Genomic DNA, 60,948 nt, shown 5'->3' with positions numbered 1-60,948 from the left:
TTTGTTGCCAGATCACACGTATTTACTTCCAGTCCTGAACAGAAGGAAATCGTTTTGATGCCTAAATGACATTTTATGTTCAGTGACAACCTGGTGTGCTTGGGTCCATGAATGCAGTGGTGTCGTGAGTGGGCCCTGTTACAGTCGTCAGTGCCAGCATGAGGTGTCAGTGAATATATTTACACATTACTTCATTTAAAGTACGAGTTTGTGTCTCTGTCCACAGGCAGTCAACCCCGGCTGTGTCCTGGAGGATTTTGTGCGCTGGTATTCACCTCGGGATTACGTAGAAGAGGAAGTGGTCGATGAGAAGGGCAACACGATGGTGACGGGGACACTCAGTCCCAGGATGAAGATCCCAGGCAACATGTGGGTGGAGGCTTGGGAGACTGCCAGGGTCACACCTGCACGACGCAAAAAAAGACTTTTTGATGACACCAAGGAGGCCGAGAAGGTCTGAAGCAGGTCGTTCGTTTTGCCGCATGCGTGTTTTTAAGCCAAACGTGTTTACTAAGTGGATCACAAAGTGTTTTCATGAATGTTTCTGCTGATTTTCAGGATCAGCTTCTGCCATGGGACCGTTTTGGCTCATGTATGTTGAAGCATTTTCACATGTTGATGAAAAAGGATCTGATGCTGTCACACACGATGTTTAACTGACACACAGCAGCTCTCTGTGGTGTGATGGTGTTAAATGAAGAACAACTTTAAACCAGCTTCTATTAATGATCCGGTCGGCTTTATGGGAAAGGGACAAACAGTAACTGGGGTTAGTTGTTTCCTCACCCAAAGAGGGTCCTGGATTTGGACCCGGGCAGGTCCCTGCCAAGCGTTTGCATGTTCTTCCTGCACATATGAAAGCAGAGCTCGGAGCTCCAGTTTGCACCATCACTGAAAATGTTGCCTGTCTTTTAAAGACATTGTTTATCCAAAAAGAGAAAGTTAAAAATAATGCTCACTGATAGTCTTATGACAGATTTAAAGATCTGGGTATGACCGGTCCCTCTGTGAATAACCATCATAGAGAAAGGTCACCGTTTATCTGGAGTCTTCTTCAGAGGCAGCCTGTTGGCTGTGCAAAAATATTCTGTTGATCTGAAAGAGCAAAAAGAAAACAGAAGCCAGGAAGACTAAACTTTTTGGGGGTTTGTCTTTAGGTTCTGCACTACATGGCGATGCAGAAACCTGCAGACCTGGCCCGTCACCTCCTGCCCTGTATACTTCATGCAACTATTCTGAAGTTGAAGGAAGAAGGTAAGTCCTCACCGTTTGGTTGAAAAACACGTTTATATGAAATAAAATCAGGGAAAATAACTCTGAGCCCACAGCAGGTAAATTACAGTAAGACCAAAATACAAAAAACTAAAGATATTAAAATAAGTACTAAGAAAATGAAATGCAACCCGAGATGTTAATGCAGAAAAAAAACCAGAAGCTGCATCTTGGACGCTGCCAGCATAATGCACAGGCTTTTGACGGGGCTCGCACACAAACACAAAGCAGATGATGAAGCATCACCAAATATGTTTCTGTTGTGATATTTTGATACCATGGTAGTAGAGCTGGGCGATAGAACGATAACGATATGTATCGCGATATAACTTTTACTCGATAGAGAAATTAAGCTATCGCGATAGACCTCGCCGCTCTTGTCCTCTTAAAATAAAAAAATTAAAAAATTTTTTTTAAAAAAGGTCAGCCAATCCAAACTAAGTAGCGCAGAGCCGAACCAATCACAGCCGCAGCGTCACGTCGCGTGACTTGTTCAGCACAAGTGCCAAGCCGCACGTGTTTGTTTGGGAAGCAGCCAGCGCGTAATGGAGGAAATGAGTGTGCCGACTAGAAAAATCAACCGAGCGTGACCGAAGAGAAAACAGATGATGGTTCCAATGCCGGAGAGATTGTCGAACGGAAGAGCCATAGAAGTTCCGTAGTGTGAAGGTATTTCGGCTATTTCAAGTCTGACAAAAAACAGAGCAGCGTGCACTGTAAATTGTGCCGAAAGCAAGTCTGGAAATACAATAAACTGGTGCATGCGTCACACTGTGCGCCACGTTATTGTTTCGGTGAAATGAATTTCTACAATACTGTTAATTCTACTCTCTGCAGTGTTTAAATGCTTACATATACACACAGTTACTGTCCCTCCACACATACGACTCGGTTCTGCTTCTATGCCGCAGCTTTGTTTACTTTTTCCCACCGAGGCTTCTAGACTTCTGATTGGCCAACATTTCTGCACAGTTAGGAATCTAGCGCCACCTGCTGCTTTGGCATGTTCATAGCAGCGTTTTTCTTCATTTCTGCCTTTATGTGTGGACGGGATTATTTTTTAAAACGAAAACGGAAAATCTCCGTTTTCAAAAATACCCGTGTACGTGTGGACGTAGCCTCAGTCTCTGACTGGAAGCGCTAATTCGTCATTCGGCTTTTGTCAGACTAAAGTAACTGTTAAAACTCAAATTCAAATTTCAAATTCAAATTTTATTTGTCACGTACACAGTCATACACAGTACGATATGTAGTGAAATGCTTGGACAACTGCTCGTGACCTAAAGAGAACAAAAAAGGAAAAGGCTATGAATAAGATAGGAAATAAATATGAAAAATTAAAAAGGGTAAATTTAACTAGGAAGGAATAAAATATAAATTAAGGTTAAAAATGAAATAACTGTACAACACAAATTAGAATGAAGGGTAAATTTAACTGGGAAGAATAAGATAAAGATAAATATATAAATTAAAGTTGAAAATAAAATAACTGTACAACAAAATACACAATATAGAACTATATAAGAATGTATGAAGAAATCTAAATATAAATAAATATATACACACTAACAGCAGCTGTACAAGTATTAACCGGAAATGAAGAATATAGTGACCAGTGTTGTGCAAAACCAAAGTCCAGAAAGTCCAGTGTGTGTGTAAGAACTGTATGTGTGGGTCAGGACTGTGTGGTGGTGTGATTGAGAGACCGTATCGCCTGCGGGAAGAAGCTCCTCCTCAGTCTCTCTGTGTTGGTCTTCAGGGAGCGGAATCGCTTTCCTGACCTCAACAGAGAGAACAGTCCGTTGTTGGGATGGCTGAGGTCCTTCACGATCTTCCTGGCCTTGGTCCAGCACCGCCTGCTGTAGATTGAGTGCAGGTCAGGGAGCTCGGAGCGGATGGTGCGCTCAGCTGACCGCACAAAACTGTTTGAAAAGCTCAGCTATACAACAAGGAGAGATTGAGAATTTCCTTTTAGTTCTCAGTTTATTTGATATTGACAAAAGTTTGTCAGTTTTGTCTGTTCTTCTGTAAAACAAACTAAGATTTATTTTTAGAATTAATATTTTGTTTCTAAGTGGAATTGACAATTTAGTCTGTTTCGTTTGTTCTATTTTGAAACTTAAACGCTTCAGCGGCTGCCTTTTGTGTAGTTTGCAATATTTGCCTTTATTTATCTGAAAAAGTCTCATGTTCCTTAAGTACATCTACCCTGTTGAACTTATTATGGGAAATAAATATTTAAATAAAAACAAGCTGCTGATTATTTCACATTTTACTTGTGAGCAACGGCACATTTAAATCTTACAAATATAGTTATTTGGCTTATATCGTGATAGATATCGTTATCGCCTGAAATGAAAAAAACATATCGTGATATGAAAAAATCTCATATCGCCCAGCTCTACATGGTAGCATTTACAGGATATTGTTTTTGATGATGTTATACAAAGGACCCTGTTTCTGCAATGCCCTTTGTTTGAACCTCATCTCCTCTTGCTGTGACCCCATGGGCGACTTCCCTTGGCCTGCTGGTCTGGAAAATCCAACAGTTCATCTATATGTAAAGAAGGCACTTAAACTGGAACAGGCATAGCTGCTTGATCCTGCCGTGGAACAATAGGACGGGGTGCAAGCTCTCATGCTCCCAGGACGTGGGGGTGCATTCCTGGAGTGCACACCAGGCTTGCAGCCTGCTAAGGATCACACACAATTGATTATGTGCCTCTGGGTATACATGGTTAAACATTTCCTAATGCAAATAACTACATGCAGTATTCTACCATGTGCAAACTTATATCACTAAAGGATTCTAACTGTCTAGTGTTTAACGGACCTTTCAAAGGTATGTTGAGATTATAGAAGGCCCCTTTCAGAGCTAGGGGGAACTTCCTTATATGGTTGTAACTTGAAACTTGTTGACACACAAACCCTTCTGCCAATAAAAACTGCTGCACAAAGAATAAACTTTGAGTTAGTTTGGGATGACAATTTAGAACAGTCTCCGCGTCTTTTTGTTCTTCCAAACTGCTCCCGGTACTCCGGCCGGTGCCGTAATTAACCGTTGATCATGCTTGAGAATATTTTAATTGTTATAGGAGGATGAACTCTGATGATGAAAGCCCACGCCTCAGAGAAACCCGGAATGGAGTTTCTTACAGTTTCCAAACCAAAGAAGATAAGATGAAGCATACCTGCGCAGCGGTGGGTGATGAGGAGAGGCCGCAGCGTGTCTGTCTTAAAGTGCAAGTTTGTGACAGTTTAAAGCTTAACAAGCTAAGACGCCAAACATCCAGAGCACAAAGACAAGTCAGAGGGCTTTTTCAGACACACACTTCTAAACCGTCGTGCTCAACAGTGTCTCTGCTAAAACTGCGTCTGTGCTCTACCCCTGTAAAGTTGCCTATCGAGTGCTTAATGATAAGGTGCATGGTAGCTGCTTTCCTCTGCAGGTGGATGAAGCCACTGATAGTGACAAAGGAATGACTTCTCTGGTGTATGCCTTATACCAGGGGTGTCAAACTCAAATACACAGTGGGCCAAAATTCAAAACTGGAACAAGGTCGCGGGCTAACATTAATATTTATTGAAAAAAAAATCTTCCTCCAGATTTAAGAATGAATCTCTTCTTATGGACTCAAACAAGTTTTGCTGAAAAACTGAATATGGAACAAGCAAAGTTTAATACTAAACAATATGTATATTAGTTGTATAATACCAGTAGGCCAGCTCTAATAATAATTTGGTATGGCTTTGCGGGCCAAATGTAATTAGGCTGCGGGCCAAATTTGGCCCGCGGGCCAGAGTTTGACACCTATGCCTTATACTGTCATCACTGCCACCCTGCTGCAACTGACTGAAGCATCCTGATGCCAGGCTGAGCATGCATGACGCATGATCCCGCGTGATCCCTTGCATGACCATCTGACTGTTCTTGGTGGAAGTGACTTGACAGAGCTATCGAGATGAAGTTCTCTAACCTGTACAACAACCTGGCCTGTGGCAGTTTGCGTGTCGCCTCCACATTGCCAAAGATCACTAGCATATCCAGACACTTCCTTGGCCAGCATTTAGTGTTGATGTCTCTCCCACTGAATATGCCTGGGTAATTTTGGGCTGGCATGTTCATTAGAGGCAACCAGAACCCATTGCAGCTGGATGCTGCATTTATCTATGAATGGAAAGAAATTGCTCAACAACAGATCTGCAGTCTGTGCTCAGACAGGTGACTGCTTGCACCTGTCTGAGGTAATACTGTCAAGCACCGTCATTATAACAGTCTTGTACTATACATACAGTGTATATATGTGTTTTGTTTCTTTCTTTCTTACTACTATTGTACATCAGTAAAGTGCAGGAGCCCATTTTTCCAACTAGATAAAAGTCTAATACAACCCAAGAAAACAGCTTAGCCATGAATCACACTTTGTAATATCTGTGTTTGGATATTACAAAGTGATTTTATTAAACAAAATGGCCTATTAAGGTTAAATATGAGCTAAATATGATATTGTAGTCCATTCGTAAGAGTGTTTTGAAGTGCTTATTTTACTAGGTGACCTCTGTGAGGCAAACATACAAAATGCTGTATGCTATCTGTGAGGCTCATATGCAATTTCTTAAATCCAAATCAAATCAAAACAAAGCTTTTTTTTTATGCAATGTAAATATACATTTCAAAACAATTCATGGCAACAGTTGCCAAGTCATGATGATGTCATGGGCTCCATTCCCCAAATTCCACAGTTAGGTTTGATTTTGAACACTTCAAGACAAACTGCAGACAAAAAAACTAAGAAAAGCAGTCACAAAACTCAAGATGAGTGAAGAAGGCCAGCTGCCATACAAGTCGAGCTCAGTAAATAATGAACTCTGTTTGGAGGGACAATTTTGTGATGCAATCATCAAAGTGGAGGATGTTGAATTTCCGGTCCACAGGATCATCCTATGTAACTGTACGCCGTACTTCAGGTGAGTTGCTTACCTGATAATGTGAAGGACAGTTGACTGATTTATACCTGTGAAAAATGTAATTCATGGTCTTAGTTGGTGAAACAGTGCCAACCAAAAGGAACAGGTTGAATCATAAAACTTTTCTGATAGAAAGACTTTGTCACGGTCAACTGACAGATACACCCAAAACATAATGCAAACATTTGCAGATTTCATCATTACCTTCACAGAGCTCCAGATTCCACTTCAGTAAATGTGCCATTTAAAAAGCACTGTGAATCACTTGGTGATTGTGTGAAGTCTAATTGAAGTGTTTTATTAAGTTACATTAATATCTTCCCCACTGTTATTGAGACAGTAAGACACACCAGACTTCCTGATACTAAAAAGGTTGAACTGTGTTATACAGTTATACGCTGAGCAAAAGTTTTGAGTTGCCTCTCATTTTTTTATATTTTGCTTTGAAACAGATGATTTTTTAAAAGTCCACTTGAGCAATAGTTCTGTGTTTTTTTGAAGACTTATAAAGGTTTGGTTTGGACATTTTTCACCCTTTTTAGTCCAGTGCTTGTACCCGATCATTTTCAGAGGAATGGTTTCCTCATCCTCATCAGAAATGGTTTCATGGTTCATGTAAAACCTGTTAAAACCAATAAATAAATGTTAAGAAAAAAAAAGAAAAGAAATGGTTGTGGAAGGGAAACAGAGACTGTAATTAAGCAACATGCACTGGAACTTCCATAAGGAAAGGAAACAGACTGAGGTATGCCAAATTACGCAATAACTAGACTAAATATCAGGGTAAACTGGCCCTATGGAGTTGATTTCAATATTTGTCATAGAGGTACAACAGTGAGTGTTTAGAGTTAACTTTAAAGCACGGTGGAGGCTCTGTCATGGTGTGGGACTGCATTGTGTTTGGCAATAGCTTCATAAACATGCTGCCAATGTAATAAAGACATTGAAAACCCAACAATCAAGTGCACTAAACATGTACAAACTCTGTTTTGGAGTTACTTGGAGTACTTGTGCATGACATAGTTTATTATCTTGTTGCCTCCACACCTTTTAATATTCTCTACTCTGTCTCCATCTCTACCCTCAGGGCTCTTTTCACCCACTGCAGCGACCCAGACAAACAGGTCTTCAACATACCTGGCTTGTCTTCTGAGATGATGGCACTCATCATTAACTTTGCATACACCGGCTCAGTTTCCATAACGGGGGAAAATGTAGTGGAACTTCTCATGGCAGCTGATCAATTCAATGCAATGGACATTGTGAAACTCTGCTCTGACTTCCTCGGGGAGCAACTGTGCCCAGAGAACTGCGTTGGCATTTGGCAGTTCACAAAAGTATGCTTATCACCCGAACTACGCACCAAGGCCTACCACTACATCATCAGTAACTTTGAGCAGGTTGTTCTTGAGGAGGAGTTCCTGCACCTAACTGTGGAGGAACTTGCTGACATCCTTGATAGAGAGGACCTCAATGTGTGGGAGACCACTTTGTATGAAGCGCTTACAAAGTGGATTAGCCATGTACCTGTACAACGGAAACAACACCTCACCGCTCTGTTGTCCAAGGTCTATAAACTTTCATTACTACATTTAGTTTGGACTTAAATCTTCAGCATTTAAGTCATAGATTGAGTCGATCCATCTGGGTATAAGGATGCTTTAATATCTTGAGATTTTGCTCTTTTCAGGTGTAGCCAAACCACATTTAAGAAATTCTCTTCAAGAGCATTAAAACCGTATCAGATCTCTACACACATGCTATAGAATAAATTATATTTATTAAGTATAGTTGCTAGGGCTATGACTAAAAACTGTCCCTGTTGACGAAAAGGCTAATGGTGTCTGACTTTGGTCGCTCTCTTGCTAGCAATAAGAAAATTAAACAACATTAGGAGCATTATCCTAAAGAAGCTTGAGTTTACTAAAACTGATGTAGTTGAAATTCATAGTCACATTCTCTTCTGTCATCTCTCTATAGGTCCGACTGGGATTGATGACGTCAGACTACCTAAAGGACAATGTGCTGTCTAGTGAGCTGGTGGAGGCCAATTCTGAGTGCCTGTCCATGATAAGTAATGCCATCTTAGACATACATGATCTAGGAAGCAGACCCTTCATGTCTGCCTTGTATCACCCTCTTGCTCGTCCCCGCCTGCCTCATTCCATCCTGCTGGCCATTGGGGGGTGGAGTGGTGGTGAGCCAACTAACGGCATCGAGGCCTACGATTGCCGGGCTAACCGCTGGGTCAACGTAACGAACAACCTCGAGTGTCCTCGTGCTTATCATGGAGCCGCCTTCCTCAACGGGTACGTCTACTCCGTTGGTGGCTTCGACGGGGTGGAGCATTTCAACAGCGTCCGTAGGTTTGACCTGACCACTCACGCCTGGAATGAGGTGGCGCCCATGCACTCCCGCCGCTGCTATGTGAGCGTGACTGTGTTGAACGGGTTCATCTATGCCCTGGGAGGCCACGACGGGCATGTACGACTCAGCAGTGCAGAGCGCTATCAACCTGAAATCAACCAGTGGAGTCTTATTGCACCGATGCACGAACAGAGGAGCCACGCCAGCTGCACAACACTTAACAACCGGGTGGGTGAAGTAAAACAGTAGCAGAGAAATAGAGTAGGGTCTAAGGCACACAGGCCTAGAGACCTGTCAGCAACCTTTGGTAACAACCAGTTGCTAGGGGAAAATGTGTACTCCTCAGCTGGTTAGGCAGTGGTTGTATGAAAGACTCTACAGATTTCTACAGCAAATAGTTTGAGTATTTGCAGTAAGTCAGAGTACTCCATGCAAACCTCAACAGTCTGCTTACAACCAAAGGAAACACAAGGAGGCTTGTGGTGCAAAACCTTCCTGGTTACAATTTCACAGTAGTGACAGCCATCAACCTCCAGCAACCACTTGCCAACCAGTCAGGGAATACACATTTTTACAGTGAAGCGAGGTGCAAGATAGGTCACAAACTGGTTTCTATGTTCATGTTTTCAAATTTAAAAGTATAGTTTAAAAAGTTGAAAAATATACTAATATATATCTATTTTGTTTCTAACTGATCACAAGTGCATCTTTGCATTTATGTACAGTACTTTATTTGAGTTGACTTGTCAACTAAAATATAACAGATATTAAAAAAATTGTAAAACACACACATTTGTTAATTGTCATATTTTTCAGTTGGACACTTGGGTACTGAGTATCGGTCTTACTTCACAAATGATGTGGAAACATTTCACTTACAGGTAACATTGTTTCCAACTGAAATCTAAGAAATGTAAAAATTTTTAATGTCCCTTTTTTGTTTTCAGATTTACATTTGTGGTGGACTCAATGGCAACGAGTGTCTGCAGACAGCTGAATATTACAACCCAGAGAGCAACCAGTGGACGATGATCAGTCCCATGAACAGCCGCCGCAGCGGGATAGGTGTCATTGCATATGCGGATCATGTCTTTGCAGTAAGACCACAAAGTAGTGCTGACACTCACGTAACATACAAATCAAATCTGTAATGTGCTTTGATCAGCAAGGCTTAACACAGATTTGGCTGACACAGAATTTGGCTAACTTTGTTTTGTATTTATCAATGATCAGATTCCTATCCTGACCACAGGTTCAGAGAAGGCATTCTTACTCATTCTATGTATTAATTTAACTGATTAGTGATGTTTCTGCCTCTCTTTTTTTTTTCATGTGCCTCATTCCCAAAATGTTGTGTCTTTGATGATTTCACATTTCACTCAGTACAACAGAAATACTTATTCAAAACCAACATTGTCATCCTCATCGTTCCATAGAGGACATATGTTAGAGACAATTTCAAACTTATCCTGCAATACCTTTAGAAAAATGAGGGAATAAGCCAAGTGATTAGAACTCATCCTCTGGGGACGGTAGGCCTTTTAGCTGTAAATTTATCTTGCTATTTGCCTTAAAACCACTTATTTAGTTGTTTTGCAGCTGCACCCTTTGGTAAAAAGCAAAGATTTTAGTCTCACCTTCTGAGACACACTTCTTTATTTAGCTAGCTACCGTTTAGTATTTATTTTCTATTCAGACTAAGTCTCTATTCAAAAAAAGGAAAAGTTATCATCAGCAGAATGCAGTGACCTTACCCTGGTGCTGACCTCAGGGTCTTTGATCAGGCTTATAGGCACTTATAGCCTGTCAGGGCTACTTTAATCTGTTATAGGAAGAAAGGACTGGAACTCAGTGTTCCTTTTTGGACTAAAGGCAAAAGAGCTGTGAAGACATTTATACTGAAAACACAAATACTTTTTGTCGAGGGCTATTCATCTTTGTTGATAATAGCGTGGTGTAATAGACAACAGCACTTTAATAGCTGTAGTTGAGGCTTGAGTGAAAAAAGGTCTCATACAGACTTCCACAACAGCTGGCTTCTACTTTATTTTACTTTCTCCTTTTAATTCAGAAGTCATTTTCACACACCACTGCACCCTGATCTTTTCTAGACATTCCCAACAAATGCGGGCCTGTGAAAATGCAAATACTGGGACGTTAATGGGCCTTTTTTAAACAACTTTTATGTGTAAACTCCATATAACAGCATGAGAATATGTCAGGTAGCTGTTCGCTTTATCCAGGTAAAACCCTAAACCAATCAGAGTATTTCCAGTAGTCAGATCACACCTAAGGTAAACAATTTCCTTGTATCTGCTACATATTAAGGGCAACTTTGGACAATATTGCAACTTAATTCTTCCGTCACTTTCTGGAGTATCTGTGCAAAAGCAGCTAAAGACATATAGCAGGTGCATTTTCTTACAGGGGTACGGTGAAGCTGGTTACACTTACATTCAATCATTTGAGCCACGTATTTACTTTTAGGTTGGTGGCTTCGATGGAAACAACTATCTGCGCACCGCTGAGGCTTACAACCCGCATACCAACACGTGGAACCTCGTGTTCTCTATGCTGACCCCCCGCAGCAACTTTGGCATTGAGGTAATTGATGATCGCCTCTTTGTCGTCGGGGGTTTCAATGGCTTCACCACCACTTCGGACGTCGAGTACTACACCGCTTTAACCAATGAGTGGTATGAGGCGTGCGACATGGATATTTTCCGCACAGACTTGAGCTGCTGTGTGATGTCCGGACTTTCCAACCTGACTGAGTACACCTTTCCTCGTGACTTCCTGCCACTTGAGGATGTTCTGAAATTAGCAATGGAGTCACCAGAGTCCACGTAAAATCTTTAAAGTGCAGTACTGCCATGTGTCAACATCTGAGTCTCGAACATGAAGGACTGAAATAAATCTTTAGAGCATTAAACTGCTGGTGAACTGGACATTTTATGTATGTATCTCAAAAACTTTCAGTAGGAGAGCCTGCACTGTAGATACTGGGTTTTATTAAGAGAATGCAATTGCAACAATAACAAATTGAAAAGATTTTTTCATTCCCTGTAATGTATGGCTGCTGAGCAGCCATACCAGACATGCACACAGGGTGACCAGATCACAATAAGCCGCATGTCGGACTTTTCAACTCTTGCTAGGTAAACACCATAAGAATAAAGGGAAGTTTTCACTCTCCCTTGTTATTTCAGCTGCGGTTCTGTCTGGTAACAGTCTATAGGTTTGAGTAAGGATGTATCCAATATTTTACAGTTGTACTAGCCAATACCCAATAAAGCAATTCTTACTTTTATACCAAACTAGTCAGTCTCAGCTTAGTCAATTTACTCTTTCACAGTAGAGCCTATTTTCTGAATAGTCTTCTGTCTAAACTCAAGATTAAAGAAAAAAAAAATCTTAAAATTAACTAAAAGCGAGGCTGTCTCTGCACTGCACAAACCAAACACAAAATGTCGGCATGTTAGCCAATATTATCGTGCACCCTTAATTATAACACTGGGCTAACCTGGCCAAATTACAAACAAAAATCAATCACAACCAACATGGACTGTAGTAGCCGTGGAAGGAGAGAGGAAGTCCTTTCCTATAGTCCATCTGACCATATTGGCTTTACTGGCCAATAAAAGCAGTCCACTCAGCCATGCTCTTCTTGTAAGATGATGTGAGATCTCTCTCATGGATTTTGTCCAAGAGAACCTCCGTCTGTATGACGGAAAGCAGAGTGGCTACACACTTTGGGTATGTAAGGTGAAGGGTGTAATAGTAGGCCATAAGGTATAAAGCACCCTCGGTAACCAAGTCTTTTGGAAATGTGGTTATTGGCACATCTCCTACCGCTAGGATGCAGTTGGATGGACTCACAATCAGGACTGGGCAGGAGAGAGGACGTTTCATCAGATAGGTATTAGGGTCTTCTTGGTCCTTTAACACATAACACAGACATACTTTTGTAAGGATGATGCACTTTTGTTTCAAACACATAACTAAAGCTAAATTACAACAAAAGTTGAGGTTCTGAGAAAACACATCTGAAATTGCTACTTTTAATTATTCTCGATGGAATTACTGTTCACATCTGTCTAGCCTTCCTGAAAAACAGAAAACCAAGGCTACATTTAATTAGGTATCATTGAGGTGATAAAAATGTGCTACCACGTAATGCATCCATGTTTGTATTTACTGGTCACAGAGATCTAACCTGTGAGAACCCTCATTCCAAAAATGTGTTTTAGGTGCCTTTTGAAGGCTTAGAACATATAATATGTGAATATAAAATACTTTGGCACTCATCAGAAGCATTTTTTAATACTGTTGTCCCAAAAAGAACAAAAACAAAAAACAACTACTACATTTTACACAACTCACCTCAAGGACATGCACCAGAGCCTCACTCGCATCCCGTGCCCTCTTTGGAGGAGCAGAGGTGGATGGGAAGAGTGATGGCAGCACATGTAGGATCTCAAGAGCCTGTTCAGCTATACAGAAAAAAGAATCATCATCTCATTACCACACTTAAACAAAATCCTCAAGCATGTCCAGCAAAATCGCTGGACATGCTCGTAGGCAAGAAGTGAAGCAGCACATGGCGGGGAGAAATGAGGGGTGAGAACAGACACAATTTTGCACCGGAGGTTTTCGGGAAGCTTTTATTTTGGTATTTCCGTTGATTCGTACAATAAATTTGCATATTAGCCTAAACATTTAGGTTTAACATTTAACATTTAGATTTAAATATAATATTTAGATTTAATATTTAACATTTAGATTTAATATTTAACATTTGATGAAAAGTTACAAATATTTTACTAAATGTTGTAAAAAATTACTCGAAAAAACATGTTTTTGTAAGGTTTTGAGCTAAATGTGGAAAAATGTTGCCGTTAATTTCAGCATGTTTCAGTTTACAAACGGCGCCCCATAATTATCAGACTATTTTTGCCGATTACTGCTCACAATTTCTTTGTATTTTGACTTCAAACAACATTTTTTTTTGCGATTAAGTGTCAACAGAGATACAGAAAAGTGGTTACACCTAAAAAGCAAGGTCACTGAAGGCAGCGGTGTGGTTGTACAATGGTGCTGTAACCTTGTCCTGTCACCAGGGGGCGACGTCAAAATATCTGCTGTTGTCTTGTTGGCCCTTGGCTTACGGTGCATTCCAGATTGAGTCGGAAGTCGGAATTCCTGAGCTCCCAGTAGTAATTTTCATCTGGAACTCCCCCTCAACTAGTATTTCCTTCTTGGAAAGTCAGAGCAGGCAGCCTCAACAATCCAAGATGGTGACAGAGAACATAAACATAATCTGCTCTGTCACTCACCTGTATTTGTGACTCATGATATAAGCCACATGCTAAGCACTTACCACATTCTATCAATGAACGTGCTGCAGCTAAAATAAATCCCATCTTACTTTGCTTTTCTGACTTTCCTGCTGGAATGCACAAACTCGGGAATGACGTCACTGCCAAAAAGGACCACAGACATCAGAACATTGACACAGCTGCCAGGTTGGAAAAGTGAAGCAACAAAACAAAAAAACTGTACTCCATTTACAGGCCACCAGGGGGCGACCCCTGCGTCTGTAAAAGACTTCTGGCCCTATAGAGGTCTCTGGGACCTCTGTGAACAGTTCCCTGATGTGTTCAAGGGTTCAGTTTCTCATTTCAGAACACAGCTGAAATGATCAAGACTCACTGAAGGGGTGTGAAATGTGTCTAAATCTAGGGAACAGAGGCCTGATCGACGATATGTTCTGCAGACTCGTGTCTTTGTTCATAAACAGAAAAATGAAGGTAAAACACAAAGGCTTCCTTCAGTTTGACCTCTCAAAGGTCAAGGTCAGTCCAGTCTAACATGTTTTACTTTAACATGAAACGCTGCTATGACCGAGTCTCAAACAACAGAAAATCCAGAGTCTGCTCATCAGCTAACGACTCTGTTTTATGCTGTCGGTGGGTTAAATATCATGAAACGCCTCATTCAGTCAGCTGCATGTTCTTTAGAACCAAACTGGCTGCTCGAACTGATGAATGATACCACACTGAGCTCTCTGCAAGGGAACGAATGAGCTCGATTCCCTAAAATATCAGCCAGCGAGTCCAAACACACTGATTTTTACTAACGGATAAAATGATGTTAACTTTTCTATCAACTTCTTTTGCTCGTTATCACCTTATTAACTGTTCGGGGGTGAGAATGAAGCCTTGTACAAACTCTGGGTAAAGTAGTGTTTAGAAACGAGAACACTGAACGGGAAGTTAAAACACATCATAGACACCTCAGCTTCACTACTGGAACTTCAACATTATGCACTACACACTGTACAGTAATGCCACTGTCTTGCACATGTCTCAACTCTGTATATTTTTATATATTTTATTTTATTTTTACTCTATTTAATTTGTAAAAATGTGTATACACACACACACACACACACACACACACAGAAAAACATTTAGTATACACATCCAGAAATGCATATACTATTATATATTGTACATATATTTATTAGTTTCAGATTAGCCATCCTTGTATTTTGCTTTGTTTACGTTATTGTATTTGCACAACTCTGTTGCTTGTGAAGCTCGCACACAAGAATTTCACTCACATGTACTGTACCAATGTACCTGCACATGTGATGTGACAATAAAAGTGATTTGATTTGATTTGATAAAAGAAAAAGGCGCAGCGGTGTTCCTTCTCCGAGTGGGGGGGCTTCTTCCGTCTCCAGGCGTCTTCAGGAGTTTTTAAGTTTCCTTGGTGTAGAGGCTAAGCCTACGCTTGAAGCCACTGAGGTGGTCGTTAACGGGGGTGACGCGATGTCACTGGTATGCATGAATGTTCACAGTCCAATAAATCCAGCAGTATGTATCTTGTCATTTTTGGTCTTTATTCCGTATCGACATAGCATAACAGCGCAACGGTCACAAACTGTTTGCCTTCTCAATGACACACCTGACGCCGATTACGTGCGTCTACCTTAAATACCTTTACATTACATAATCAAAACAGAAAAAGGTAACCTCTAGTGACCACATAAGGTATTAACCCAAGAATGGCTCCTACACCCCGGCCCCTAATTGAAATGGCTATCAGACATGGCAATTCTAATCACAAAGAAAATAAGGAGCCACTAATAGAGTCTACTTTAGACCTATACATTCACATAAATAAACATAAGTAACACACTTTTAGATTACAGTCTCATGTAACAAGCAAAGTTTGGTTACAGGTCTTTCCAGAATATTAGTCTTTGTTTTTAAACGTGCAGATCGCACGAGTCCTTTTTTGTCACAAATGGCTTCCAGAACTCTTCCAAGTGGCCAGGAACCACGCGGTGCAGAAGAATCCATTATAATGACTATATCTCCAGGTTTTAGATTCTTCTTCTTTTGGTTCCATTTTTGTCTCTCCTGTAACAAAGGCAGGTATTCGCGTATCCATCGTTTCCAAAAAAGGTCTGAGATGTACTGAGCCTGTTTCCATCTTCTCTTCAGATACATATCCTGAGGGTCAAATAGTCCGGGTGGTAAAGATGGTTTTCCTTTCATCAGGAGGATGTGATTTGGTGTAAGTGGCTCTAGGTCTTTTGGATCATCAGAAAGCTTTGTGATGGGTCTGTCATTTAAAATTGCTTCAATTTCACATAGAACCGTATTTAAGCCATCGTCGTCCAACTGTTGTTGCTGAAGAACGGATCTCAGAATCTTTCTGATCATACGAATTATCCGTTCCCAAATTCCACCATGATGTGATGCTCCAGGCGGATTAAAACTCCATCTTATTCCAATGTGTCGCAAAGCATCCGCTATTTGGGTATGTTTCAGCGATTCAAGAGCCTCCCTTAACTCTCTGTCTGCTCCGACAAAGTTGGTTCCATTGTCCGATTGGATGTGAGCGACTTGACCTCTTCGACTCACAAAACGACGCAAAGCATTAATGCAGGCATCTGTGTTTAGAGAGCTAGCCACTTCCAAGTGCACTGCTCGGCTGGCTAAACAGGTGAAAATGACTCCATAGCGTTTAGCTGTACCTCGTCCTCTTTTCACTTCAATAGGTCCGAAGTAATCAACCCCGACATTGGTGAATGGTGGGTTATCTGGCAAGATTCTTTCCTTGAGTAAATCTGCCATCTTTTGCTCCAAGGCTTTTCCATGATATTTCCTGCAAAAATTACATTCTGCGATAACCTTCCTTACAGCTGAGTTGGCCTTTGTGATCCAGTATCTTCTCCTTAGTGTGGATAAGGTGTGGTTACGACCGCTATGACCAAGCTGTTGATGAATGTGCTTTAGGATGAGACTTGCTACATGTTGATCCTTTGCAAGAACAAAGGGATGCTTTATTTCTTCTGGTAAGGAGCCCTTTGTCAGTCGTCCCCCAACTCTTAAGAGGCCTTTATCGTCAAGATAAGGATCTAATCTATAAATTGAGCTGTGCCTGCTCACAGAACCTTTCCCACTTGACAACGTAGCAACCTCCTCTCCAAATCGTTGTTGCTGGCAAAATCTAATAATGGCAAGCTCAGCTTCCAGAAGATCCTTTGAAGATAGTCTGTACAGTTGCGTTTTCTTTACTTTCTCCTTTGTAGTACCTTTACAAATTGGGTTATCTGAGTAAGGTTGCGGTCTTTTTTTCTTATTTCTCATTGAACGAAGGATTTCCTTCAGTCTAAGGAACCAAGCAACAGCAACCTTGAGCCTTCTCCAGTCTGAGAAGTACACCATCAATTGACATGTAGCATCTAGCAAGTCTTTTACCTGAGTAACATTTACTGTGGCCTCACCTTTGACTTCAGGGTCCTCTGGTTCTAAGGAGCATTCCATTAAATTGGTTGGCCAATCACTTTCCGGCTTCTGCAGAAAGCTTGGTCCTTCGATCCAGCGGCTGCTATGAACAACGTTCCCAGCCTTGAGCCCTCTTGTAGCATCATCTGCTGGGTTTTTCTTCGAGCTTACATATCTCCATTGTGATTGTTTAGTTGCAGTTGTAATGAATGAGACTCTGTTTGCCACAAAGGTAAGGAATCGTTTATCCTCATTCATTATATATTTTAATACAGATGTACTATCTGTCCAAAATATAGATTGCTCGAGTTTCATTCTCAACTGAGCCCTTAACATGAGATCCACTCGGACGGCAACTACAGCAGCTGTTAGTTCCAGACGTGGAATAGTGACAGGTTTTAGAGGTGTTACTCTTGCCTTGCCCATCAAGAACGCGACGTGGATGGATTTCCTATTATCTTGCATGCGCAGATATGACACGGTTCCATATCCAGATTCACCAGCATCTGAAAAATGGTGTAGCTGTGCATGTGAGAGAGGTCCAAACTCTCTTGGTTGTATACACCTTTTAACCTTGAAATGGGAAAGCATTTGCAAATCACTGAGCCAACCTTTCCACTTTTGCAACATGGTTTGGGGTATTGGTTCATCCCATCCCAGTTTCCTTTTGCAAAGCTCCTGCTGCATTCCTTTGGCAGGCAGCAGGACTGGTGCAAGAAATCCCAATGGATCGTAAATGGAACTTGATATTGATAACATTCCACGCCTAGTACAGGATTTTTGAGGGATATCCATTTTGAAGTTGAATGTATCAGTTTCCACGCACCACTGCAAGCCCAGAGCTCTTTCTACCGGAAGTTTGTCTCTGTCAAGATTTAATTCTTTCAAGTCTTTAGCCCTTTGCTCCTCAGAGATACTTTGCAACAGGGTGCGATTGTTACTGACCCACTTGGTCAGTGTAAATCCTCCCCTTTGACTGTGCTGAAAGATCTTTGACCAAATCGACAGCATCTGAGGTGGAGGCCACACTCTTTAAACAGTCGTCCACATAGAAGTTCTCTTTCAGCGTTTCACATACCTTGTCTAGGAATTCAGTCTTATTGTCCTCAGCTGTTTTTCTCAAAGCGAAACTGGCGCAGCTAGGGGAAGATACTGCACCGAACAGATGAACAGTCATGCGAAACTCAATTATGTCCTTGCTCAGATCTCCATCTGGCCACCATAAAAAACGCAGAAAGTCTCTGTCTTCTTTGGCAACTTTAACTTGATAAAACATTGCCTTTATGTCACCCATAAATGCGACTGGATCCTGTCGAAATCTAAGCAAAACCCCAAGCAATGTGCTTGTGAGATTAGGACCTTGTAAGAGCTGCTTGTTTAATGATGTCCCCTGGAATGATGCCCCACAGTCAAATACAATTCTTATGGATCGTTTTCTGGGATGGTAAACTGCGTGATGAGGAATGTACCACTTCTTTCCATTTTCGCAAGACAGCTGCTGTGAAGGTATTTGCTCTGCATATCCATTACTTATCATCTCGTCCATAAAGTTTTTATATTCTTTATGCAACTGTTCATTGTTGAGAAGTTTTCGTTGTAGACTTTGCAATCTTTGTTTAACTATGGAGAAATTGTTTGGCATCTTTATGTTATCCTTTTTAAAAGGTAACTTCAAACAGTAGTGTCCGTCTTCCATTGTTGCAGATTTTTCCATGATCTTCATGAACTTAAGGTCCTCCCTTGACAAACCCTTTTCCTCTGTAACCCTTTCATTAAAGTCATAGTTATATTGACTTTTCAGCATCTCCTCCAGCTTACAAACAGATATCCTATTTACAACTGTTGGTGGGTGCTCGCTGTCCAAGTTGCTTTTACCATCTTCCATGGGCCCATTTATGACCCAGCCCAATGCTGTTCTTATAGCATATGGGCCATTCCCCTGGCTATGAATGACCTCCCATGGTTCCAATAACTTGGGAGCGTTGCATCCAATCAGCAGGTCCACATTAGCCATTATGTGGGGAATTTGAACCTTTGACAGATATGGCCACCTGATCAGATCTTCTTCCTTTACAAAGTTATCCGTGGTGACAGGCATCCTTTCCTGTGTTAGGATTTCTGGAAGTTCATAGAAGGCATTGCTGCCTAAACCAGAAACTTCAAGACCAGTAAGTGAGTGGGCAGAGACGACCTTTTCTTGACCCATCGTTTGTAACAGGAAGTGAGTTCTTTTGCCCACAAGATTTAGCTTTTGCATGAGGTGCTCTGAACAGAAGCTAGCTGAACTGCCAGGATCTAAAAAAGCATATGTCTGTATGACATGACTACCTTTAACAGACTTTATTTGAACTGGCAGAATGGAAAGCAAACCGCTTTCTCTTCCGGCCCCTGTATGACCACAAGTTTTTACATTCTTTGAAGAGGAGGGCTCTCCATAGCATTCAGGGCTTACACCATCGTTATCAATATGGAGGACAGTGGGATGACCTTTACCACACGTTCTACATATCAAACGCTTAGCACAGTCCTTGCTTATGTGCCCAGCACCTAAGCAACCAAAACACAGCCCTTTCTCCTTTAGAAAAAGCATTTTGTCTCTGTGCTTCTTCCGCTGAAACTGTTGACACTCCTCCAGTGTGTGTCATTGAGTACAGCAGACACAAGATGGCTTTACTGTAAAGTCATGGCTTGTTGTAGTAATCAGCCTTTCCGTACTGTAGGTTTTTTTCATGATCATGGGTGTGGCTGTAGCAGCAAAGCTGTTCCCTTTAATTTGTTTGCTTGGTTGTGACTTCAGTCTGTTGTCAACCTTTGAGACAGGGATTGTTGACGTTACATTCTGAATGTCCCCAAACAAAGGATCTGAAAGAATTTTCACCTGCTTTTCAATAAATGCAACCAAATCTTCAAACTGAGCTCTGTGTTTAGAGGTTTCCAATATATCATATGCGAACGCTCTCCATTTCTCTCTCATTTTATATGGCAACTTGCACAAAATGATTTTCATGTTCACTGGCATGTCCAGTTCCTGCATATGTTGCAATGTTTCCATGACATTACAACTCCCACGTAAGAAAAGAGAATATGCTTGCAATGATTTCACATCTTCATTTTTAATTGCAGGCCAAGATAACGCCTTGTCAATATAAGCAGTTGCAATTTTATATTCATTTCCAAAGTGTTCTTTGAGCAGTTGCTTTGCTTGTATATAGCCTTGTCCTGCAGCCATATGTTGACAACTGCGTACCAGCTCTCTCGGCTGTCCTGTTGTAAACTGCTCCAAATAATACAAGCAGTCCCTCTTATTGGCCTTTTCTTCCACTCCTTGTTCAAACACATTAATGAAAGAGATATACTGAAGAGGATCACCATCGAATACAGGTATTTTCCTGGATGGTAATGACGATGCACGCTGATGCTGAACAAGGGTTGCAGTTATTTCATTTTGTCTTTGTAAAATGGTACAAATGTCCTCCAACCGTCCTTCTGCCGCTGTAGGAATTGACCTGGGCGATGGAGGATCCACATTGTGAAATTGCATTGTGATGACCGTTTCAGCTTGTGGCTCACCTTCAATTTCCGTTCCTGGCAGGATCATTGCAGATATGTTGCTTTCAGTCTGTACTATTTACACTGCAGGTTTATCTTCATTGACTGGTGTACTAGGCTTGACTGTGGCTGAAGCAGCTGTTTTCTTGATTTCCCTTTCATAATATGAATTCATAGCATTGGACGATATGTTAGATATACTTTGAACTTCAGCAGCTTGGAGAACAGCTAACTTTGCAGAAGAGGCAGAAAGCAGCGCTTCAAGCTCAAGCTGTTCACGTTTCCTCCTTAGCTTTAGCTCTTGCTCCTCCAAAGCATGCTTCTCTTTTAAGACTGCCATACAAGCGAGTAATGCTGCCTTTTCTGCTTTTGCCTTGATTTTGGCAGAAGAAGTTGTGCTCACTTTACCACTAGATGAGCTTTTAGTGACTGAAGATTTACCAACAACATTTGAAACACTGTCCTCTGGCTTAACGCCATCATCAACACCATGATCATCCTTTAAATGTAAATATATACAGAACTTGAGGACATTACCTACATGTAAATATCTAAATAATTATAAATTTGTTGTGTTTTCTTTAACAATGTCAGAAGGAGAGAGGCACTGAGGCACCGTCTTCCGCCCCCCGACGCTCCTGCTGCGCCTCCTCCTTCTGACAGGAACTGCCTACAGAACAAGCATGAATGATGCCTGAGTGGACACACACAACTCACAAGTTCCTGGCTCTGTCAGCTCCTCTGCAGAGGGTTTCCCTTAGAAGGTGGACCTAGCAGGGTCACCGGGGGACGGGGAGCTGTGCCTCATGGCCCTCACTTCGCCGGAGAAACCCTCATGCAGAGTTCAGAAACTTGTGTGTTGAGTATGTCGCTGTGAGCCTCCACCATTTAACTAGTGGGTGAAGCCTGAACTGTCTAGAGACAGACCAGACCAGCTGCACAACACAGACACTTCAAACCTGAGGACAAATCTGAGAGAACAGAAAAAGGAAAGGAAACTTAGCTTAGAACCATGCAGCGCTACAGGAGACGGCAGCACTGCAGAGGTGAGGACCGGCACCTGTTTGAAAGAGACAAATGCACACAAACACACACAACAACGAACGAGAAACAAACACAGAGAGAGGACAAAGTGGTTATACAGAACTTGAGGACATTATCTACATGTAATTATCTACATAATTATAAATTTGTTGTGTTTTCTTTAACAATGTCAGAAGGAGAGAGGCACTGAGGCACCGTCTTCCGCCCCCCGACGCTCCTGCTGCGCCTCCTCCTTCTGACAGGAACTGCCTACAGAACAAGCATGAATGATGCCTGAGTGGACACACGCAACTCACAAGTTCCTGGCTCTGTCAGCTCCTCTGCAGAGGGTTTCCCTAAGAAGGTGGACCTAGCAGGGTCACCGGGGGACGGGGAGCTGTGCCTCACGGCCCTCACTTCGTCGGAGAAACCCTCATGCAGAGTTCAGAAACTTGTGTGTTGAGTATGTCGCTGTGAGCCTCCACCATTTAACTAGTGGGTGAAGCCTGAACTGTCTAGAGACAGACCAGACCAGCTGCACAACACAGACACTTCAAACCTGAGGACAAATCTGAGAGAACAGAAAAAGGAAAGGAAACTTAGCTTAGAACCATGCAGCGCTACAGGAGACGGCAGCACTGCAGAGGTGAGGACCGGCACCTGTTTGAAAGAGACAAATGCACACAAACACACACAACAACGAACGAGAAACAAACACTGAGAGAGGACAAAGTGGTTATACAGAACTTGAGGACATTATCTACATGTAATTATCTACATAATTATAAATTTGTTGTGTTTTCTTTAACAATGTCAGAAGGAGAGAGGCACTGAGGCACCGTCTTCCGCCCCCCGACGCTCCTGCTGCGCCTCCTCCTTCTGACAGGAACTGCCTACAGAACAAGCATGAATGATGCCTGAGTGGACACACGCAACTCACAAGTTCCTGGCTCTGTCAGCTCCTCTGCAGAGGGTTTCCCTAAGAAGGTGGACCTAGCAGGGTCACCGGGGGACGGGGAGCTGTGCCTCACGGCCCTCACTTCGTCGGAGAAACCCTCATGCAGAGTTCAGAAACTTGTGTGTTGAGTATGTCGCTGTGAGCCTCCACCATTTAACTAGTGGGTGAAGCCTGAACTGTCTAGAGACAGACCAGACCAGCTGCACAACACAGACACTTCAAACCTGAGGACAAATCTGAGAGAACAGAAAAAGGAAAGGAAACTTAGCTTAGAACCATGCAGCGCTACAGGAGACGGCAGCACTGCAGAGGTGAGGACCGGCACCTGTTTGAAAGAGACAAATGCACACAAACACACACAACAACGAACGAGAAACAAACACAGAGAGAGGACAAAGTGGTTATACAGAACTTGAGGACATTATCTACATGTAATTATCTACATAATTATAAATTTGTTGTGTTTTCTTTAACAATGTCAGAAGGAGAGAGGCACTGAGGCACCGTCTTCCGCCCCCCGACGCTCCTGCTGCGCCTCCTCCTTCTGACAGGAACTGCCTACAGAACAAGCATGAATGATGCCTGAGTGGACACACACAACTCACAAGTTCCTGGCTCTGTCAGCTCCTCTGCAGAGGGTTTCCCTAAGAAGGTGGACCTAGCAGGGTCACCGGGGGACGGGGAGCTGTGCCTCACGGCCCTCACTTCGTCGGAGAAACCCTCATGCAGAGTTCAGAAACATGTGTGTTGAGTATGTCGCTGTGAGCCTCCACCATTTAACTAGTGGGTGAAGCCTGAACTGTCTAGAGACAGACCAGACCAGCTGCACAACACAGACACTTCAAACCTGAGGAAAAATCTGAGAGAACAGAAAAAGGAAAGGAAACTTAGCTTAGAACCATGCAGCGCTACAGGAGACGGCAGCACTGCAGAGGTGAGGACCGGCACCTGTTTGAAAGAGACAAATGCACACAAACACACACAACAACGAACGAGAAACAAACACTGAGAGAGGACAAAGTGGTTATACAGAACTTGAGGACATTATCTACATGTAATTATCTACATAATTATAAATTTGTTGTGTTTTCTTTAACAATGTCAGAAGGAGAGAGGCACTGAGGCACCGTCTTCCGCCCCCCGACGCTCCTGCTGCGCCTCCTCCTTCTGACAGGAACTGTCTACAGAACAAGCATGAATGATGCCTGAGTGGACACACACAACTCACAAGTTCCTGGCTCTGTCAGCTCCTCTGCAGAGGGTTTCCCTAAGAAGGTGGACCTAGCAGGGTCACCGGGGGACGGGGAGCTGTGCCTCACGGCCCTCACTTCGCCGGAGAAACCCTCATGCAGAGTTCAGAAACTTGTGTGTTGAGTATGTCGCTGTGAGCCTCCACCATTTAACTAGTGGGTGAAGCCTGAACTGTCTAGAGACAGACCAGACCAGCTGCACAACACAGACACTTCAAACCTGAGGACAAATCTGAGAGAACAGAAAAAGGAAAGGAAACTTAGCTTAGAACCATGCAGCGCTACAGGAGACGGCAGCACTGCAGAGGTGAGGACCGGCACCTGTTTGAAAGAGACAAATGCACGCAAACACACACAACAACGAACGAGAAAGAAACACAGAGAGAGGACAAAGTGGTTATACAGAACTTGAGGACATTATCTACATGTAATTATCTACATAATTATAAATTTGTTGTGTTTTCTTTAACAATGTCAGAAGGAGAGAGGCACTGAGGCACCGTCTTCCGCCCCCCGACGCTCCTGCTGCGCCTCCTCCTTCTGACAGGAACTGCCTACAGAACAAGCATGAATGATGCCTGAGTGGACACACACAACTCACAAGTTCCTGGCTCTGTCAGCTCCTCTGCAGAGGGTTTCCCTAAGAAGGTGGACCTAGCAGGGTCACCGGGGGACGGGGAGCTGTGCCTCACGGCCCTCACTTCGCCGGAGAAACCCTCATGCAGAGTTCAGAAACTTGTGTGTTGAGTATGTCGCTGTGAGCCTCCACCATTTAACTAGTGGGTGAAGCCTGAACTGTCTAGAGACAGACCAGACCAGCTGCACAACACAGACACTTCAAACCTGAGGACAAATCTGAGAGAACAGAAAAAGGAAAGGAAACTTAGCTTAGAACCATGCAGCGCTACAGGAGACGGCAGCACTGCAGAGGTGAGGACCGGCACCTGTTTGAAAGAGACAAATGTACACAAACACACACAACAACGAACGAGAAACAAACACTGAGAGAGGACAAAGTGGTTATACAGAACTTGAGGACATTATCTACATGTAATTATCTACATAATTATAAATTTGTTGTGTTTTCTTTAACAATGTCAGAAGGAGAGAGGCACTGAGGCACCGTCTTCCGCCCCCCGACGCTCCTGCTGCGCCTCCTCCTTCTGACAGGAACTGTCTACAGAACAAGCATGAATGATGCCTGAGTGGACACACACAACTCACAAGTTCCTGGCTCTGTCAGCTCCTCTGCAGAGGGTTTCCCTAAGAAGGTGGACCTAGCAGGGTCACCGGGGGACGGGGAGCTGTGCCTCACGGCCCTCACTTCGCCGGAGAAACCCTCATGCAGAGTTCAGAAACTTGTGTGTTGAGTATGTCGCTGTGAGCCTCCACCATTTAACTAGTGGGTGAAGCCTGAACTGTCTAGAGACAGACCAGACCAGCTGCAAAACACAGACACTTCAAACCTGAGGACAAATCTGAGAGAACAGAAAAAGGAAAGGAAACTTAGCTTAGAACCATGCAGCGCTACAGGAGACGGCAGCACTGCAGAGGTGAGGACCGGCACCTGTTTGAAAGAGACAAATGCACACAAACACACACAACAACGAACGAGAAACAAACACAGAGAGAGGACAAAGTGGTTATACAGAACTTGAGGACATTATCTACATGTAATTATCTACATAATTATAAATTTGTTGTGTTTTCTTTAACAATGTCAGAAGGAGAGAGGCACTGAGGCACCGTCTTCCGCCCCCCGACGCTCCTGCTGCGCCTCCTCCTTCTGACAGGAACTGCCTACAGAACAAGCATGAATGATGCCTGAGTGGACACACACAACTCACAAGTTCCTGGCTCTGTCAGCTCCTCTGCAGAGGGTTTCCCTAAGAAGGTGGACCTAGCAGGGTCACCGGGGGACGGGGAGCTGTGCCTCACGGCCCTCACTTCGTCGGAGAAACCCTCATGCAGAGTTCAGAAACTTGTGTGTTGAGTATGTCGCTGTGAGCCTCCACCATTTAACTAGTGGGTGAAGCCTGAACTGTCTAGAGACAGACCAGACCAGCTGCACAACACAGACACTTCAAACCTGAGGACAAATCTGAGAGAACAGAAAAAGGAAAGGAAACTTAGCTTAGAACCATGCAGCGCTACAGGAGACGGCAGCACTGCAGAGGTGAGGACCGGCACCTGTTTGAAAGAGACAAATGCACGCAAACACACACAACAACGAACGAGAAACAAACACAGAGAGAGCAGAAAGTGGTTATACAGAACTTGAGGACATTATCTACATGTAATTATCTACATAATTATAAATTTGTTGTGTTTTCTTTAACAATGTCAGAAGGAGAGAGGCACTGAGGCACCGTCTTCCGCCCCCCGACGCTCCTGATGCGCCTCCTCCTTCTGACAGGAACTGCCTACAGAACAAGCATGAATGATGCCTGAGTGGACACACACAACTCACAAGTTCCTGGCTCTGTCAGCTCCTCTGGAGAGGGTTTCCCTAAGAAGGTGGACCTAGCAGGGTCACCGGGGGACGGGGAGCTGTGCCTCACGGCCCTCACTTCGTCGGAGAAACCCTCATGCAGAGTTCAGAAACTTGTGTGTTGAGTATGTCGCTGTGAGCCTCCACCATTTAACTAGTGGGTGAAGCCTGAACTGTCTAGAGACAGACCAGACCAGCTGCACAACGCAGACACTTCAAACCTGAGGACAAATCTGAGAGAACAGAAAAAGGAAAGGAAACTTAGCTTAGAACCATGCAGCGCTACAGGAGACGGCAGCACTGCAGAGGTGAGGACCGGCACCTGTTTGAAAGAGACAAATGCACACAAACACACACAACAACGAACGAGAAACAAACACAGAGAGAGGACAAAGTGGTTATACAGAACTTGAGGACATTATCTACATGTAATTATCTACATAATTATAAATTTGTTGTGTTTTCTTTAACAATGTCAGAAGGAGAGAGGCACTGAGGCACCGTCTTCCGCCCCCCGACGCTCCTGCTGCGCCTCCTCCTTCTGACAGGAACTGCCTACAGAACAAGCATGAATGATGCCTGAGTGGACACACGCAACTCACAAGTTCCTGGCTCTGTCAGCTCCTCTGCAGAGGGTTTCCCTAAGAAGGTGGACCTAGCAGGGTCACCGGGGGACGGGGAGCTGTGCCTCACGGCCCTCACTTCGTCGGAGAAACCCTCATGCAGAGTTCAGAAACTTGTGTGTTGAGTATGTCGCTGTGAGCCTCCACCATTTAACTAGTGGGTGAAGCCTGAACTGTCTAGAGACAGACCAGACCAGCTGCACAACGCAGACACTTCAAACCTGAGGACAAATCTGAGAGAACAGAAAAAGGAAAGGAAACTTAGCTTAGAACCATGCAGCGCTACAGGAGACGGCAGCACTGCAGAGGTGAGGACCGGCACCTGTTTGAAAGAGACAAATGCACACAAACACACACAACAACGAACGAGAAACAAACACAGAGAGAGGAAAAAGTGGTTATAAAGAACTTGAGGACATTATCTACATGTAATTATCTACATAATTATAAATTTGTTGTGTTTTCTTTAACAATGTCAGAAGGAGAGAGGCACTGAGGGACCGTCTTCCGCCCCCCGACGCTCCTGCTGCGCCTCCTCCTTCTGACAGGAACTGCCTACAGAACAAGCATGAATGATGCCTGAGTGGACACACGCAACTCACAAGTTCCTGGCTCTGTCAGCTCCTCTGCAGAGGGTTTCCCTAAGAAGGTGGACCTAGCAGGGTCACCGGGGGACGGGGAGCTGTGCCTCACGGCCCTCACTTCGCCGGAGAAACCCTCATGCAGAGTTCAGAAACATGTGTGTTGAGTATGTCGCTGTGAGCCTCCACCATTTAACTAGTGGGTGAAGCCTGAACTGTCTAGAGACAGACCAGACCAGCTGCACAACACAGACACTTCAAACCTGAGGACAAATCTGAGAGAACAGAAAAAGGAAAGGAAACTTAGCTTAGAACCATGCAGCGCTACAGGAGACGGCAGCACTGCAGAGGTGAGGACCGGCACCTGTTTGAAAGAGACAAATGCACACAAACACACACAACAACGAACGAGAAACAAACACAGAGAGAGGACAAAGTGGTTATACAGAACTTGAGGACATTATCTACATGTAATTATCTACATAATTATAAATTTGTTGTGTTTTCTTTAACAATGTCAGAAGGAGAGAGGCACTGAGGCACCGTCTTCCGCCCCCCGACGCTCCTGCTGCGCCTCCTCCTTCTGACAGGAACTGCCTACAGAACAAGCATGAATGATGCCTGAGTGGACACACGCAACTCACAAGTTCCTGGCTCTGTCAGCTCCTCTGCAGAGGGTTTCCCTAAGAAGGTGGACCTAGCAGGGTCACCGGGGGACGGGGAGCTGTGCCTCACGGCCCTCACTTCGTCGGAGAAACCCTCATGCAGAGTTCAGAAACTTGTGTGCTGAGTATGTCGCTGTGAGCCTCCACCATTTAACTAGTGGGTGAAGCCTGAACTGTCTAGAGACAGACCAGACCAGCTGCACAACACAGACACTTCAAACCTGAGGACAAATCTGAGAGAACAGAAAAAGGAAAGGAAACTTAGCTTAGAACCATGCAGCGCTACAGGAGACGGCAGCACTGCAGAGGTGAGGACCGGCACCTGTTTGAAAGAGACAAATGCACACAAACACACACAACAACGAACGAGAAACAAACACAGAGAGAGGACAAAGTGGTTATACAGAACTTGAGGACATTATCTACATGTAATTATCTACATAATTATAAATTTGTTGTGTTTTCTTTAACAATGTCAGAAGGAGAGAGGCACTGAGGCACCGTCTTCCGCCCCCCGACGCTCCTGCTGCGCCTCCTCCTTCTGACAGGAACTGCCTACAGAACAAGCATGAATGATGCCTGAGTGGACACACACAACTCACAAGTTCCTGGCTCTGTCAGCTCCTCTGCAGAGGGTTTCCCTAAGAAGGTGGACCTAGCAGGGTCACCGGGGGACGGGGAGCTGTGCCTCACGGCCCTCACTTCGTCGGAGAAACCCTCATGCAGAGTTCAGAAACTTGTGTGTTGAGTATGTCGCTGTGAGCCTCCACCATTTAACTAGTGGGTGAAGCCTGAACTGTCTAGAGACAGACCAGACCAGCTGCACAACACAGACACTTCAAACCTGAGGACAAATCTGAGAGAACAGAAAAAGGAAAGGAAACTTAGCTTAGAACCATGCAGCGCTACAGGAGACGGCAGCACTGCAGAGGTGAGGACCGGCACCTGTTTGAAAGAGACAAATGCACACAAACACACACAACAACGAACGAGAAACAAACACAGAGAGAGGACAAAGTGGTTATACAGAACTTGAGGACATTATCTACATGTAATTATCTACATAATTATAAATTTGTTGTGTTTTCTTTAACAATGTCAGAAGGAGAGAGGCACTGAGGCACCGTCTTCCGCCCCCCGACGCTCCTGCTGCGCCTCCTCCTTCTGACAGGAACTGCCTACAGAACAAGCATGAATGATGCCTGAGTGGACACACACAACTCACAAGTTCCTGGCTCTGTCAGCTCCTCTGCAGAGGGTTTCCCTTAGAAGGTGGACCTAGCAGGGTCACCGGGGGACGGGGAGCTGTGCCTCACGGCCCTCACTTCGCCGGTGAAACCCTCATGCAGAGTTCAGAAACTTGTGTGTTGAGTATGTCGCTGTGAGCCTCCACCATTTAACTAGTGGGTGAAGCCTGAACTGTCTAGAGACAGACCAGACCAGCTGCACAACACAGACACTTCAAACCTGAGGACAAATCTGAGAGAACAGAAAAAGGAAAGGAAACTTAGCTTAGAACCATGCAGCGCTACAGGAGACGGCAGCACTGCAGAGGTGAGGACCGGCACCTGTTTGAAAGAGACAAATGCACACAAACACACACAACAACGAACGAGAAACAAACACAGAGAGAGGACAAAGTGGTTATACAGAACTTGAGGACATTATCTACATGTAATTATCTACATAATTATAAATTTGTTGTGTTTTCTTTAACAATGTCAGAAGGAGAGAGGCACTGAGGCACCGTCTTCCGCCCCCCGACGCTCCTGCTGCGCCTCCTCCTTCTGACAGGAACTGCCTACAGAACAAGCATGAATGATGCCTGAGTGGACACACGCAACTCACAAGTTCCTGGCTCTGTCAGCTCCTCTGCAGAGGGTTTCCCTAAGAAGGTGGACCTAGCAGGGTCACCGGGGGACGGGGAGCTGTGCCTCACGGCCCTCACTTCGTCGGAGAAACCCTCATGCAGAGTTCAGAAACTTGTGTGTTGAGTATGTCGCTGTGAGCCTCCACCATTTAACTAGTGGGTGAAGCCTGAACTGTCTAGAGACAGACCAGACCAGCTGCACAACACAGACACTTCAAACCTGAGGACAAATCTGAGAGAACAGAAAAAGGAAAGGAAACTTAGCTTAGAACCATGCAGCGCTACAGGAGACGGCAGCACTGCAGAGGTGAGGACCGGCACCTGTTTGAAAGAGACAAATGCACACAAACACACACAACAACGAACGAGAAACAAACACAGAGAGAGGACAAAGTGGTTATACAGAACTTGAGGACATTATCTACATGTAATTATCTACATAATTATAAATTTGTTGTGTTTTCTTTAACAATGTCAGAAGGAGAGAGGCACTGAGGCACCGTCTTTCGCCCCCCGACGCTCCTGCTGCGCCTCCTCCTTCTGACAGGAACTGCCTACAGAACAAGCATGAATGATGCCTGAGTGGACACACACAACTCACAAGTTCCTGGCTCTGTCAGCTCCTCTGCAGAGGGTTTCCCTTAGAAGGTGGACCTAGCAGGGTCACCGGGGGACGGGGAGCTGTGCCTCATGGCCCTCACTTCGCCGGAGAAACCCTCATGCAGAGTTCAGAAACTTGTGTGTTGAGTATGTCGCTGTGAGCCTCCACCATTTAACTAGTGGGTGAAGCCTGAACTGTCTAGAGACAGACCAGACCAGCTGCACAACACAGACACTTCAAACCTGAGGACAAATCTGAGAGAACAGAAAAAGGAAAGGAAACTTAGCTTAGAACCATGCAGCGCTACAGGAGACGGCAGCACTGCAGAGGTGAGGACCGGCACCTGTTTGAAAGAGACAAATGCACACAAACACACACAACAACGAACGAGAAACAAACACTGAGAGAGGACAAAGTGGTTATACAGAACTTGAGGACATTATCTACATGTAATTATCTACATAATTATAAATTTGTTGTGTTTTCTTTAACAATGTCAGAAGGAGAGAGGCACTGAGGCACCGTCTTCCGCCCCCCGACGCTCCTGCTGCGCCTCCTCCTTCTGACAGGAACTGCCTACAGAACAAGCATGAATGATGCCTGAGTGGACACACGCAACTCACAAGTTCCTGGCTCTGTCAGCTCCTCTGCAGAGGGTTTCCCTAAGAAGGTGGACCTAGCAGGGTCACCGGGGGACGGGGAGCTGTGCCTCACGGCCCTCACTTCGTCGGAGAAACCCTCATGCAGAGTTCAGAAACTTGTGTGTTGAGTATGTCGCTGTGAGCCTCCACCATTTAACTAGTGGGTGAAGCCTGAACTGTCTAGAGACAGACCAGACCAGCTGCACAACACAGACACTTCAAACCTGAGGACAAATCTGAGAGAACAGAAAAAGGAAAGGAAACTTAGCTTAGAACCATGCAGCGCTACAGGAGACGGCAGCACTGCAGAGGTGAGGACCGGCACCTGTTTGAAAGAGACAAATGCACACAAACACACACAACAACGAATGAGAAACAAACACAGAGAGAGGACAAAGTGGTTATACAGAACTTGAGGACATTATCTACATGTAATTATCTACATAATTATAAATTTGTTGTGTTTTCTTTAACAATGTCAGAAGGAGAGAGGCACTGAGGCACCGTCTTCCGCCCCCCGACGCTCCTGCTGCGCCTCCTCCTTCTGACAGGAACTGCCTACAGAACAAGCATGAATGATGCCTGAGTGGACACACACAACTCACAAGTTCCTGGCTCTGTCAGCTCCTCTGCAGAGGGTTTCCCTAAGAAGGTGGACCTAGCAGGGTCACCGGGGGACGGGGAGCTGTGCCTCACGGCCCTCACTTCGTCGGAGAAACCCTCATGCAGAGTTCAGAAACTTGTGTGTTGAGTATGTCGCTGTGAGCCTCCACCATTTAACTAGTGGGTGAAGCCTGAACTGTCTAGAGACAGACCAGACCAGCTGCACAACACAGACACTTCAAACCTGAGGACAAATCTGAGAGAACAGAAAAAGGAAAGGAAACCTAGCTTAGAACCATGCAGCGCTACAGGAGACGGCAGCACTGCAGAGGTCAGGACCGGCACCTGTTTGAAAGAGACAAATGCACACAAACACACACAACAACGAACGAGAAACAAACACAGAGAGAGGACAAAGTGGTTATACAGAACTTGAGGACATTATCTACATGTAATTATCTACATAATTATAAATTTGTTGTGTTTTCTTTAACAATGTCAGAAGGAGAGAGGCACTGAGGCACCGTCTTCCGCCCCCCGACGCTCCTGCTGCGCCTCCTCCTTCTGACAGGAACTGCCTACAGAACAAGCATGAATGATGCCTGAGTGGATACACGCAACTCACAAGTTCCTGGCTCTGTCAGCTCCTCTGCAGAGGGTTTCCCTAAGAAGGTGGACCTAGCAGGGTCACCGGGGGACGGGGAGCTGTGCCTCACGGCCCTCACTTCGTCGGAGAAACCCTCATGCAGAGTTCAGAAACTTGTGTGTTGAGTATGTCGCTGTGAGCCTCCACCATTTAACTAGTGGGTGAAGCCTGAACTGTCTAGAGACAGACCAGACCAGCTGCACAACACAGACACTTCAAACCTGAGGACAAATCTGAGAGAACAGAAAAAGGAAAGGAAACTTAGCTTAGAACCATGCAGCGCTACAGGAGACGGCAGCACTGCAGAGGTGAGGACCGGCACCTGTTTGAAAGAGACAAATGCACACAAACACACACAACAACGAACGAGAAACAAACACTGAGAGAGGACAAAGTGGTTATACAGAACTTGAGGACATTATCTACATGTAATTATCTACATAATTATAAATTTGTTGTGTTTTCTTTAACAATGTCAGAAGGAGAGAGGCACTGAGGCACCGTCTTCCGCCCCCCGACGCTCCTGCTGCGCCTCCTCCTTCTGACAGGAACTGCCTACAGAACAAGCATGAATGATGCCTGAGTGGACACACACAACTCACAAGTTCCTGGCTCTGTCAGCTCCTCTGCAGAGGGTTTCCCTAAGAAGGTGGACCTAGCAGGGTCACCGGGGGACGGGGAGCTGTGCCTCACGGCCCTCACTTCGTCGGAGAAACCCTCATGCAGAGTTCAGAAACTTGTGTGTTGAGTATGTCGCTGTGAGCCTCCACCATTTAACTAGTGGGTGAAGCCTGAACTGTCTAGAGACAGACCAGACCAGCTGCACAACACAGACACTTCAAACCTGAGGACAAATCTGAGAGAACAGAAAAAGGAAAGGAAACTTAGCTTAGAACCATGCAGCGCTACAGGAGACGGCAGCACTGCAGAGGTGAGGACCGGCACCTGTTTGAAAGAGACAAATGCACACAAACACACACAACAACGAACGAGAAACAAACACAGAGAGAGGACAAAGTGGTTATACAGAACTTGAGGACATTATCTACATGTAATTATCTACATAATTATAAATTTGTTGTGTTTTCTTTAACAATGTCAGAAGGAGAGAGGCACTGAGGCACCGTCTTCCGCCCCCCGACGCTCCTGCTGCGCCTCCTCCTTCTGACAGGAACTGCCTACAGAACAAGCATGAATGATGCCTGAGTGGACACACGCAACTCACAAGTTCCTGGCTCTGTCAGCTCCTCTGCAGAGGGTTTCCCTAAGAAGGTGGACCTAGCAGGGTCACCGGGGGACGGGGAGCTGTGCCTCACGGCCCTGACTTCGCCGGAGAAACCCTCATGCAGAGTTCAGAAACTTGTGTGTTGAGTATGTCGCTGTGAGCCTCCACCATTTAACTAGTGGGTGAAGCCTGAACTGTCTAGAGACAGACCAGACCAGCTGCACAACACAGACACTTCAAACCTGAGGACAAATCTGAGAGAACAGAAAAAGGAAAGGAAACTTAGCTTAGAACCATGCAGCGCTACAGGAGACGGCAGCACTGCAGAGGTGAGGACCGGCACCTGTTTGAAAGAGACAAATGCACACAAACACACACAACAACGAACGAGAAACAAACACAGAGAGAGGACAAAGTGGTTATACAGAACTTGAGGACATTATCTACATGTAATTATCTACATAATTATAAATTTGTTGTGTTTTCTTTAACAATGTCAGAAGGAGAGAGGCACTGAGGCACCGTCTTCCGCCCCCCGACGCTCCTGCTGCGCCTCCTCCTTCTGACAGGAACTGTCTACAGAACAAGCATGAATGATGCCTGAGTGGACACACACAACTCACAAGTTCCTGGCTCTGTCAGCTCCTCTGCAGAGGGTTTCCCTAAGAAGGTGGACCTAGCAGGGTCACCGGGGGACGGGGAGCTGTGCCTCACGGCCCTCACTTCGCCGGAGAAACCCTCATGCAGAGTTCAGAAACTTGTGTGTTGAGTATGTCGCTGTGAGCCTCCACCATTTAACTAGTGGGTGAAGCCTGAACTGTCTAGAGACAGACCAGACCAGCTGCACAACACAGACACTTCAAACCTGAGGACAAATCTGAGAGAACAGAAAAAGGAAAGGAAACTTAGCTTAGAACCATGCAGCGCTACAGGAGACGGCAGCACTGCAGAGGTGAGGACCGGCACCTGTTTGAAAGAGACAAATGCACACAAACACACACAACAACGAACGAGAAACAAACACAGAGAGAGGACAAAGTGGTTATACAGAACTTGAGGACATTATCTACATGTAATTATCTACATAATTATAAATTTGTTGTGTTTTCTTTAACAATGTCAGAAGGAGAGAGGCACTGAGGCACCGTCTTCCGCCCCCCGACGCTCCTGCTGCGCCTCCTCCTTCTGACAGGAACTGCCTACAGAACAAGCATGAATGATGCCTGAGTGGACACACACAACTCACAAGTTCCTGGCTCTGTCAGCTCCTCTGCAGAGGGTTTCCCTAAGAAGGTGGACCTAGCAGGGTCACCGGGGGACGGGGAGCTGTGCCTCACGGCCCTCACTTCGTCGGAGAAACCCTCATGCAGAGTTCAGAAACTTGTGTGTTGAGTATGTCGCTGTGAGCCTCCACCATTTAACTAGTGGGTGAAGCCTGAACTGTCTAGAGACAGACCAGACCAGCTGCACAACACAGACACTTCAAACCTGAGGACAAATCTGAGAGAACAGAAAAAGGAAAGGAAACTTAGCTTAGAACCATGCAGCGCTACAGGAGACGGCAGCACTGCAGAGGTGAGGACCGGCACCTGTTTGAAAGAGACAAATGCACACAAACACACACAACAACGAACGAGAAACAAACACAGAGAGAGGACAAAGTGGTTATACAGAACTTGAGGACATTATCTACATGTAATTATCTACATAATTATAAATTTGTTGTGTTTTCTTTAACAATGTCAGAAGGAGAGAGGCACTGAGGCACCGTCTTCCGCCCCCCGACGCTCCTGCTGCGCCTCCTCCTTCTGACAGGAACTGCCTACAGAACAAGCATGAATGATGCCTGAGTGGACACACGCAACTCACAAGTTCCTGGCTCTGTCAGCTCCTCTGCAGAGGGTTTCCCTAAGAAGGTGGACCTAGCAGGGTCACCGGGGGACGGGGAGCTGTGCCTCACGGCCCTCACTTCGTCGGAGAAACCCTCATGCAGAGTTCAGAAACTTGTGTGTTGAGTATGTCGCTGTGAGCCTCCACCATTTAACTAGTGGGTGAAGCCTGAACTGTCTAGAGACAGACCAGACCAGCTGCACAACACAGACACTTCAAACCTGAGGACAAATCTGAGAGAACAGAAAAAGGAAAGGAAACTTAGCTTAGAACCATGCAGCGCTACAGGAGACGGCAGCACTGCAGAGGTGAGGACCGGCACCTGTTTGAAAGAGACAAATGCACACAAACACACACAACAACGAACGAGAAACAAACACTGAGAGAGGACAAAGTGGTTATACAGAACTTGAGGACATTATCTACATGTAATTATCTACATAATTATAAATTTGTTGTGTTTTCTTTAACAATGTCAGAAGGAGAGAGGCACTGAGGCACCGTCTTCCGCCCCCCGACGCTCCTGCTGCGCCTCCTCATTCTGATAGGAACTGCCTACAGAACAAGCATGAATGATGCCTGAGTGGACACACGCAACTCACAAGTTCCTGGCTCTGTCAGCTCCTCTGCAGAGGGTTTCCCTAAGAAGGTGGACCTAGCAGGGTCACCGGGGGACGGGGAGCTGTGCCTCACGGCCCTCACTTCGTCGGAGAAACCCTCATGCAGAGTTCAGAAACTTGTGTGTTGAGTATGTCGCTGTGAGCCTCCACCATTTAACTAGTGGGTGAAGCCTGAACTGTCTAGAGACAGACCAGACCAGCTGCACAACACAGACACTTCAAACCTGAGGACAAATCTGAGAGAACAGAAAAAGGAAAGGAAACTTAGCTTAGAACCATGCAGCGCTACAGGAGACGGCAGCACTGCAGAGGTGAGGACCGGCACCTGTTTGAAAGAGACAAATGCACACAAACACACACAACAACGAACGAGAAACAAACACAGAGAGAGGACAAAGTGGTTATACAGAACTTGAGGACATTATCTACATGTAATTATCTACATAATTATAAATTTGTTGTGTTTTCTTTAACAGTGTCAGAAGGAGAGAGGCACTGAGGCACCGTCTTCCGCCCCCCGACGCTCCTGCTGCGCCTCCTCCTTCTGACAGGAACTGCCTACAGAACAAGCATGAATGATGCCTGAGTGGACACACGCAACTCACAAGTTCCTGGCTCTGTCAGCTCCTCTGCAGAGGGTTTCCCTAAGAAGGTGGACCTAGCAGGGTCACCGGGGGACGGGGAGCTGTGCCTCACGGCCCTCACTTCGCCGGAGAAACCCTCATGCAGAGTTCAGAAACTTGTGTGTTGAGTATGTCGCTGTGAGCCTCCACCATTTAACTAGTGGGTGAAGCCTGAACTGTCTAGAGACAGACCAGACCAGCTGCACAACACAGACACTTCAAACCTGAGGACAAATCTGAGAGAACAGAAAAAGGAAAGGAAACTTAGCTTAGAACCATGCAGCGCTACAGGAGACGGCAGCACTGCAGAGGTGAGGACCGGCACCTGTTTGAAAGAGACAAATGCACACAAACACACACAACAACGAACGAGAAACAAACACAGAGAGAGGACAAAGTGGTTATACAGAACTTGAGGACATTATCTACATGTAATTATCTACATAATTATAAATTTGTTGTGTTTTCTTTAACAATGTCAGAAGGAGAGAGGCACTGAGGCACCGTCTTCCGCCCCCCGACGCTCCTGCTGCGCCTCCTCCTTCTGACAGGAACTGCCTACAGAACAAGCATGAATGATGCCTGAGTGGACACACACAACTCACAAGTTCCTGGCTCTGTCAGCTCCTCTGCAGAGGGTTTCCCTAAGAAGGTGGACCTAGCAGGGTCACCGGGGGACGGGGAGCTGTGCCTCACGGCCCTCACTTCGTCGGAGAAACCCTCATGCAGAGTTCAGAAACTTGTGTGTTGAGTATGTCGCTGTGAGCCTCCACCATTTAACTAGTGGGTGAAGCCTGAACTGTCTAGAGACAGACCAGACCAGCTGCACAACGCAGACACTTCAAACCTGAGGACAAATCTGAGAGAACAGAAAAAGGAAAGGAAACTTAGCTTAGAACCATGCAGCGCTACAGGAGACGGCAGCACTGCAGAGGTGAGGACCGGCACCTGTTTGAAAGAGACAAATGCACACAAACACACACAACAACGAACGAGAAACAAACACAGAGAGAGGACAAAGTGGTTATACAGAACTTGAGGACATTATCTACATGTAATTATCTACATAATTATAAATTTGTTGTGTTTTCTTTAACAATGTCAGAAGGAGAGAGGCACTGAGGCACCGTCTTCCGCCCCCCGACGCTCCTGCTGCGCCTCCTCCTTCTGACAGGAACTGCCTACAGAACAAGCATGAATGATGCCTGAGTGGACACACGCAACTCACAAGTTCCTGGCTCTGTCAGCTCCTCTGCAGAGGGTTTCCCTAAGAAGGTGGACCTAGCAGGGTCACCGGGGGACGGGGAGCTGTGCCTCACGGCCCTCACTTCGTCGGAGAAACCCTCATGCAGAGTTCAGAAACTTGTGTGTTGAGTATGTCGCTGTGAGCCTCCACCATTTAACTAGTGGGTGAAGCCTGAACTGTCTAGAGACAGACCAGACCAGCTGCACAACACAGACACTTCAAACCTGAGGACAAATCTGAGAGAACAGAAAAAGGAAAGGAAACTTAGCTTAGAACCATGCAGCGCTACAGGAGACGGCAGCACTGCAGAGGTGAGGACCGGCACCTGTTTGAAAGAGACAAATGCACACAAACACACACAACAACGAACGAGAAACAAACACTGAGAGAGGACAAAGTGGTTATACAGAACTTGAGGACATTATCTACATGTAATTATCTACATAATTATAAATTTGTTGTGTTTTCTTTAACAATGTCAGAAGGAGAGAGGCACTGAGGCACCGTCTTCCGCCCCCCGACGCTCCTGCTGCGCCTCCTCCTTCTGACAGGAACTGCCTACAGAACAAGCATGAATGATGCCTGAGTGGACACACGCAACTCACAAGTTCCTGGCTCTGTCAGCTCCTCTGCAGAGGGTTTCCCTAAGAAGGTGGACCTAGCAGGGTCACCGGGGGACGGGGAGCTGTGCCTCACGGCCCTCACTTCGCCGGAGAAACCCTCATGCAGAGTTCAGAAACTTGTGTGTTGAGTATGTCGCTGTGAGCCTCCACCATTTAACTAGTGGGTGAAGCCTGAACTGTCTAGAGACAGACCAGACCAGCTGCACAACACAGACACTTCAAACCTGAGGACAAATCTGAGAGAACAGAAAAAGGAAAGGAAACTTAGCTTAGAACCATGCAGCGCTACAGGAGACGGCAGCACTGCAGAGGTGAGGACCGGCACCTGTTTGAAAGAGACAAATGCACACAAACACACACAACAACGAACGAGAAACAAACACAGAGAGAGGACAAAGTGGTTATACAGAACTTGAGGACATTATCTACATGTAATTATCTACATAATTATAAATTTGTTGTGTTTTCTTTAACAATGTCAGAAGGAGAGAGGCACTGAGGCACCGTCTTCCGCCCCCCGACGCTCCTGCTGCGCCTCCTCCTTCTGACAGGAACTGCCTACAGAACAAGCATGAATGATGCCTGAGTGGACACACGCAACTCACAAGTTCCTGGCTCTGTCAGCTCCTCTGCAGAGGGTTTCCCTAAGAAGGTGGACCTAGCAGGGTCACCGGGGGACGGGGAGCTGTGCCTCATGGCCCTCACTTCGCCGGAGAAACCCTCATGCAGAGTTCAGAAACTTGTGTGTTGAGTATGTCGCTGTGAGCCTCCACCATTTAACTAGTGGGTGAAGCCTGAACTGTCTAGAGACAGACCAGACCAGCTGCACAACACAGACACTTCAAACCTGAGGACAAATCTGAGAGAACAGAAAAAGGAAAGGAAACTTAGCTTAGAACCATGCAGCGCTACAGGAGACGGCAGCACTGCAGAGGTGAGGACCGGCACCTGTTTGAAAGAGACAAATGCACACAAACACACACAACAACGAACGAGAAACAAACACAGAGAGAGGACAAAGTGGTTATACAGAACTTGAGGACATTATCTACATGTAATTATCTACATAATTATAAATTTGTTGTGTTTTCTTTAACAATGTCAGAAGGAGAGAGGCACTGAGGCACCGTCTTCCGCCCCCCGACGCTCCTGCTGCGCCTCCTCCTTCTGACAGGAACTGCCTACAGAACAAGCATGAATGATGCCTGAGTGGACACACGCAACTCACAAGTTCCTGGCTCTGTCAGCTCCTCTGCAGAGGGTTTCCCTAAGAAGGTGGACCTAGCAGGGTCACCGGGGGACGGGGAGCTGTGCCTCATGGCCCTCACTTCGCCGGAGAAACCCTCATGCAGAGTTCAGAAACTTGTGTGTTGAGTATGTCGCTGTGAGCCTCCACCATTTAACTAGTGGGTGAAGCCTGAACTGTCTAGAGACAGACCAGACCAGCTGCACAACACAGACACTTCAAACCTGAGGACAAATCTGAGAGAACAGAAAAAGGAAAGGAAACTTAGCTTAGAACCATGCAGCGCTACAGGAGACGGCAGCACTGCAGAGGTGAGGACCGGCACCTGTTTGAAAGAGACAAATGCACACAAACACACACAACAACGAACGAGAAACAAACACAGAGAGAGGACAAAGTGGTTATACAGAACTTGAGGACATTATCTACATGTAATTATCTACATAATTATAAATTTGTTGTGTTTTCTTTAACAATGTCAGAAGGAGAGAGGCACTGAGGCACCGTCTTCCGCCCCCCGACGCTCCTGCTGCGCCTCCTCCTTCTGACAGGAACTGCCTACAGAACAAGCATGAATGATGCCTGAGTGGACACACGCAACTCACAAGTTCCTGGCTCTGTCAGCTCCTCTGCAGAGGGTTTCCCTAAGAAGGTGGACCTAGCAGGGTCACCGGGGGACGGGGAGCTGTGCCTCACGGCCCTCACTTCGTCGGAGAAACCCTCATGCAGAGTTCAGAAACTTGTGTGTTGAGTATGTCGCTGTGAGCCTCCACCATTTAACTAGTGGGTGAAGCCTGAACTGTCTAGAGACAGACCAGACCAGCTGCACAACGCAGACACTTCAAACCTGAGGACAAATCTGAGAGAACAGAAAAAGGAAAGGAAACTTAGCTTAGAACCATGCAGCGCTACAGGAGACGGCAGCACTGCAGAGGTGAGGACCGGCACCTGTTTGAAAGAGACAAATGCACACAAACACACACAACAACGAACGAGAAACAAACACAGAGAGAGGACAAAGTGGTTATACAGAACTTGAGGACATTATCTACAGGTAATTATCTACATAATTATAAATTTGTTGTGTTTTCTTTAACAATGTCAGAAGGAGAGAGGCACTGAGGCACCGTCTTCCGCCCCCCGACGCTCCTGCTGCGCCTCCTCCTTCTGACAGGAACTGCCTACAGAACAAGCATGAATGATGCCTGAGTGGACACACGCAACTCACAAGTTCCTGGCTCTGTCAGCTCCTCTGCAGAGGGTTTCCCTAAGAAGGTGGACCTAGCAGGGTCACCGGGGGACGGGGAGCTGTGCCTCACGGCACTCACTTCGCCGGAGAAACCCTCATGCAGAGTTCAGAAACTTGTGTGTTGAGTATGTCGCTGTGAGCCTCCACCATTTAACTAGTGGGTGAAGCCTGAACTGTCTAGAGACAGACCAGACCAGCTGCACAACGCAGACACTTCAAACCTGAGGACAAATCTGAGAGAACAGAAAAAGGAAAGGAAACTTAGCTTAGAACCATGCAGCGCTACAGGAGACGGCAGCACTGCAGAGGTGAGGACCGGCACCTGTTTGAAAGAGACAAATGCACACAAACACACACAACAACGAACGAGAAACAAACACAGAGAGAGGAAAAAGTGGTTATAAAGAACTTGAGGACATTATCTACATGTAATTATCTACATAATTATAAATTTGTTGTGTTTTCTTTAACAATGTCAGAAGGAGAGAGGCACTGAGGCACCGTCTTCCGCCCCCCGACGCTCCTGCTGCGCCTCCTCCTTCTGACAGGAACTGCCTACAGAACAAGCATGAATGATGCCTGAGTGGACACACGCAACTCACAAGTTCCTGGCTCTGTCAGCTCCTCTGCAGAGGGTTTCCCTAAGAAGGTGGACCTAGCAGGGTCACCGGGGGACGGGGAGCTGTGCCTCACGGCCCTCACTTCGCCGGAGAAACCCTCATGCAGAGTTCAGAAACTTGTGTGTTGAGTATGTCGCTGTGAGCCTCCACCATTTAACTAGTGGGTGAAGCCTGAACTGTCTAGAGACAGACCAGACCAGCTGCACAACACAGACACTTCAAACCTGAGGACAAATCTGAGAGAACAGAAAAAGGAAAGGAAACTTAGCTTAGAACCATGCAGCGCTACAGGAGACGGCAGCACTGCAGAGGTGAGGACCGGCACCTGTTTGAAAGAGACAAATGCACACAAACACACACAACAACGAACGAGAAACAAACACAGAGAGAGGACAAAGTGGTTATACAGAACTTGAGGACATTATCTACATGTAATTATCTACATAATTATAAATTTGTTGTGTTTTCTTTAACAATGTCAGAAGGAGAGAGGCACTGAGGCACCGTCTTCCGCCCCCCGACGCTCCTGCTGCGCCTCCTCCTTCTGACAGGAACTGCCTACAGAACAAGCATGAATGATGCCTGAGTGGACACACGCAACTCACAAGTTCCTGGCTCTGTCAGCTCCTCTGCAGAGGGTTTCCCTAAGAAGGTGGACCTAGCAGGGTCACCGGGGGACGGGGAGCTGTGCCTCACGGCCCTCACTTCGTCGGAGAAACCCTCATGCAGAGTTCAGAAACTTGTGTGTTGAGTATGTCGCTGTGAGCCTCCACCATTTAACTAGTGGGTGAAGCCTGAACTGTCTAGAGACAGACCAGACCAGCTGCACAACGCAGACACTTCAAACCTGAGGACAAATCTGAGAGAACAGAAAAAGGAAAGGAAACTTAGCTTAGAACCATGCAGCGCTACAGGAGACGGCAGCACTGCAGAGGTGAGGACCGGCACCTGTTTGAAAGAGACAAATGCACACAAACACACACAACAACGAACGAGAAACAAACACAGAGAGAGGACAAAGTGGTTATACAGAACTTGAGGACATTATCTACATGTAATTATCTACATAATTATAAATTTGTTGTGTTTTCTTTAACAATGTCAGAAGGAGAGAGGCACTGAGGCACCGTCTTCCGCCCCCCGACGCTCCTGCTGCGCCTCCTCCTTCTGACAGGAACTGCCTACAGAACAAGCATGAATGATGCCTGAGTGGATACACGCAACTCACAAGTTCCTGGCTCTGTCAGCTCCTCTGCAGAGGGTTTCCCTAAGAAGGTGGACCTAGCAGGGTCACCGGGGGACGGGGAGCTGTGCCTCACGGCCCTCACTTCGTCGGAGAAACCCTCATGCAGAGTTCAGAAACTTGTGTGTTGAGTATGTCGCTGTGAGCCTCCACCATTTAACTAGTGGGTGAAGCCTGAACTGTCTAGAGACAGACCAGACCAGCTGCACAACACAGACACTTCAAACCTGAGGACAAATCTGAGAGAACAGAAAAAGGAAAGGAAACTTAGCTTAGAACCATGCAGCGCTACAGGAGACGGCAGCACTGCAGAGGTGAGGACCGGCACCTGTTTGAAAGAGACAAATGCACACAAACACACACAACAACGAACGAGAAACAAACACAGAGAGAGGACAAAGTGGTTATACAGAACTTGAGGACATTATCTACATGTAATTATCTACATAATTATAAATTTGTTGTGTTTTCTTTAACAATGTCAGAAGGAGAGAGGCACTGAGGCACCGTCTTCCGCCCCCCGACGCTCCTGCTGCGCCTCCTCCTTCTGACAGGAACTGCCTACAGAACAAGCATGAATGATGCCTGAGTGGACACACACAACTCACAAGTTCCTGGCTCTGTCAGCTCCTCTGCAGAGGGTTTCCCTTAGAAGGTGGACCTAGCAGGGTCACCGGGGGACGGGGAGCTGTGCCTCACGGCCCTCACTTCGCCGGTGAAACCCTCATGCAGAGTTCAGAAACTTGTGTGTTGAGTATGTCGCTGTGAGCCTCCACCATTTAACTAGTGGGTGAAGCCTGAACTGTCTAGAGACAGACCAGACCAGCTGCACAACGCAGACACTTCAAACCTGAGGACAAATCTGAGAGAACAGAAAAAGGAAAGGAAACTTAGCTTAGAACCATGCAGCGCTACAGGAGACGGCAGCACTGCAGAGGTGAGGACCGGCACCTGTTTGAAAGAGACAAATGCACACAAACACACACAACAACGAACGAGAAACAAACACAGAGAGAGGACAAAGTGGTTATACAGAACTTGAGGACATTATCTACATGTAATTATCTACATAATTATAAATTTGTTGTGTTTTCTTTAACAATGTCAGAAGGAGAGAGGCACTGAGGCACCGTCTTCCGCCCCCCGACGCTCCTGCTGCGCCTCCTCCTTCTGACAGGAACTGCCTACAGAACAAGCATGAATGATGCCTGAGTGGATACACGCAACTCACAAGTTCCTGGCTCTGTCAGCTCCTCTGCAGAGGGTTTCCCTAAGAAGGTGGACCTAGCAGGGTCACCGGGGGACGGGGAGCTGTGCCTCACGGCCCTCACTTCGTCGGAGAAACCCTCATGCAGAGTTCAGAAACTTGTGTGTTGAGTATGTCGCTGTGAGCCTCCACCATTTAACTAGTGGGTGAAGCCTGAACTGTCTAGAGACAGACCAGACCAGCTGCACAACACAGACACTTCAAACCTGAGGACAAATCTGAGAGAACAGAAAAAGGAAAGGAAACTTAGCTTAGAACCATGCAGCGCTACAGGAGACGGCAGCACTGCAGAGGTGAGGACCGGCACCTGTTTGAAAGAGACAAATGCACACAAACACACACAACAACGAACGAGAAACAAACACAGAGAGAGGACAAAGTGGTTATACAGAACTTGAGGACATTATCTACATGTAATTATCTACATAATTATAAATTTGTTGTGTTTTCTTTAACAATGTCAGAAGGAGAGAGGCACTGAGGCACCGTCTTCCGCCCCCCGACGCTCCTGCTGCGCCTCCTCCTTCTGACAGGAACTGCCTACAGAACAAGCATGAATGATGCCTGAGTGGACACACACAACTCACAAGTTCCTGGCTCTGTCAGCTCCTCTGCAGAGGGTTTCCCTTAGAAGGTGGACCTAGCAGGGTCACCGGGGGACGGGGAGCTGTGCCTCACGGCCCTCACTTCGCCGGTGAAACCCTCATGCAGAGTTCAGAAACTTGTGTGTTGAGTATGTCGCTGTGAGCCTCCACCATTTAACTAGTGGGTGAAGCCTGAACTGTCTAGAGACAGACCAGACCAGCTGCACAACGCAGACACTTCAAACCTGAGGACAAATCTGAGAGAACAGAAAAAGGAAAGGAAACTTAGCTTAGAACCATGCAGCGCTACAGGAGACGGCAGCACTGCAGAGGTGAGGACCGGCACCTGTTTGAAAGAGACAAATGCACATAAACACACACAACAACGAACGAGAAACAAACACTGAGAGAGGACAAAGTGGTTATACAGAACTTGAGGACATTATCTACATGTAATTATCTACATAATTATAAATTTGTTGTGTTTTCTTTAACAATGTCAGAAGGAGAGAGGCACTGAGGCACCGTCTTCCGCCCCCCGACGCTCCTGCTGCGCCTCCTCCTTCTGACAGGAACTGCCTACAGAACAAGCATGAATGATGCCTGAGTGGACACACGCAACTCACAAGTTCCTGGCTCTGTCAGCTCCTCTGCAGAGGGTTTCCCTAAGAAGGTGGACCTAGCAGGGTCACCGGGGGACGGGGAGCTGTGCCTCACGGCCCTCACTTCGCCGGAGAAACCCTCATGCAGAGTTCAGAAACTTGTGTGTTGAGTATGTCGCTGTGAGTCTCCACCATTTAACTAGTGGGTGAAGCCTGAACTGTCTAGAGACAGACCAGACCAGCTGCACAACACAGACACTTCAAACCTGAGGACAAATCTGAGAGAACAGAAAAAGGAAAGGAAACTTAGCTTAGAACCATGCAGCGCTACAGGAGACGGCAGCACTGCAGAGGTGAGGACCGGCACCTGTTTGAAAGAGACAAATGCACACAAACACACACAACAACGAACGAGAAACAAACACAGAGAGAGGACAAAGTGGTTATACAGAACTTGAGGACATTATCTACATGTAATTATCTACATAATTATAAATTTGTTGTGTTTTCTTTAACAATGTCAGAAGGAGAGAGGCACTGAGGCACCGTCTTCCGCCCCCCGACGCTCCTGCTGCGCCTCCTCCTTCTGACAGGAACTGCCTACAGAACAAGCATGAATGATGCCTGAGTGGACACACGCAACTCACAAGTTCCTGGCTCTGTCAGCTCCTCTGCAGAGGGTTTCCCTAAGAAGGTGGACCTAGCAGGGTCACCGGGGGACGGGGAGCTGTGCCTCATGGCCCTCACTTCGCCGGAGAAACCCTCATGCAGAGTTCAGAAACTTGTGTGTTGAGTATGTCGCTGTGAGCCTCCACCATTTAACTAGTGGGTGAAGCCTGAACTGTCTAGAGACAGACCAGACCAGCTGCACAACACAGACACTTCAAACCTGAGGACAAATCTGAGAGAACAGAAAAAGGAAAGGAAACTTAGCTTAGAACCATGCAGCGCTACAGGAGACGGCAGCACTGCAGAGGTGAGGACCGGCACCTGTTTGAAAGAGACAAATGCACACAAACACACACAACAACGAACGAGAAACAAACACAGAGAGAGGACAAAGTGGTTATACAGAACTTGAGGACATTATCTACATGTAATTATCTACATAATTATAAATTTGTTGTGTTTTCTTTAACAATGTCAGAAGGAGAGAGGCACTGAGGCACCGTCTTCCGCCCCCCGACGCTCCTGCTGCGCCTCCTCCTTCTGACAGGAACTGCCTACAGAACAAGCATGAATGATGCCTGAGTGGACACACGCAACTCACAAGTTCCTGGCTCTGTCAGCTCCTCTGCAGAGGGTTTCCCTAAGAAGGTGGACCTAGCAGGGTCACCGGGGGACGGGGAGCTGTGCCTCACGGCCCTCACTTCGTCGGAGAAACCCTCATGCAGAGTTCAGAAACTTGTGTGTTGAGTATGTCGCTGTGAGCCTCCACCATTTAACTAGTGGGTGAAGCCTGAACTGTCTAGAGACAGACCAGACCAGCTGCACAACACAGACACTTCAAACCTGAGGACAAATCTGAGAGAACAGAAAAAGGAAAGGAAACTTAGCTTAGAACCATGCAGCGCTACAGGAGACGGCAGCACTGCAGAGGTGAGGACCGGCACCTGTTTGAAAGAGACAAATGCACACAAACACACACAACAACGAACGAGAAACAAACACAGAGAGAGGAAAAAGTGGTTATAAAGAACTTGAGGACATTATCTACATGTAATTATCTACATAATTATAAATTTGTTGTGTTTTCTTTAACAATGTCAGAAGGAGAGAGGCACTGAGGCACCGTCTTCCGCCCCCCGACGCTCCTGCTGCGCCTCCTCCTTCTGACAGGAACTGCCTACAGAACAAGCATGAATGATGCCTGAGTGGACACACGCAACTCACAAGTTCCTGGCTCTGTCAGCTCCTCTGCAGAGGGTTTCCCTAAGAAGGTGGACCTAGCAGGGTCACCGGGGGACGGGGAGCTGTGCCTCACGGCCCTCACTTCGTCGGAGAAACCCTCATGCAGAGTTCAGAAACTTGTGTGTTGAGTATGTCGCTGTGAGCCTCCACCATTTAACTAGTGGGTGAAGCCTGAACTGTCTAGAGACAGACCAGACCAGCTGCACAACGCAGACACTTCAAACCTGAGGACAAATCTGAGAGAACAGAAAAAGGAAAGGAAACTTAGCTTAGAACCATGCAGCGCTACAGGAGACGGCAGCACTGCAGAGGTGAGGACCGGCACCTGTTTGAAAGAGACAAATGCACACAAACACACACAACAACGAACGAGAAACAAACACAGAGAGAGGACAAAGTGGTTATACAGAACTTGAGGACATTATCTACATGTAATTATCTACATAATTATAAATTTGTTGTGTTTTCTTTAACAATGTCAGAAGGAGAGAGGCACTGAGGCACCGTCTTCCGCCCCCCGACGCTCCTGCTGCGCCTCCTCCTTCTGACAGGAACTGCCTACAGAACAAGCATGAATGATGCCTGAGTGGACACACGCAACTCACAAGTTCCTGGCTCTGTCAGCTCCTCTGCAGAGGGTTTCCCTAAGAAGGTGGACCTAGCAGGGTCACCGGGGGACGGGGAGCTGTGCCTCACGGCCCTCACTTCGCCGGAGAAACCCTCATGCAGAGTTCAGAAACTTGTGTGTTGAGTATGTCGCTGTGAGCCTCCACCATTTAACTAGTGGGTGAAGCCTGAACTGTCTAGAGACAGACCAGACCAGCTGCACAACACAGACACTTCAAACCTGAGGACAAATCTGAGAGAACAGAAAAAGGAAAGGAAACTTAGCTTAGAACCATGCAGCGCTACAGGAGACGGCAGCACTACAGAGGTGAGGACCGGCACCTGTTTGAAAGAGACAAATGCACACAAACACACACAACAACGAACGAGAAACAAACACAGAGAGAGGACAAAGTGGTTATACAGAACTTGAGGACATTATCTACATGTAATTATCTACATAATTATAAATTTGTTGTGTTTTCTTTAACAATGTCAGAAGGAGAGAGGCACTGAGGCACCGTCTTCCGCCCCCCGACGCTCCTGCTGCGCCTCCTCCTTCTGACAGGAACTGCCTACAGAACAAGCATGAATGATGCTTGAGTGGACACACGCAACTCACAAGTTCCTGGCTCTGTCAGCTCCTCTGCAGAGGGTTTCCCTAAGAAGGTGGACCTAGCAGGGTCACCGGGGGACGGGGAGCTGTGCCTCACGGCCCTCACTTCGCCGGAGAAACCCTCATGCAGAGTTCAGAAACTTGTGTGTTGAGTATGTCGCTGTGAGCCTCCACCATTTAACTAGTGGGTGAAGCCTGAACTGTCTAGAGACAGACCAGACCAGCTGCACAACACAGACACTTCAAACCTGAGGACAAATCTGAGAGAACAGAAAAAGGAAAGGAAACTTAGCTTAGAACCATGCAGCGCTACAGGAGACGGCAGCACTGCAGAGGTGAGGACCGGCACCTGTTTGAAAGAGACAAATGCACACAAACACACACAACAACGAACGAGAAACAAACACAGAGAGAGGACAAAGTGGTTATACAGAACTTGAGGACATTATCTACATGTAATTATCTACATAATTATAAATTTGTTGTGTTTTCTTTAACAATGTCAGAAGGAGAGAGGCACTGAGGCACCGTCTTCCGCCCCCCGACGCTCCTGCTGCGCCTCCTCCTTCTGACAGGAACTGCCTACAGAACAAGCATGAATGATGCCTGAGTGGACACACGCAACTCACAAGTTCCTGGCTCTGTCAGCTCCTCTGCAGAGGGTTTCCCTAAGAAGGTGGACCTAGCAGGGTCACCGGGGGACGGGGAGCTGTGCCTCACGGCCCTCACTTCGTCGGAGAAACCCTCATGCAGAGTTCAGAAACTTGTGTGTTGAGTATGTCGCTGTGAGCCTCCACCATTTAACTAGTGGGTGAAGCCTGAACTGTCTAGAGACAGACCAGACCAGCTGCACAACACAGACACTTCAAACCTGAGGACAAATCTGAGAGAACAGAAAAAGGAAAGGAAACTTAGCTTAGAACCATGCAGCGCTACAGGAGACGGCAGCACTGCAGAGGTGAGGACCGGCACCTGTTTGAAAGAGACAAATGCACACAAACACACACAACAACGAACGAGAAACAAACACAGAGAGAGGACAAAGTGGTTATACAGAACTTGAGGACATTATCTACATGTAATTATCTACATAATTATAAATTTGTTGTGTTTTCTTTAACAATGTCAGAAGGAGAGAGGCACTGAGGCACTGTCTTCCGCCCCCCGACGCTCCTGCTGCGCCTCCTCCTTCTGACAGGAACTGCCTACAGAACAAGCATGAATGATGCCTGAGTGGACACACGCAACTCACAAGTTCCTGGCTCTGTCAGCTCCTCTGCAGAGGGTTTCCCTAAGAAGGTGGACCTAGCAGGGTCACCGGGGGACGGGGAGCTGTGCCTCACGGCCCTCACTTCGCCGGAGAAACCCTCATGCAGAGTTCAGAAACTTGTGTGTTGAGTATGTCGCTGTGAGCCTCCACTATTTAACTAGTGGGTGAAGCCTGAACTGTCTAGAGACAGACCAGACCAGCTGCACAACGCAGACACTTCAAACCTGAGGACAAATCTGAGAGAACAGAAAAAGGAAAGGAAACTTAGCTTAGAACCATGCAGCGCTACAGGAGACGGCAGCACTGCAGAGGTGAGGACCGGCACCTGTTTGAAAGAGACAAATGCACACAAACACACACAACAACGAACGAGAAACAAACACAGAGAGAGGACAAAGTGGTTATACAGAACTTGAGGACATTATCTACATGTAATTATCTACATAATTATAAATTTGTTGTGTTTTCTTTAACAATGTCAGAAGGAGAGAGGCACTGAGGCACCGTCTTCCGCCCCCCGACGCTCCTGCTGCGCCTCCTCCTTCTGACAGGAACTGCCTACAGAACAAGCATGAATGATGCCTGAGTGGACACACGCAACTCACAAGTTCCTGGCTCTGTCAGCTCCTCTGCAGAGGGTTTCCCTAAGAAGGTGGACCTAGCAGGGTCACCGGGGGACGGGGAGCTGTGCCTCACGGCCCTCACTTCGTCGGAGAAACCCTCATGCAGAGTTCAGAAACTTGTGTGTTGAGTATGTCGCTGTGAGCCTCCACCATTTAACTAGTGGGTGAAGCCTGAACTGTCTAGAGACAGACCAGACCAGCTGCACAACACAGACACTTCAAACCTGAGGACAAATCTGAGAGAACAGAAAAAGGAAAGGAAACTTAGCTTAGAACCATGCAGCGCTACAGGAGACGGCAGCACTGCAGAGGTGAGGACCGGCACCTGTTTGAAAGAGACAAATGCACACAAACACACACAACAACGAACGAGAAACAAACACAGAGAGAGGACAAAGTGGTTATACAGAACTTGAGGACATTATCTACATGTAATTATCTACATAATTATAAATTTGTTGTGTTTTCTTTAACAATGTCAGAAGGAGAGAGGCACTGAGGCACCGTCTTCCGCCCCCCGACGCTCCTGCTGCGCCTCCTCCTTCTGACAGGAACTGCCTACAGAACAAGCATGAATGATGCCTGAGTGGACACACGCAACTCACAAGTTCCTGGCTCTGTCAGCTCCTCTGCAGAGGGTTTCCCTAAGAAGGTGGACCTAGCAGGGTCACCGGGGGACGGGGAGCTGTGCCTCACGGCCCTCACTTCGTCGGAGAAACCCTCATGCAGAGTTCAGAAACTTGTGTGTTGAGTATGTCGCTGTGAGCCTCCACCATTTAACTAGTGGGTGAAGCCTGAACTGTCTAGAGACAGACCAGACCAGCTGCACAACGCAGACACTTCAAACCTGAGGACAAATCTGAGAGAACAGAAAAAGGAAAGGAAACTTAGCTTAGAACCATGCAGCGCTACAGGAGACGGCAGCACTGCAGAGGTGAGGACCGGCACCTGTTTGAAAGAGACAAATGCACACAAACACACACAACAACGAACGAGAAACAAACACAGAGAGAGGACAAAGTGGTTATACAGAACTTGAGGACATTATCTACATGTAATTATCTACATAATTATAAATTTGTTGTGTTTTCTTTAACAATGTCAGAAGGAGAGAGGCACTGAGGCACCGTCTTCCGCCCCCCGACGCTCCTGCTGCGCCTCCTCCTTCTGACAGGAACTGCCTACAGAACAAGCATGAATGATGCCTGAGTGGACACACGCAACTCACAAGTTCCTGGCTCTGTCAGCTCCTCTGCAGAGGGTTTCCCTAAGAAGGTGGACCTAGCAGGGTCACCGGGGGACGGGGAGCTGTGCCTCACGGCCCTCACTTCGTCGGAGAAACCCTCATGCAGAGTTCAGAAACTTGTGTGTTGAGTATGTCGCTGTGAGCCTCCACCATTTAACTAGTGGGTGAAGCCTGAACTGTCTAGAGACAGACCAGACCAGCTGCACAACGCAGACACTTCAAACCTGAGGACAAATCTGAGAGAACAGAAAAAGGAAAGGAAACTTAGCTTAGAACCATGCAGCGCTACAGGAGACGGCAGCACTGCAGAGGTGAGGACCGGCACCTGTTTGAAAGAGACAAATGCACACAAACACACACAACAACGAACGAGAAACAAACACAGAGAGAGGACAAAGTGGTTATACAGAACTTGAGGACATTATCTACATGTAAATATATAACCATGTCATAGCATCATAGGACCAAATTTGTTGTAAGATTCTAAATATATGTGACGTCATCATCCTGTAAGCCGAATAGGGCTTTGGACCTTGATGTCACAGGAGGCGGGCCACGCCCCCCGCCGCCATGACAGTAGGCCAGACAAAGGATACAGCTTCAGCTATGGTTCATACTTGTTTTGTAGTTGGTTGCAACGTTAGATCTCATGATCGTGAAGGCAAGAACCTGGATAATGGGCTATCTTTTCATCGTTTTCCATCCTGGAGGCAACGTGTATCTGATATCACCAAACAAAGACGCCAGTCATGTGCAATCCCCAGCTTTTTGTTGATTTGCTCGTGGCATTTTCTCTCCAGTGAGTTCTAAATTAATTCATATCACTATCCGGTTGTTCAGTCTGACGTCACTAGCCGTGTCTGGGTCTAAACTCCGCTGCAGGTCCATATATCAAACGATCACTGTGGCATTACTGAGAGTTGAAAAACTGTCTAAAGTCTTTCATCTTTAATAAAATGATCAGCGTTCTGCTCTACCAGGTGTAACAATTGAGTTTAACATCCAGGCATCCATGAAAACGGAATTTATGACATTTAACGGAGTTAGAAGTTAGCAGGGAGTTAGCTCGCTAGCTTCTATCTAAATACAATATAGCATGTCCTGACTGGGGGTTTTGGAAACAAATTAAAACGTACAACTCTGCTATCACTTCCAGCATAAATGAAGACAGAAAACTAAACAGCAGTGACGTTTGTAGGGTGACTGAAGTTGGGCTAGCTGGTATATAATGATGTGCTACGTGACCGCTAGCGACACAGCTATGTTAGCATAATATAAACAAGCTAACTTTTTTTCCACTCGATAAAAGTTAATGTGAGCGTTCTCGGTGGTCAGGAACAAATGTAATCGCATGGCAGGATGCTGTAAAAGGACCAAACTTCAGCCAGGAGAACAACTGAGATAATCCATCCACAATACGAGGTTAGTCATTCATATACTGCTGCATGGGCTGGGTTGTAGTTACATCCTAAGGTTTTAAAAACTGAGCTTAAATAAATGATTAGCGGTAATAAAAGCCGAGGGAGGTCAACGGTGATCACTGACTGTTTTAGGAGCTTTTTGAGATCAAATAGAAGAAAACTTTGCTTCAAACCATGCAGGGCAGCTGTCTAGAGGTGAGCTTGTGTGATTCTTATTCTGTCAGTGAACAACCTAAAAACAGAAAAAAAGAAAGAAAACTTACCTTAGAAATCTGTAGGGTTGTTTCCTCTGAGACATGTTGGAATCTGTAAACAGCTACTCCAAAAAGGATCCAGGTGTTTCAAAATACCTCTTTGGTGAACGTTTCAATTCTGCTAACATAAATGCTGCAATTAATTAACTAAAAGTCATTGCTCTTCACCCCTATTTATAGACTTTTGCGGATCAACGGATTAAAGCATCATAGGACCAAATTTGTTGTAAGATTCTAAATATATGTGATGTCATCATCCTGTAAGCCGAATAGGGCTTTGGACCTTGATGTCACAGGAGGCGGGCCACGCCCCCCGCCGCCATGCGTATCGGGGCTTGCTTCATTTATGGGAGGAGCTGAAAATGATGACGTCCGAAGCCTCGCTGCCCGGCTGTACCACGTGACTGGTTCAGGAAGCGGTTCGAACTTTGCCACAAATAATCATTTTCCATACTGCCAGCATAAATATACACAGTATGCTGCCATCACTACAATATAGATGTTTTACACACTCCTTTTGTTGTTGACATTTACAGGCTGTGTGCAAAATGCCACACTCTTCAAATTCATGCCAACTAATATTTTTACGTCCAGTAGGTGTCCTGCTAGAGCAAATGAAGCTTCAAGAAGCTTCGCGTTGAGGTGAACCAATTGGATGAAAAGCTTCAGTGCTTCATGAGGCTTCATCTGCCCATCACTATCCCTCTGCTTCACTTATGGACGCACAGGCCCCTCGCGTCGGGGCCTGTGCGTGAAGGGTCCTCCGATTGAAGAGATTGCTGCGGAAGTGCCTGTTGTCGGTATATTTAGACATTTTCCAAATCACATTGTAGTGAGGTATACAGAACACAATAAATTATATAATGTAAACAACTACCTGAAAAACAGCAGATACAGCAGAGGAATTAATTATAGGCTATTACTTTTGTATCGTTTATTGCATTTATGGAGGGAGTGATGTATGCTGGGTAATGGCACAGCTAGCTACTGGGTGACTTTATTCACCCGCTTCGGCTGTTATCAGTCCATACAATGGGCGTTATTAGCACAAATCAGTCCCATAGATATGGGCCATTTCCTGCTAGATTGTTCAGAAGGTTGTTCTCATCCATCCAGATGGAGGATCACTAACAGGAGCGTGGGAAGACTCCAGAATCCACTCTGGCTGGAATCCGGTGGATATGCAGTGTGTACAGGTAAGACCATTTAAACAGACAGCATTTATAGAATGACTATTAAAAGTCAGCGAGTGTCAGTAATGTTAATGTGGTTATGTTAGTAATACACCGAGTGCTAATATAACAGCTTTAAGATGCATTTGTAGATATTATTACGTGTTTTACCGTCTTTATGGTGCTAGCTTAAAGTTACGGTGTAAACGTTAGCTTATATTGGAGGAAAGCTGTTACTGTTTAAACGATGTTAGCACAGAAATATTAGCTTCTGTCATGACTGATGAAGTTACTAGTTAATAAAGTTTCCAGTAATATAATAATAATATATAATAATAATCGCAGCCACAGATTGACAGCAAATATCTCGATTAGCTTCAGTGCATCTATAATAAATATGTGCAAGTTTCAGTGCTTCGTTTAAACTGTATGATACTTATACTGACCCAGGGTCAGTGTAAAATACAATCCTAGCTGTGTGAACAAAGCCTGGCTTCTTTAGTCCTGCATGACAAACCTCAGGATGCAGGTTATTATTACTGTTTCCTGCTGGCACACCTGTCACACCTGAGAGTCGGCTAGAAACTTACAGTGACGTGGACATCATGCAAAGACTGCCAGACTCTGTAATACTGCAAATGATCAGTGACTCAGGTTAACACTAAACTTTAAACGGCACCTCTGTGTCTCTGTGTGCTGAACATTTAGGATTGAGTCAGGCTGCATCAGCTGAAGCTGTTATTTGTATATATCAGTATTTTTTTTATTCAGGTGTGGGGAAAATACGTAACACTGCAGTGAAGCGATGCACCAGAGTAATCCCTGGCCAAAGGTATCGTACTCAAATCAGACTACTGATCCAGCCACATCAGCCTTTTGTGAGGTTTGTTTAAAGTAGACTTAAAGTGAACTACAGGTTCCTGAGAGGTGGACTGTGAGCACAGAAACACATGTTCATACATACAGCTGCAGCAAACTTACATTAATTTTAAATAGATTTGTTACTCTGGTGTCTGTCTTTGTGTTAGTCCTCTGACAGACTGGTGACCTGTCCAGGTGTGCTCTACCTATGACTACTGGGACAGGCTCTAGCCTCTGTAATAGAAAATTTCTGTTATTCTCATTTAAAGTATTTAAGTGCTTATGCATATGCTTAGTTGTAACACTGTTACTGTTCAGTGAAAGTTTCTAAAACTAGATGAACTTACTTCAGCGTCAGCAGTTTGAGAAAACAACTCCCTTTACGGGTGCTGATAAGGCCACAAAACAGCATAACCATTGATCCGTTGAAGTGTGGTAGGATCCGTTTGTAACTTCCTCCCTCTTCCTTGGAATGCATAAAGGAGTAGGAGCACCACTTCTGTGGCAGCGCTGACATGACTGAACTGTGATGTTTGATGTGTGTTGGCGCAGTAATAAATAGCTTGATCACAGCTCTTTCTGTGTTGCAGACTTTATTTAAAAAATTCCACGACACCTCCCACCCTCCCACTGCGAACCTGAATTGAATATTCAGAAGACATTTGTTTAAATAGTTCTACAAATCGGAGCTGTTGGTGTGTCCTTGGATTGTGTGGTAATAATATTAGAGCCTGCAATCTTTCTTACTGAATCTCTACTATGAGTCATGTTACCTGAGATTAATTCTGTTTACCTGTCAGCCTGGACGAATGTGCTGTGTGAAGGAAATTAAATTAAATCAGATCTGAACTGCTGCTACTTTTTGTTATTTTAATTCTCTTCTCTGTTTTCCAGAACAGTTCTCCACAGTCGCTGTCCACATGGGTCAGTGGGACCAAGAAGCACTCTGCTAATGTGTGGACTCTGACCAGCAACATCCAGCAGGACCCAGACAGCATTTTCTATCTCCCAGCTGGAGTTTTTGTTTGTCTGTGACTGGAGAGTCAGATTTTTGTTGAGCTTCACACTTGCAGACCTAAGTCAGTTTGCAGAGATCCCTCCCACTCTGGCTTTTATGTCCTAGATTTCTTATCTGAAACAGTAATATTTCAGTGACTGCTGCTTGTACCACAGGTTAATACACGCTACTGATCCCTGATAGGAGAATCATCAATTTTGGCAACAAAGAAGCCTGGTGGATGTTTGTTTACAGTCTGATGATGGGACATCATGCTCTGCATCGTCAAAGTTTGCCTCCTCATTATTATTCATACCCAGTAATGTGAAGTATGCTTATATCTACTATAACTGAACCAACCTGGTGCTCTTCATTTATGGAGGCTGTTGAGTCTGAATGTTGGATGTTGTGTATCTCGTGTTCTCTGGGCTTTGTTGTCCTCAGTCTTTTCGCAGGATCAGAAAACAAAACCAGGAGGCGCGTAAATGTTTCTTCAAATGTTTCTTCTGGATGATGATAAGACTGTGACACGGGATGCCACCTTTGGTCTTGTGATGAAGCAAAGCTCAGGAAGAAGTGGGATTAAATGGTACCCACATGTGTGCTGCTGAGAAGGATGTACAGGGGCACCTGCAGCCAAATCCAAGCCTCAGGTTAGTTGTAGTTGCAGAACGCTATAGGACTGAGACAGCTGAGGCATCAAATGTTTGATTAAACGGATGAAAAAGAGAAGTTTCTTCCCTATAATTATCACTTCTTAAAATCTGTAGCAACTTCAAGTCTGTCATCGTGCTGAGCATGCAAAGAATGTGACAATATATTTTTGTTCAATATTTAATTTCTTTTAGTTGCAATTGTTAAATGAAAAAATATATATATTCTTATAATTTAGCAAACTAATTTATCAAAAAAAATATACATATATCTGTATTAGTTTTAATAAATTAATTTGATACCTGTATTGAAAATACCATATTGTATTCATACAGAATCAGTTTGGTATCAGAATCAGAATCAGAATCAGAATACTTTATTGATCCCTGGGGGAAATTATTTTTTGTTACAGTGCTCCATTTTAAACCAACATTAAGACAAGACAGACAATACGCTAACTAAGAATAGTACAATATATACATATATATACATACATACATATATACATACATACATACATACATAAGTCACTTATAAATAAATATTTGGAAAAGAAACATGTGTAGTTGTAGCAGCAAACAGTGTGTTAAGTGGATGCGTTGTACAGGGAGATGGCCACAGGCAGGAATGATTTCCTGTGTCGTTCAGTGGTGCTTTTCGGTAATCTCAGTCTCTCACTGAACGAGCTCCTGTGACTGACCAACATGTCATGGAGTGGGTGGGATCATTGTTTGTCTGCTCACTGATTGTTGAAACTAAGAGCTACTTTGATCTGTTTAGATCTAAAGTATCCAAAGTTGAGCTCTGATGTTTCTTCACCCCTGTGTGTGTGATATGTGATTCCTACATGCTGGCAGAGCAGCAGTTTGTGCTCACAGATGGTGACGGTGTGGAGAGACGGTGGTGTTTCCTCAGAAGAACCAGCAGAGTCACTTGCTGACTGATGCTCATCTGCACTGCACAGAGGAAATCAACTGACCGAGGTTTGTCCAGTGACGTGTTATGAATGTATATTTGTTTTATGCTTACAGTTATGTTTTTCTTGACAGAGGCTCTGCAGAGGTTAGACAAAGCAGAGAAAACATGTGCTTTACATTTTACTGTGATTTATTGAGATATTTGTTGCCTGATGTTCAGCAGGAATGGAGAAATAGAATCAAAGGGAGATGTTTTTGATGTTTTTGTAATGATGTAAGTAAATCTTCAATATTATTTATTTGCTTGGTTATATTAGGAGTGTTTCTGAGTGAGGGGGAGAAGAGTCATCATCCAGGTAAAGTGACGTAGATCAGTGGATACACTTGTCTCCCCTTTAAAGGAGACAATCCAAGTCATCCTTAAATGTTAGTGCTTTCAAATACACAAACATTTTTAAAGGACAAAAATGAACATCCAACTTTGACTGTAACACAAAATAAATCTTTCCATGTGTGTTTTCAAACTCTCAGATGGGCAGCATATCAGTCTTGGACTGTCTAACCTGCCGGAGCAGCACTGAATGACCACCACACATGAGCATGTTCCTGCAACATTCAGCATCTGATCCTTCATCTGTGTGCTTCTGCTTTTGGTAAGTAGAGTTACCCAACTCCAGTAACTCTACACACATGCCATCCATTTCTGACGGCCTGGTTACTTCCTGTCAGTTACTTTAGAAACCATGTGGTCACCTGACCTAACACTATTCAAGTGTCACATGTCAAACAGCTGGAGAGGAAACTACACCAGTGTACTGGGATGTTTCACCAACACGTGCCAGATGCTGTTCCTTCATGGTGACATCACAGAGACAGCCCCACCCACCTCAGGACCTCGCCATTTATCATGATGATTATAATGATGACAGCGAGCGGAACTAAGACTGCAAAAATCCACGACCAGAATTTTTCTTTCTAATTATTAATGAATACTGAGAGCCTCTTTCTGTGTTTTGTATGTTTTGGGGTTGTTTTTTTTACCTCATTTGTTACTAACAAAGTTCACCAAACTCACACAGTTTACATTCTGTATGTTTCCATCTTTACCAGCCACACTCTAATTGCATTTAAGAAAATAATCCTTAGAAATCGTCATTTTTCTCTTTTGTAATTGATGATAATTCAGTGAATATAAGATAAGATAAGATAACTCTTTATTGTCATTGCACAGTCATACATAGTACAGTAGTACAATGAAATTGGAAAAACTGTCCTACGTCGGCACTACATATAACACAACACGACACGATATGACACATCACAACGTAACAAACAACACAACACAGTAACACACTGCTTCCTTCTATTGCGTCACACATTGCTTTAAGTTTTTCAGTGTCCAGTTATTTTTTACTGCTGTTTAAATTCTCTGAATGTTTGACCCTGTAGACTGTTTGATGGACTGCTTGTCTTCCTGTTTGTAACCGCCGCCTGTTTTTTTTTAATAAAGATTTGGATTTCTGACTTCAACACAGCCTCTGCGTGTCCTCCCTTTGAGTCCTCTTCCTCTGTGAACGTGTTGCATGTGTCACAGATTCATTTTATTAGCAGCTTTCCCACAGTGAGTTGCATCAGCATTCATTCACAGCACATTTCAGAAGGATTCAGATTAATACAGTGATCTTATAGTCAGAATGATCCTGACAGAGTGCCACTGTAAACTATCTTTCATCAGGTAAATTTCAAAGTTCAGTATTTCAAAGCAGGAGTTATGAAGACTCATACTGGCATTAGGACTAATAATATGTACTTACAAAGTCAAAGTTTTTTAATTATGCTAGAATATTGGAAGACAATCAACTTTTAGTGTTTTCCGCATATTAATTATTCTGAAATAGAGACGTGACCCTAACTGTACAGAAGCACTAAACAACTGACAATCTTAACAGACATCATTGGCCTGAGCCGTCATGCACAGTGAGTCTGATCCTTTGCTGTGAGAGTCTGACAAGCATGTTTCTGGTCAGTTTGGAAGAAATAATATCACAATGTTGACCTTTCTTTCCAATATTCCTTCTCTTTTACAACACAAACTGTGATCAAAGGTACTTATGTTCACAGCATGTAACTATACTGACAGTCCAGGGCATTGTGGTCTGTTGAGCTAGGGTTAGCAATTCAGACATATGTAATCAATATTAAACGTCTCTGACGTGGGCCACTGTCCACAGTGTTGGGAAATCCATACCAGGCTGGAACGAGTCAAGGTAGGTGAGCATCCACGAGAAGACACAGCAGATGCATCCTACTAATACTGACAGGACCAGGAGACTCCAGAAACCGAGCATCTTCTCTTCAGTGCCATCCTCGCCTGTCACCCTCTCTGCCCGCAGCTGAGTATGGAGTAAATACAAACACCTAGAGCTTTAAGACCTAATCTTATCAGCCTC

General features: G+C 45.4%; 1 protein-coding gene and 1 long non-coding RNA gene across 12 annotated transcripts; both read left to right on the top strand.

Moving 5' to 3' along the window:
* The first annotated feature begins 5,992 nt into the window (after positions 1–5,992).
* Positions 5,993–11,472, top strand: LOC145423136 (kelch-like protein 10). Of its 2 annotated transcripts, none has more exons than XM_080295322.1 (5): positions 5,993–6,240; positions 7,328–7,577; positions 8,221–8,835; positions 9,555–9,704; positions 11,095–11,472. In XM_080295322.1, the coding sequence occupies exons 1-5, from the start codon at positions 6,089–6,091 to the stop codon at positions 11,455–11,457; spliced, it is 1,530 nt and encodes a 509-aa protein (XP_080151448.1). In that variant the 5' UTR covers positions 5,993–6,088; the 3' UTR covers positions 11,458–11,472. The 2 variants fall into 2 exon arrangements, with proteins under 2 accessions (XP_080151448.1, XP_080151447.1); XM_080295321.1 differs by having other exon boundaries at positions 5,994–6,240; positions 7,328–7,808.
* A 42,054-nt stretch (positions 11,473–53,526) lies between these two features.
* LOC145423153 (uncharacterized) lies at positions 53,527–60,046 on the top strand. 10 transcript variants are annotated; one of them, XR_013904252.1, is made up of 7 exons: positions 53,527–53,644; positions 55,014–55,093; positions 55,841–57,580; positions 58,439–58,564; positions 58,816–58,924; positions 59,030–59,151; positions 59,228–60,046. It is a non-coding gene; the product is annotated as an uncharacterized LOC145423153 (long non-coding RNA). The 10 variants fall into 10 exon arrangements; XR_013904256.1 differs by having other exon boundaries at positions 56,825–57,580; positions 59,228–60,044; XR_013904253.1 differs by lacking the exon at positions 53,527–53,644 and having other exon boundaries at positions 54,228–55,093; positions 55,841–55,952; positions 56,825–57,580; positions 59,228–60,044.
* The last annotated feature ends 902 nt before the right edge of the window (positions 60,047–60,948 follow it).

The sequence above is a fragment of the Astatotilapia calliptera genome, chromosome 20, assembly GCF_964374335.1.
Source record: "Astatotilapia calliptera chromosome 20, fAstCal68.1, whole genome shotgun sequence".
NCBI classification, from domain to species: Eukaryota; Metazoa; Chordata; class Actinopteri; order Cichliformes; family Cichlidae; genus Astatotilapia; species Astatotilapia calliptera.
This window is presented reverse-complemented; position numbering and strand designations above follow the sequence as displayed.

What these genes read in the sequence shown, in the direction of transcription:
- LOC145423136 (XM_080295321.1), top strand. Translation starts at nt 6,089, where the DNA reads ATGAGTGAAGAAGGCCAGCTGCCATACAAGTCGAGCTCAGTAAATAAT. An exon ending in TCACCGCTCTGTTGTCCAAG is followed by an intron (nt 7,809 to 8,220) that starts GTCTATAAACTT and finishes ATCTCTCTATAG; the next exon opens with GTCCGACTGGGATTGATGAC. An exon ending in ATGCGGATCATGTCTTTGCA is followed by an intron (nt 9,705 to 11,094) that starts GTAAGACCACAA and finishes ATTTACTTTTAG; the next exon opens with GTTGGTGGCTTCGATGGAAA.